At 36.8% G+C, this 72089-nt stretch overlaps 2 protein-coding genes across 2 annotated transcripts; both read right to left on the bottom strand.

Annotated features, from left to right (window-relative positions):
• Positions 1-9903: 9903 nt before the first annotated feature.
• Positions 9904-20860, bottom strand: LOC127423605 (uncharacterized). Its single transcript, XM_051668057.1, has 13 exons — positions 20837-20860; positions 20187-20282; positions 19106-19190; positions 18271-18404; positions 17888-18151; positions 17667-17762; positions 17428-17557; positions 15267-15400; positions 14850-15146; positions 14628-14732; positions 14390-14531; positions 14056-14138; positions 9904-13947 (listed from the first exon to the last, which is right to left on the bottom strand). Exons 1-13 carry the CDS (start codon positions 20849-20851, stop codon positions 13867-13869), a joined length of 1662 nt encoding a protein of 553 aa, XP_051524017.1. The 5' UTR covers positions 20852-20860; the 3' UTR covers positions 9904-13866.
• Positions 20861-25811: 4951 nt separating this feature from the next.
• LOC127423609 (sushi, nidogen and EGF-like domain-containing protein 1) lies at positions 25812-43733 on the bottom strand. Its single transcript, XM_051668062.1, has 11 exons — positions 43694-43733; positions 40908-41021; positions 39159-39206; positions 37567-37620; positions 36985-37032; positions 36420-36547; positions 36025-36300; positions 35424-35516; positions 31574-31733; positions 30827-30909; positions 25812-30713 (listed from the first exon to the last, which is right to left on the bottom strand). Exons 2-11 carry the CDS (start codon positions 40963-40965, stop codon positions 30633-30635), a joined length of 1029 nt encoding a protein of 342 aa, XP_051524022.1. The 5' UTR covers positions 40966-41021; positions 43694-43733; the 3' UTR covers positions 25812-30632.
• Positions 43734-72089: the final 28356 nt, after the last annotated feature.

Below are 72089 nucleotides of genomic sequence, written 5' to 3' on the forward strand. Positions count from 1 at the left end.
AATAAATGACAGATGATCAGATCCAATGTCCTTTCTCTTTTAGACAACATGTTTATCTTAGTATTAATATACAATCTATGGTATAGTCTATTCTTGACTCATAATTCAAGAAAAGATGCAAAAATGTGCTTATCATAAACAGCAAACAACTTGAGCGTGTAGTTCTGTTTTTCCTCTCCTATCATAGCACAAAGGCACATTTAAGCAGCGCACTCACAGACGTGCAACTCGCGCAAGTGATCAAAACGTTCGAGCAACTTATTTCAAATTTGAAAGGTCACGGAAAGTCGGTTGAGCTGAAAGCTTGAGGGTGATGTTACCCTGGTAAGTAAGAGAAATAAATTAATTTGTTGATTAATTTTGTCATTTTATTTATTTATTTTTTTACCTATCTCCTTGTTACTTATGTTTTAAACATTTATTTCAGCGAGCACAAAGAATAAATGTCGACAATAGTTTTGTCCAGGTCTGCGATATTCTCTGCCAGGAGATTAGTACGGGGGCGTAGATTCCAGGGGGGATGGGGGTAGGTAAACCCCCCAATAATAAAACAAGCAAGTACACTGTAACCCCCCCCCCCCCCCCCCAGTGTTCAAGCCAAGTCTACCCCTTTGGGTTAGTAACTTCAAGCTTGAGTCACTAAAATCTTTGTTGTCGATTGACTAGTAATCCTGATACCAGGTTATGTTATAATAGATTTTTCTTTGCATCTAGAAAACATGGGGAAAATGAAACAAGTTTCCAGGAGCACATCACAGCATTGAATTAATCCAACTGCACTGATATAAAGAGATTAATCAAGCTCTATTCAAGCGTGTGAATATGTCAAATGTCCAAAGTCAAAGAGAGGAAGTGATGGAGATGTTTCGATTTCTCAACTGGCTAGTATTTGGTGTTTGTTGTTTTATTTTTGTTTAATGTGTTGTATTCAAAAAACTTCACTCAGTTTGTCAGACGAGGTGGCAACAAAATGATTCTGTATATGCCCCAGTGCTGAAAATTGTTTAACAGCTTTTCATAGGTCATTTGTTTTTATTTATTTGTATTTGTTTAATAATCTTACTTATGGTTATAATGTTAAATTACACAGTAGTGAATGTTAAATGATTTAATGTTTATGATTTTTATATAAATAGTAATACTACTAATTAACTTTTAGCTTATTATTACAAACCTGTGGATTTATTAAGTCAATTCTCATAACTATTGCATAATAATAATTATTATTCTACTCACCCTCATGCCATCCCAGATGTGTTTCACTTTCTTTCTTTCTGCAGAACACAAACAAATATTTTTATAAGAATAACTCAGCTTTTTAAGTCAATACAATGCAAGTGAATGGGTGCCAAAAATGTGATGCTCCAAAAAGCACATAAATGCAGGATAAAAGTTATCCATAAGACTCCAGTGGAGTCAAAAGTTATATAATAGGTGTGGGTTGGAAACAGATCAATATTTTGCATTGAAAATGTGCATAATTTGCATATGCATAAATAATTTGAATCACCAAAAACACAAGAAGAACAATATTAAAGTGAAAGTTAAAGTGTAGGTTGTCTGAGCAGGGAGAAGAATTTATAGTAAACACTGACAAAAAAAATATTGATCTGTTTATCACCCACACCTATCAAATTGCTTCTGAAGACATTGTTTTTACAACTAGAGTCATATGGATTATTTTTATGGTGACCTATGTGATTTTTAGAGCTTCAAAATGTTGGCACCCATTCACTTGCATTGTATGGACCAAAAGAGCTGAGGAATTAATCTAAAAATCTTCATTTGTGTTCTGCGGAAGAAAGAAAGTAATACACATCCAGGATGACATAAGAGTGAATAAAAGATGAGAGAATTTTCATTTTTGGGTGAACTATTCCTTTTATGGAGCTATTTTATGCATATTTGTTCTGGATATTCACAGAGTGGGCAATCTGGCCTTAGTTTTTAATTGATTGTTCTGGGTTTGTTGTGTTTTGCCTGCATGACAGAGTCCAAGGTTCATTTGATTGCTTTATCCTGTGCTTGTTGGGGTAATTGACAGACAAATAACTCCTTTTCCCAGCATCTTCTTTGCAACAAAACACAAATGGTTTTTGGAGTTGCAGTGTTTAGGTGCCACATATATGACATAAAAGATGGATGAAATTAAAACTCATTTGCTAGTTTCAAATGGTTTTGTTTCTTTCCTTGCTGTTTTTGAAAAACTAAAATTATGTAAAACGTGAAATTATCCATAAAAAAAAAATAAAAAAAACCTTGGATGACTGAAATGTGAGAAGAGAGAGAGAGTGTGCTGGCATATGATAGAAGCCCCATGTATACCAGGTAGATAAATGTGCAACCATGTCATGAAGTTAATGTACTCGTGCTCGTAAACATGAAATTATGACACTGGTACCAAGTAGGGTTGCAAAATTCCGGGAATTTTCAAAGTTGGAAACTTTCCATGGGAATTAACGGGAATATATGGGAATTAATGGGAATATAGGGGAATTAATGGGAATAAACTGGAAATTTGCTAAATTGCAAGTTAGCCTATAACAGGGAACTTAAATGTAGCATAACCTTGGTTAAAACAACCAGATTTAATGCAAATTCAGTTGAAATTCTACCCTGCGCATTCCTCAATCACAAGCACACAGCACACTACTTACTGTAGGCTACTTACTACAGCAGGAATATTGAAGTCACAGTACTGCATTGAGCCCAAGGACTACATCCAGTCAAGTATGTTTTGATGATATTATTAGAGTAAATATATTTGATCTATGGTATTAAAGTTTAACTAGAAAATACTAAATCAAAATGTGTTTATACTGTAGCTAGCTAACCAGTATATCAGATATTCTAAATGTAAGCTAGCTAACACCATTTCATTGACAATTTAAGAGGCTAGCTATCATGGTGCTAGCTAGCTCAACTGTGATGCTGTTTCTTCTGCTAGCCAGTTTTCTGTTATCATACAAGAACAGAGGTTATAGTTTGATTTAGCATGCTGACTGAGGAGTGTTCATCTTTTCATCTAGCCTATTTCTATTCATTTGTCCAGCATCAATTGTAAAATATTTTTACCATTCCAGAATATTCCAATTGCTTAGCTAACTATTTATATATCTGTGCATGGCATTGCATTAGTGTTTTTTACAAGCTTTTTTCAAATCTTATTCTGCAGAACAATGCCACGTGCACCATCTGATGTGTGGATACATTTCACCTCAGCCAATGTAGAAGGAAAGGCTGTGCAAAGACCTATGTTAAGAATGCCACAAAGATGCAGCAGCATTTAGCCTGTTTACAAGTTTTTTCCAATATTTCCAAAATTCCCCAGCTTAACTTCCCATGGAAAGTTTCTGGAAAGTTTCTGGAAATTTACCAGAAATTTTCAGGCCCTTTGAAACCCTAGTACCAAGTAGAAGCATTTACCCCCCAGTATCGGTCTGATATGAGTACCAGTGCATCTCTAATTTGAATGTTTCCTGAATGGTACTATTTACTTCCATTGTAAGAGCCTCACTGTAACCCAGATTTTAGCTTTTTTTTAAAGAAAAAGAGGGGCAAGTCAAAATAATTTTTGTGGTAATCAATATTATGCCACTGTGACGAGGAGGAGGGCGTGGCCGGGCCGTGAGGACGCATGCCTGACGTTGAATCATCCTAATCAGCCAGGAGGGGGATAAGGATGAGCCAGAGATGCCAGTGAGGGAGAGAGGGAGAGAGAGAGAGAGAGATACATGTGTCTGTGTGTGTGCGTCTATGTTTCGCTGTACTGTTTATGTTATGTTTGAGTTCTGTTTGATTAAAGTTTTATGTTGACTGGTCAGCTGGTTCCTGCGTCCTCCTTGCCCATATTAAGGGCCTTGTTACACTGGTGCCGAAACCTGGGAAGGAGGAGGGATACGCTGTCATGGCGTCCTCGCCGCTGCCGTCCAACAGGGGATGGAGGAGTCGCTGCCGTCTGCCGGGAGCCGGAGGAACCGCTGCTGTCCGCCAGGAAGCAGAGGAGCCGTTGACATCCACCAGGGGACGAAGGACTCGCTGCCATCTGCCAGGTGAGGAGTGGCTGTCGTCCGCCAGGTGAGGAGTGGCTGTCGTCCGCCAGGTGAGGAGTGGCTGTCGTCCGCCAAGGGGTGGAGGATGACAAGCCACTTTTTTTCTCTCTCCCCCTCACTCTTTCCTTCTCCCTCCCCTCATCTCTCCCAGCGTCTAAAGAAGCAGGGAAATCCTCCTGGCAGAAGGACGGCTGGAAGGGCAACACCTCCCCTCCAGGACATTAGAGAATGTTAGGGTTTAATGACTCCAACATTTGTCATGAGCGTTTTTGTTCATTTTCATCATACTTTTTACTCTGTTTTGGTTGGTAAATCTTTGGTTGTCTTCAGAAAATAGCATTATGTTAGCAACTGTTAAAACAGCAAGTTACCTAAGCACACCCAGCCCCAGTGAAGAAGAGTAATGAAGTTATGTGGAAATAAATAATAAAGAATTAAATTACCAAATTACGGTATGGTAGGCTACAGTAGATGACATTTACACTTGATGTAAATAGTGGCTATTTGCACCCTAGTGTATATGAAATAGTTTATAATCTAACAACATTAGTGTCTGTAGTATTGTGTGGCAGTGGGAAGAAACCTACTTGATGTGTCACGAAATGGTACCTCATCACTGCTGTCTTTAAATGCGGAGCGTGGCTTTAGAGTGGACTCTTCAGGTCCAGGAAACAGGTAACTGAGTTGCCGTTATGACCCTCTCTTTCAGACGGCCCGTGAAATGCAGAGCCACTGGAAAAAGTGTGTTCCAGACCGGGAGAGGCATGCGTGTGCACATCCGAGCCCCTTCTATGCACTGCCCAGCATTTAGTGAGCCCCCGATTACAACGAGAACACTGCATTTAGGCTACTTACTGTTATATCACACTCTCTTTAGACATTTTCTTTATACTTTTTGTGTTCATTTTTATTTAAAATAAAAGACTTTCCGATGTCAGCATGTATAGCCACTGTCTGTCTTCACTTACATGGACTGATAAAGGGAGAATAGTGAAATTGGCAAAAGGTGGACTTAAACCCAGATCACACACACAACTGTCAGAACCGGCTGTCTTACTAATGTCACCACATCAAATCTTAGGCTGAGGAGGGTCAAATTCACATACTTATCTCTCCAAATCTGTTCTTCAAAGAGTATACAATAATTGTAATAGTTTTTATAGGTTCCATTGGATTATTGGCGTGAATATAGCTGGGCTGTGTGCCCAGTGATACTTACACTTATTGAAAATAATTATTTGGCTATACTGAACCCATGGAAGGGGGTCCCTGGTGACTGTGGGGGCCCTATGCAGCTGCAAATGGTGCTTAATTGGCAGGGCCAGCACTGATCCTAAATCGTCTGCTCTTGTCAAAAGTAGAAAAGAAAGTCGGACCCAACATTCCTACTCAAAGATGGGATAAAGTGGAATGCAACTCCCCTAAAATGATTAAATGTGGCAATAACACATCACAGCACACACAAAACACTGCACATACCCCTTTGAAAGACTTACATGTGAGGCACAAACCTATATGGCACAAGGACTGCTTCACATCTGAGTTTGTTATTGCGGTGTGCCAAATTTAAGGCACATCTAAGTTATCAGATGATGATGATATTTTACCTTATTCAGCATTATATTGTTTACAACAGCAAGTTATGCATTTAATACATAAGGAATTTATCGATTTCATTGTGTTACTGTTCAATCTATGTTGGATTGTACCAGTGGTGGAAAGAGTACTGATTTATTTACTTAAGTAAAAGTACTGCTACTGAAGAAATAATTCACTTGAGTACAAGCAGAAGTACTGAGAAATATTGTGGCTCAAGTAAGAGAAAATAAGTAGTTTGTCGAAAAAATACTCAAGTAATTACGTTACTAGTTACTTAATGAAAATAATATTATTTATAATATATACACTTCCATTTTTAGATCACAAAGACCTTTTTGTGCTTGAAAGAAAATGATGCTTCCTTTCACCAAGGATGCATTAAATTGATCAAAAATACTGCCAAAACCATGAATTGCAAATTATTATTACGGTTTGAAATAATTGTTTTAAGTGGTATTTATTGAATGTTTTCTTTATCCGTGATGGTAAACATATACTGTGTCACCTTTTCCTCACAAAAGCATTCTAAACTGCTAATTTGGTACTCAAGAAAATTTTCTTATGTTTTGAACAACTGAAAATGGTTGCGCTACCATGCGGAAATAACAGTACAGTGGGGCTTTTTCCCCATTTGGTGAGGTATTGAGTTCTTACAAGTTGCTTTACACTTGCAAGTCAAATTTTGGTTTTAAAAAATTGGCAGAAAGAAACACATTTCTCCTGAAATTCTATTTCCTTCTAAAGTCTAATGTTTTAGAGAGCTTAATGCAATTCCATGCATTACTGTTTTGAAAAAAATTATAATAATCTCTTACCAGGATAGAGGGGGAAGTGGATGGCCCAGGTGCACAAAAAAAAAAAAAAAGAGTTAATCACAGTCTCTAGTTTGAGAAACAGACTCCTCACAGGTCCTATAGCAGCTTCTAAATGCCAAAGACCTGCATTGCTGCAAGAGGATTCTTGGACAAACAGAAAATTTTAAGAATAACACATTTATTTAAATAGAAATAGCCATTTGTAACATTCTAAATGTCTCTAAATAGACTCTAAAGTACATAATGTGCATTGTGACTGAAACATATTCCTATTTCAGGTTTATTCTCATTCACGTATGTCCAAGTGTTTTGGCTATTAAGTTAACATACTGTACAAAACTAATATAATGTGATATCATATAGAAAATGTATCCTCTATGATACTGCAGCAGTTATCTAAATATGGAATGAGATTATTAAGCAAACTGTTATCAACTCCTACATGCCAACTGAATAAAATATGGCAAAAATTTCACAGAGTTTAGTGAGAGATGTGATTGATTCAAACACTAAAAGTGGTTGTTCTACATATGTATGATTGCATTACAGTTGTAATAATAAAGTCTTAATTAACATTATGGTTATTTAACATATTGAGAAATTATTATTAAGTAAATTGTAGCATTTGGTTACATTATGTTTTGTGATTTCTCATACCTTCTGTATATAACATCCATCCCTTGCGCACTTTTGGCCTCAAGCAGGTGAGGCTTTTCAGACAGATAAACAGCAGCACAGGGCAGGGAAGTACAGTACAGTACCGTGAGCGAGAGTGTTACCTGCTAGGACAGTTTACGGTTACGGAATTTAATGCAGGAGTACAATACCGAAGTGATGCAGATTGATATAAGCGGAGAGCCCATCTGTGCGCACGATGGTGCGAGGAACCGTACGGTGGGGAAAAAAATTATGTTCAGTGAAAAGTCAAAAGAAGATCGCAATGTATGTAATTGTAACTATATCAGATATTATTAATAAAACAAGGGAACTCGTTGCATGGGCAATTTTTGCCCTCATATTTTGAATTTCGGGGATATTTTTTTAAATGTCACCATTATTTTCTGACACTATTGGAACTGTATCTTTTTAAGGTATTTAAAAAGTTTGTTTTAGACATATAGTAACAAGTAAACAAGATACCCCCACATACACTATATTGCCAAAAGTATTCGCTCATCTGCCTTTAGACGCATATGAACTTAAGTGACATCCCATTCTTAATCCATAGGGTTTAATATGACGTCGGCCCACCCTTTGCAGCTATAACAGCTTCAACTCTTCTGGGAATGCTTTCCACAAGGTTTAGGAGTGTGTTTATGGGAATTTTTGACCATTCTTCTAGAAGCGCATTTGTGAGGTCAGACACTGATGTTGGACGAGAAGGCTTGGCTCGCAGTCTTCGCTCTAATTCATCCCAAAGGTGCTCTATCGGGTTGAGGTCAGGACTCTGTGCAGGCCAGTCAAGTTCTTCCACACCAAACTCACTCATCCATGTCTTTATGGACCTTGCTTTGTGCACTGGTGTGCAGTCATGTTGGAACAGGAAGGGGCCATCCCCAAATTGTTCCCACAAAGTTGGGAGCATGGAATTGTCCAAAATCTCTTGGTATGCTGAAGCATTCAGAGTTCCTTTCACTGGAACTAAGGGGCCAAGCCCAGCTCCTGAAAAACAACCCCACACCATAATCCCCCTCCACCAAACTTCACAGTTGGCACAATGCAGTCAGACAAGTACCGTTCTCCTGGCAACCGCCAAACCCAGACTCATCCATCAGATTGCCAGATGGAGAAGCGTGATTCGTCACTCCAGAGAACGCGTCTCCACTGCTCTAGAGTCCAGTGGCAGCGTGCTTTACACCACTGCATCCGACGCTTTGCATTGCACTTGGTGATGTATGGCTTGGATGCAGCTGCTCGGCCATGGAAACCCATTCCATGAAGCCCTCTACGCACTGTTCTTGAGCTAATCTGAAGGCCACATGAACTTTGGAGGTCTGTAGTGATTGACCCTGCAGAAAGTTGGCGACCTCTGCGCACTATGCGCCTCAGCATCCGCTGACCCCGCTCTGTCATTTTACGTGGCCTACCACTTCGTGGCTGAGTTGCTGTCATTCCCAATCGCTTCCACTTTGTTATAATACCACTGACAGTTGACTGTGGAATATTTAGTAGCGAGGAAATTTCACGACTGGACTTGTTGCACAGGTGGCATCCTATCACAGTACCACGTTGGAATTCACTGAGCTCCTGAGAGCGGCCCATTCTTTCACAAATGTTTGTAGAAGCAGTCTGCATGCCTAGGTGCTTCATTTTATACACCTGTGTCCATGGAAGTGATTGGAACACCTGAATTCAATTATTTGGATGGGTGAGCGAATACTTTTGGCAATATAGTGTATATGTCAAACTACATTGTGTGAATGTTTGACAGTTAAAACAGTGCTCACCTTAAAAACAAGTGAAGTTTGATTAGTGGTTAAATGAGTTCAGATGGTTCCCTCGTACCTGAATGAACGGCTCCTTTCCAGAATAAAATGAAATATGCAGAAAATCACAGTATTACAGTTCTTGTATAGTGACAGGGCAGAAAGTCTTGGAAAAGCTAGAGAAGTTAGGACACCGGCGGCAGTTTATGCAAGCTGCTGTGCTCATAATGCTGTGCCCTGCGGGCTTCGTCATGCCACGCACAGCACGTTTTAGTTTATAGACAGATTTAGCGCTTATAACTTGCCAATTTCTTCTTCCCAAAAAAGGTCCCCAAAATTCTGAAAAATTATGTCTTTTTTCTACTTTGTAATTGTGGTGAAAAATAACTGTAGCGTGGTTTGAATACTTCATTTTAATCAACTCAAGTAAAAGTTTTATTTATACTTAAAAAAGTCAAATAAAATGTACTCAAGTACTGTAACGAGAGTAGTTGTAATTCATTACTTTCCACCTCTGGATTATACTGAATACTTTGGCAATTACCTGTGTAATTATAATGGTTATTTAAAGTTGTCACTACTTCAACACCTGTTATAAAACCCCATGTTTATGTATTGCTAACTTAAGATATTAGAGAAAAGTATTTCTTCACAGAGCGGGTTTATGTTGTTGCCTGTTATTCAGCTAATTTTCTCTGCCACTAGGGGTGGCTATATGCATATTCTTCATGTATTAACACGTGTAAGAGAAACAGAAGTAAAGATGATGGATTAGTGTTGACGTGAAGTTGTGGTTCTCAATAAATCATCCTGTTGGAACTACAGTGTCATCTTTCAAAAGTCAATAGGATTTAACAGTCGGTTTAAGAGAGTAGATGATGAAGCGGAAGAAGAGAGAGACAGTGGTCTATGATTTAGTAGGTAAACACAGATAGAGGATAAATGTAAAACTATCACTTAATATTTCTCAAGAGTGACAGATACAAATCAATAATAGGCCTGTCTGCGATAAATAAGAATCTTGTATTTAATAACACGGATAATTAAACACAACTAACAAATAGGTTGCAATGTAAAGTTTTGAGCTTTCACAGAATTCACTGTTTTGAATTATTCATGAAAAACCCACATCAAGCCTGTGTCTCCCCCTCGTGGTGATCAAAGGAACATATAAAGGTAAGCTGGAACCAGAGGCACAATTAAACTAAAATAAGCTTTACTCTATCAAATGTAGCCTACCTACAATCTCCTTGTTTTTGTTTGTTTTTTGTTTTTAATAAAGGGAATTTTTTGGGAGACTAATTTTATTCTGTGCTAAATGAAGAAAGACTTTATCACTTTTAGGTGTGCAGGTGCCATAAACTGACAAAAGCAATTACGTAAATAAAACATTTCAGATACATTATGCATTGTATTTTCCAGGAACACACAGGCACACTGGGAAAATGCCATATGCAGTTACGTTTTTTGTTGGCTTACTTACAGTTACTCAATGTTTCACACTTGGTCTTCTCTCATTTTCTGTTCAGTGATCTATTCTCTTGTGCTGTTTTGTCACTGTACATTTTCATAGTTGTGTGTGTAAAGACATACAAATTATAGCGCATGCATATCACAATATATACACAAGTCTACCAAAATATATGCAAAACATTTGACCACTGATTAATTTTTTCTCCTCAGCCTTTGTTAAGCCTGTCTGTCTCATGAATCACAAAATAAATATCTTGGAGGGCTTTGTCTATAGAATTTACCAAATACACATGAAGTAGCCTATTTATTTAAACATATGGCATGGTTTACTCAGAAATGTCCTAAAGTAGATTATGTGAAGTTTGTTTAACATAGAAAGGGTTAACAGCAAAACAACAATACAAAAAGTATAGCCTATGTTTACAATGTAAATGTATCAGAACAGTTGCTATTCTATGGCGTGTTAATGTTAATATATTTCTCTGCAGTATAATTATGTTAAAATACTGTACATCTGTTATTTGTTTATTAATAATGTCATTAATAATATCAGTTTTACACACTAATCCACTTATGCTACTTATGAAGTTGCCTGCATTTAAAAGTTGCAGTTGCAGTGATTTTTCTGACCTGCATATAAAGCGTTTATTTCAGTTTTATCATCAAAATGGTGTTTAAAAAAATAAATCAATTAAAACTTTAATCAAATGCAAGTATAACAATTAATTTTCAAAATGATATTGTATTATTTTTTATCAAATGAAGTGCTTTTATTCAGAACCTCACAGCACAATCTAAAATACATTGAAGTTATTTTTGTCAAATCAAGTGCTGCACTACAGAGCATCACATATGTGAGATATTGCTTAAATATAATACAATTACTATTGATTTATTAGTAGTAGTAGTAGTAGTAAAAGTGGTGGTGGTGGTAGTAGTAGTAGTACAACAGTGAATATTACATTTCTGTCATACTTTTTTTTATTTAAATTGAGCTTTCATTTTGGCGGAGCTTTTATTTTACATTTATTCATTTGGCAGACACTTTTATCCAAAGCGACTTAAAAAAGAGGAATAATACATCATAAGCGATTCATCTTAAGGAGAAAGAGGTACGAAAAGTGCTGCATTACAAAGTTTCACTAGCATCAGAATAATAGTATTCAAGACAGATTAGAGTGCAACAAGAATATATATAATTATTATTATTTTTATTTTATTTTTTTTGTGAGTGAATGATTAAGTTCTCACGGAAAAGATGTGTTTTTAGCCGTTTTTTGAAGACAGAGAGTGAGTCAGCTTCACAGATGGAGTTGGGAAGGTCATTCCACCAATGTGGTACAGTGAAACCGAAAGTCCGGGAAAGTGTTTTGGTGCCTCTTTGTGTTGGCCGCTCATTAGCTGACCGCAGGCTTCTGGTGGGAACGTAGCTCTGCAGAAATGATTTTAGGTATGCTGGAGCAGACCCAGTGATTGTTCTATATGCCAGCATCAGAGCCTGGAATCTGATACATGCAGCAACCGGCAGCCAGTGAAGAGAGACAAGGAGTGGTGTAACATGCACTCTCTTTGGTTCATTAAAGACCAGACGTGCTGCTGCATTCTGGATCATTTGCAAGGGTCTAATTGAACATGCAGGGAGGCCTGCAATGAGAGCGTTACAGTAGTCCAGTCTAGTTATGACTGAACAAGAAGTCGTGTGGCATGTTCATATTTTGAAGTGTTTCTGTGTTATGACCAAGGAGCTCTGATGTTATGGCGAGCTTCCCACTCCGGAAAAGACGGTCCCTACATGATTCAAATGCTGCGTTCGAATATCCATACTTCCCTACTATATAGGATGCCAAAAACAGTATTCCAATGGAGTAGTATGTCTGAATCCACAGTATTCATGAAGCAGTAAGCAAGAAGTACCAAGATGACAAACTATTTCCAATGAGATTCTGAAGTGCGGATCGACTGGACACTTCCCGTGAACAATCCCGTAATCCCTCGGGAGCTGAGGCGATGTCACGTTCAAAACGCTGAATTTAGAGCAGACGGCTCTTCTCAACTGTAAGTGCTCCATATGCCAAAATAATTGTTACATGTGCTTAAATGGTGCTTGTTTAACAAAACCAGAGCAGATCGTTTTTGCGGTTGTTGTTCTTACATCATATATGTGGGTCACGAGACAATGCTCAAGTCCCCGGATGAAGTATGTCCAAAATCTATTCATACTACTCGCATGCAAAAGAACATACTGTTTTGCAGACAGATAAGTATGTGCTTCATTAAATGCAGTACATACTGTGATGGTACGTGATTTCGGATGCAGGGAAAGTGATTATTAAACCACAAAAGGCTGCTATTTAAATAAATATGTAGGCTACTCCTCGCGCTACAAAGTGTATTTGCGCTCTGTCATCTGCTACAAATAGAGCGCTCAAAGCACAAGACAGTGTTTTCCCTGTATGAGCCAAGGTGGAGCTTTAAAAGGTACGTGCAGCTGGCGTCAGCACCACACTCATGCAAAATATATATTTATATAATTAAATCACAGCTTTTGCGGTACAATAATCTCACTAGGACATAACATGATTTTAGTTTGTGCACTGAATGTTTACATAATGACATTTGTACGTCAGATGATATCGGTTTTTGGTATTGGAGCATTTTACGAGTATCCGATTCCTATATCGGAACATCCCTTGTAGGTACTTATCTGTCAGGAACAATTTGGCTCTTTAATTCATAGACTTTGTTTTTCTTTGCCAATAAAATTAGTTCCAGAAAAAAGCCATAGTATCGAGTTTTTGCGTGTGGGCAAGTAATTCACAAACTGGAACACAGTATGTGAGTGGAATGGAGCAACAGCAATTTCCTTCTTCGCTCAAAGTGTTCTGTTATCAGTTCAACTCCACTCCGAGTTTGCCATTTCCCACTTCCCGTTTGCTCTTCACTCACTGGTGAGAGAGACCCCCCTCCGAGTGACGTGAAAGCAAGAGAAAACACTTAGCCTACACTCCAACGTTGAAAAACAAAAAAGTGCTGTGAGCTCCAGTCAAAATTACACAACTCTGCTTCCTGCTCTGTTTCCATTTCGCACCATTCACATACTGTGGTCTAGAATGACTTCAACACAGAAAGGGGATTGATACATATTGTGAATCATCACAGTGCTGTGATACTAAATATCTACACTTGTGGGATGTTTCTCTTAGAGCGTTAACAGGACCAGAGCTAACTGATGTATAATAAATGTTGTGCAACTTATTATGTAATTTATATTCAAATTTCAAATGTAAATTGAAGTTTGTTTTTTTGTGCATCACAGCTGATTTGCGTGCGAATGTGTATGTGGGTTGTCTACAGCATGTGTTTGATAGACAGAAAGTGAGTTAAAGGGTTAGCACTTTCTGATGAGCTACATTCATTTCTCTTTATCAGTTTTTACATCTTCAGTGGCAAACATATTTGTTGTCCGAGACATCTCTCTTTTATTTCCTTGTGAGACTAATATTAGGGCTTTGTCTTTTGAAGACTTCTTAAATTCACCTCTGTGCTGTTCGGCAGACCATGTTTGATCAGCTCCTGTTTTAGCTGGAACATCAAAGGACAAACAGATGAAATATTTAGAGTGTTACATATTTTCATTGTTGTATATTAGAAGTGAATTTAGCATAGATAGTTGTAGTAAGTGTGACTTACTTTATCTAAAACAATCTGAATGCTTTCATTCTCTGTTAGGCTTATCAATGAGGTAAGTCCCACTTGAAGTCCAATGATATTGTCTAAAGGGATACACCACAAGCACTTAAAATGTTGAATTACTTGGTTAAAGTATATACGTTTGCATGTTACAGTTGAACATATTTAAGTGATTACATAAAGGTATGATTTTTGATTTACCCAATGTGGGAATATGTCATTGCTTTTAAAAACAAAACCTGTGCAATTTTTGTTTTGGTGTATGATTTAACACATAATACAATAATATGAACAAACTGATAATAATGATACACAACCTTAATGAAACACATACATTTTTGAATACCATCCAATCTGAAGGCCCAACGACCTGGAACATTAACATTACTCGTGTTCTTGAGTTGTGGGATGTAGCTCGCATTGTTTGACCCAGGAATTACAAAGTAGTGTGTGGAGTTTACTGTGTCATAGCCAGCCTGTTTAAACCAAGAAAATTAGATTTTATGTATACATATAGAGGCTGTAAAGAACAATAATTTCCTTCGGTGATACAGAAGATTTGTTACATTTACCTGCACTGGTTGACTTGGCACAGCACAGTCACCATAATTCATCAGAATAAATGAAAAATCACTGCCTGACATTAAAACCACTTGAAACAAGTATCCCTGAAAAGACTGAAAACAGTAATTGTCAAAGCAGTTCTGAGAATTCCAACTTTTACTCTACATAGTCTGTAACCTTGTGCAAAAATTATGCTTGAAAAACGTTTAAAAAAAAAATAAATAACACACCGGGTTTAAGTGATAATTATATATTGTCCTATTCCAAGTTTCAACAAAGTCCCAAGTTGCAACAAAGACCCAACTCGCAGTGAAGCTCAGATCAGGGAAATACTGGTTTACATCCTGAGTGGCACGAGTGAGCACACTTCCATTTGTGTACTGATTATATGAGAACACACCTAGCCCATAGTCATCAAGATCAGTCCAGAGAGGAGCAATGAAAGCTTCGCTCCTACTGGCCGGGAAAGTGTAAGGGTTAGCCTCTGGTAAAGAATTCATGAATGTAAGGAGTCCATTATTATTAACCTGTAATGAGAGAAATCCGACAAACAGTAAAGTATAACTGGTTTCCATTTCACAGTGGCATATCACAGTGTTTATAAAGCATTTGTCATTCACATATAAAAAAAGAAATGTAATTCTCACAAAAATCTGGCTGAATGTTTGCCCAAAGAACATAAATGGACTGGATAGCACAACACTTTGAGAAGCTTCATCACCATTAACATAAACTTCTGTGTCTCCTGCCGTTGAGCCAAATGGATAGAATATATCTAGTCCTGGTGAGAGAATGAACACAAAAATATTATTATTGTTTCCAGTGTTGCACTGCTGTATTAGACCTGCTTCATGTGGAGATGACATTACTTTAGAAAACGAAACTTTCTGTATCATTCATTGTTGTCTTCAAACAATTTAAGACAGTATTTCTTTTTTTCTTCTTCTTTTTTTTTCAGTTATGAGAAAACAGGTCTGGTTTAAATTCGAGGATCTCCATCCTCTGTTAGGTTTAACAATGAGGTACATCCAATTATCAATGTGGTATGTCTAGTGACACTGTCTAAAGAATGCACACATACCACATGTAAAACATGAGGAATGCTGAATTACATGAAGTGTATACGTTAGAACGTTATATATACGCATGTAAACTCAGCAAAAAACAAAACGCCCCTTTTTCAGGACACTGTATTTTAAAGATAATTTTGTAAAAATCCAAATAACTTTACAGATCTTTATTGTAAAGGGTTTAAACAATGTTTTCCACGCTTGTTCAATGAACCATAAACAATGAATGGACATGCACCTGTGGAACGGACGTTAAGACACTAACAGCTCACAGACGGTAGGCAATTAAGGTCACAGTTATAAAAACTTAGGACACTAAAGAGACCTTTCTACTGACTCTGAAAAACACCAAAAGAAAGATGCCCAGGGTCCCTACTCATCCGAGTGAACGTGCCTTAGGCATGCTGCATGGAGGCATGAGGACTGCAGATGTGGCCAGGGCAATAAATTGCAATGTCCGTACTGTGAGACACCTAAGACAGTGCTACAGGGAGACAGGAAGGACAGCTGATCGTCCTCGCAGTGGCAGACCACGTGTAACAACACCTGCACAGGATCGGTACATCTGAATATCACACCTGTGGGACAGGTACAGGATGGCAACAACAACTGCCTGAGTTACACCAGGAACACACAATCCCTCCATCAGTGCTCAGACTGTCCGCAATAGGCTGAGAGAGGCTGGACTTAGGGCTTGTAGACCTGTTGTAAGGCAGGTCCTTACCAGACATCACCGGCAACAACGTCGCCTATGGGCACAAACCCACCTTCGCTGGACCAGACAGGACTGGCAAAAAGTGCTCTTCACTGACGAGTCACGGTTTTGTCTCACCAGGGCTGATGGTCGGACTCGCGTTTATCGTTGAATGAAATGAGCGTTACATCAAGGCCTGTACTCTGGATCGATTTGGAGGCGGAGTGTTCGTCATGGTCTGGGGTGGTGTGTCACAGAATCATTGGACTGAGCTTGTTGTCATTGCAGGCAATCTCAACACTGTGCGTTACAGGAAAGACATCCTCCTCCCTCATGTGGTACCCTTCCTGCAGGCTCATCCTGACATGACCCTCCAGCATGACAATGCCACCAGCCATACTGCTTGTTCTGTGTGTGATTTCCTGCAAGACAGGAATGTCAGTGTTCTGCCATGGCCAGCGAAGAGCCCGGATCTCAATCCCATTGAGCACGTCTGGGACCTGTTGGATTAGAGGGTGAGGGCTAGGGCCATTCCCCCAGAAATGTCCGGGAACTTGCAAGTGCCTTGGTGGAAGAGTGGGGTAACATCTCACAGCAAGAACTGGCAAATCTGATGCAGTCCATGAGGAGGAGATGCACTGCAGTACTTAATGCAGCTGGTGGCCACACCAGATACTGACTGTTACTTTTGATTTTGAAAAAATCTTTGTTCAGGGACACATTATTCAATTTCTGTTAGTCACATGTTTGTGAAACCCATTCAGTTTATGTCTTAGTTGTTGAATATTTACACATGTTAAGTTCACTGAAAATAAAAGCAGTTGAAAGTGAGAGGACGTTTCTTTTTTGCTGAGTTTATATACTGAGCATTTAAAATAGATTAAGTAGGGATATGATATTTGATTTGATGGGTATGTGTCAATGCTTTTAATGCAAATCCTTCTGTACCATTTTCTTTTTTGTTTTGGTGTATGATTTTACACAAAATACTATAATGTAAAGAAACTGGAAATAATACTAAATCTTTATGAAACACCTTCATACCATCCACTCTGAAGGCCCAACGACCTGGAACATTAACGTTACTCGTGTTCTTGAGTTGTGGGATGTAGCTTGTATTGTTTGACCCAGGAATTACAAAGAAGTGTGTGGACTTTACTGTGTCATAGCCAGCCTGTTTGAACCATGAAAATCAAATTTGATCAATTCACAGAGAAACAGCATAGAGTATAGTATATAAATGTACTACATTTACAGTGACACAGAAGACTCGTTACATTTACCTGCACTGGTTGACTTGGCACAGCACAGTCACCATAATTCATCAGAATAAAAGAAAACTTACTGCCTGAAATTAAAACCACTTGAAACAAGTATCCCTGAAAAGATGAAAAACACTGATTGTCACAGCAGTTCTGAGAATATAGCCACATTTTACTCTACATGAGCTTGTGCCAAAGTGCAAACTTTTACAGTTTCAGAGAGATATAACAAACTATCTAACCGGGCCTGTTGCAAAGTCCCACGTAGCAACAAATACCAAAGTTGCACTGAGGCTCAGATCAGGGAAATGCTGGTGTATATCCTGAGAGGCGCGAGTGAGTACATTTCCATTTGTGTACTGCTGATATGAGAACACACCAATCCCGTAGTCATCAAGGTCAGTCCAGAGAGGAGCAATGAAATCCTCATTGCTATTGGCTGGGAAGGAGGAAGGGTTACCTTCTACTAATGCACTCTGGAAGGTGAGGAGTCCATTATTATTAACCTGTAATGAGAGAAATCAGACAGGACAGGAAAGCATGAACTGGCTTCCAAATCACATGGCATTTTCACAGTTTTTACAGCATTTCTCGTTCACATTAAATAAAGAAATTGAAAGCTCACATATATTTGGTTGAGTGAACGCCCAAAGAACATAAATGGACTGGATAAGCTCACAAGAGAAGAGCCTACATCACCATTAACATTAACTTGTGCGTCTCCTGCCGTTGAGCCAAATGGATAGAATATCTCTGGTGCTGTTGAGAAAATATCCATACAAATATATGCATTTTTGCAGTGTTGCACAGCTGTATTAGACCTGCTTCATGTGGAGATGGCATTGATTATTTTGGAAACAAAACTTTCTGTTTCATTTATTGTTGTCTTCAAACAATTAATGTAAGCAGATTTTTTTTTTTTAGGTTGTGAGAAAACTCAACACTGCATAATTAATTTCCTTGCTGAGTATTGTTGTCTTATTTTCCAGTAAAAAACCGTAACATCCTAAAAACAAGATTTTTGTTTTGTTTTTGTTTGTTTGTTTGTTTGGAAGCAGAATGACAAAATCTTGTTTTAAGGAAATGTAACACCATTTAGTGGGGTTTATGCTTAAAAAAAAAAAATAAATAAAAATAAAAAATGCAGAGAGGGCAGGTAAAATACAATAAATAATTGAAAAATAAATAAATAAATTTAATTGAAATAAATGCACTTTTCTTGTTATAAGCATAAACGTTTTTTAATTTAGTAATTCTCTGAAAATAAGACAAAATATCTTATTTAATTTTTCTTCTCAAGTAAATTTATCTTGTTTAAAGAATGTTTAGATATTTGTAATAGAAAACCAGACAAAATTACTCAGTAAGAAAATAATTCTTTGCGGTGAAAGATTATTAAAATATGCATCCCCTTAAGTGATTTATTCAATTGTCTTTGACACATTAAGACAAATACTTACTCAGTGACAAGACTGGTATTATTGTGAACATCAGCAGATGGTGTGTAACTTGAAGCATTTTTGTGATAACTAGGTCAAACAAAGCCTGGGGGTGGGGGAGGGGACAGAATGTATTTTATTATTCCTGTAATTAGAGCGCGCTTTAATAAGTTTACTTCAAAATTGCTGTTAAACTGGTTTTGATGCAAAATAAACATCCAGGATATTATAAACAGATTTGACTCTGAAATCTGGTTGTATAGTTGCTTGGCAACCAAACAGTCTACAGTTAATAGTTTTTTTTTTTTTTTTTTTTCACTATATTATTTTCCCTGAGGTTCACTTATAATGTTAGTAAATGTTTTTTGCACAGACATAATATAGAATTAAACTACCTTTTTACACCCTGTCTCTGGACCTCTGTCTGAAATGCTCAGTTTTCTGTGTTGGCCCATTTAAAACTTCAATGTACACGTCCACTGTGTTATGATTGGCTAACATCTTGGGAGTGCAAACAAGTCACGACAACACTTGTTGAACAATTTTTTCCAAGAATAAAATAATAAAAGTTTTTCAGCAATTTATACAATCCCCTGAAAGCACTCAATCCAGGCAATTATTAATAGCTAAACAGTATGTCCCAATTTATGTGAAGCAAGCAATCAAACTACTGCAGTTGTTCTGGTTGAAATAACAATCGAAAACTGATCAAAGTCGGCATATTGTTGCTCCCGAATACTTATATTACAAGGCATAAATAAGATATGGTGATACAATAATGCTAAATAAAGCTGAGAAAATTGAAAACATTCAAGACTAACACAAGCTGCGAATGCGAAGGTTTAATAAATATGTATACAGCTGTAATGGACGGTCGACGCTAAGCTTTCTTCTTACATAATAAATTCATTGAATCTCACATCAATATTTTGTGAGCAATTAAGTGTTTCTTTGGTAAGTAACTGTGTAATAAGCACGATCCACTCCGTGGATGGGGTCTTGATCATTTGCAATAAAAACAGCTGACTATAAAATTATTTACATATCAAACAAGCACAAACAGAAACAGTAGTACATTTTATTTATTAAATTTGTTACTCACCAACATTACTGTCGTGTCCAATATTGTTGGCACTGCTCCATCTTTCAATATAAATTTCTTTCCAAAGTCTGAATCAAAATAGTTCTCAAAAGAATCCTTAGAGAAATGTGCCAAACAAAAAATTATAATATCCCAGTCGTGCATTAATGAAGGACCTCAAGTGATGTGTAAGGAAGGCGCAGAAGAACTAACGAAAGGTTTTGTTCTTTTTGGACTACGTTTTTTTAAACGTACTGTATGTTTTTTTAGGTATTAAACCCTTATATGTCAAAAGAAGGAAAATTTTACGTACGTGTAAAAATAAAAAAGGTATCATTACTTGATATGTTAACTGATTTATTTACATAATATCCACACGTTTAAACAAGCAAACAAAAACAAACAAACAATAAATATTCTGGCTGCCCAGACAAGGAGGGTTAAATGTTTATTCTCACTATTTGGTAATTATTTATTACATTTTGGCATATCATTATGTCTTTATTAAACTGCTGTAGCTGTCCTTTAGTAAAAGCAATAAGCAATTCTGTTGTCTCTTCAACTTATACCTTTTGTAAGAAATGTACACATTAATATGTAATGTTGCTACATGATCAGTCCATTACATAAGGATAAATACAATAAAACAAAGATAGAAGTGTTTGATTTACCTCAGACAGCTTCATCCAACATGCTCTCCAATGTACTCTGTATTAAAATGGTAAGCAGGAAGATTGTGATTATAAATGTGTCAAAGGAAGAACATTTCCATTGAATAGCAGAAAAAAAAAAAAAAAAAAAAAACATCGGCTGGAATGTGCATTAAATGCTTTCATTCATCACATGCCATGCTTTTAGCGATTAAACTCCATGTCCTAGTTGCAAAACAACCCAAACTCTGTCCTTTAATTCAAATGCCACTTCAAAAACAGTGCAAATAATTGTTTTAATTATTTTTCCTTCATTTTCACTAACTAAAAAGTTCAAAAATCTAATAAAAAAAAAAAAAAAATAAACATTTGTGTGTGCACAAATGTTTGTCAAAGTTATGGTTTTTGTAGTCAGCAGTTCAGGGTAGAGATGCAAATATTTGGGATGTTTATCATTTTATCAATAATACAACCCAATACTGTTTAAATCATTGGGAGTGATTATTAAAAACATGTTTAAAGAATGTGTCATTTGTAGGGCTTTACTGGTTGTTTAGATCAGTGTTACTATCAGAAATAATGAATAATTATTTCTGCAGTTATTAATTAATATTTAAATTAATCAATTGGATCTAACTCATTAAAACCTCATATGGGACTCCAGTAAATGTAGTGTGCTACGTTTAGGAGCAAGTTTGGTTATTAGCAATAATTAATAATTATCAAAGATAATTATTAATTATTAAAATCAATAGAACATTGATGAGAATCAATGTTAGATTTTTTAATCCTTTAAAATCAACAATTATCAAAGATAATCGTTAATTGTTAACATCGATGAAACATTAATTAAAATTAACACTAGCTTATTGATCATTCAAATTCAATCATCAAAGATAATTATCAATTATCAAAAATCAATAGAATATTAATAAGGATTAACATTGACGGGGCACCACCCTTAAATCAGGGACTAATAACCAGATAGTAAAACAGTCTCAATATTAGATTGTTTTCTTAGGAATATCGACATCCGAAGAATATAGATTTTCGGGGAAAAAAAACAATGAATGAAGGTTTGAATCCGAGCACTGACATCCCATCAGCATGACACAGGCGTATGCAAAACAAACCAAAACACTTCTCTTTGTAATATAAACAAAAGTTTATTTATGCAGTAATATCAATTAATAATTAATACAGTGCAATCAATAAACGTCCGACTTACAACTACAAACTAAACAGTGATATGATTAGATATGGAAATAAAATAATCCTATAACACATAAGGTGTGTGTGTGTGACGGTGTGTGTGTGTGTGTGTGTGTAAGGAGGGATGTGCACAAAATGGCGGACGTGACTCTCGTGGAGAGTATGTCACGCGAGACTTCCGGCCAGGGGATATGACCGCGAATGGGGGTGGAGATGGCGTCTACCAGTTACCGCGTATATCCGCTTGTACGATTGCTTAGGGACAAAGCTGGGCTTTAGCATTTAAGCTATCTACGAGCCAAAAATGTGTGCCAGAATGTTTGTGAGGGGTCGCATGCGTGTATGTGTGCGTGCGTGTGTGGTTAGTACGAGAGAGAGAGAGAAGTGACAGCCCTAAAGCTGATTTCGCGATCGTGGGAGGGAAAGCAGCTGTTTAGTTCATCGCTCAGAGACGCGGTGGACGGCTCGTAAACAGTCCCGCGTTATTTGACTCTTTAATGGATGAACTCAGTTGCGGTCTCACCCGCGATGCCGAAATTGCACAACAATCCAATTTGGTTGGACCACAATACAGCAAAACAAATTTGTGATAATTAATACCCCGAGTATTAATAATGAGCGGACATGGCGGTCTGTAAACTGTACAAAAAAAAACCTTGAAACACAAGAATAACACACTATAATATTCTATCTCTGCCCAGACGTAAACCTCTTACTTGAATCGCATGAGGACACAGGTAGAATGTGTTTTCCTCCGTCCTTTAACTCTGACCCGGTTCCTTGAGGCTCGTGTGATGACGGGAGGCCGTTTCCTCGCTCTGTCGGCGGGCGGTACGGCTGTTGATTCTCAGCGGTCTGGCGGAGAACTCAGAAATGTCGACTTGATTGAAGATGGAAGAGAAATCTTTAATCTCTTCACTTCTGTAGGCAAACGGATGAAGATGCGAATTGCTCGGCGGTCTCCTTCGGATCCGTTAGAGTGTTCGGTTGAACACAGAGTAATCTCAACTCGTCCAGCGAGATGGAGATTGTGTGGCAACAGTTTCAAGTCGGACATTACTTCCTTGTGCCACGAGGTTGCACCTGAGGGCAGCAAAGAGCTACGTTTATATTCGGTGAACAAAGTCGCTGGAAGTAAATTCTGGAAGCATTTCAGAGGTATTTCAACTCCTGATGATGTCATGTTTGAGGGACGTTCTGTTGTGTGCCTCATCCAATAGGAGTTGAGAGTTCGATCCTTTAGTGAGCAAGGCTTCATGGATTTGTAGTCTGTTTTGGACTCTCTTTGTTTGATTTTGGTGCGATTTTTATCAGTAAAATTTACGACTTGGAAGGTGGGGCTTGAGTTATGTTTTTACGACTGTTAGGCCTGCCTTTGTCTTCTATCTGAATACATGAGGCCCAACACATTATTACATTGAAAATTGTTTGCCAATATAGTCTCATGATAACACTTTGAAATTGTAAGATAACATATGACTAGGTTGGATGAAAAAGTACAACCAGCCAATCAACAAACAAATTTCAAATCGATACAATACAGGCAACACATTTTAGCAAGCCTCCTATTCAGGAATTTATTTTAACAAAGGAAACGTCTGTGAACAAATTTGGTTATTCATTCCATATTTATACATGCAATAGCCTACAACTGACTGATGTATGTCAATAACCTGTAATATGCTTCCCTCGTCTCTTTCCAAACACCAGTGTTTTCTTTCTTCAGTGGTAAACAAAAGTTATTCTCCCAGGCCCAGCTCCAGCTTTAAGATGTTAGGTGGGCCACACAACCTTCTAAGTGGGCCGAACAGTTGGTGGAATGGGTGTGGTTGTCAAGGTGAGCCTAGCTCATGATTAGTTGGGCCAGGTCCACCCAGTTGTGCTCAAAAGTTTGCATACCCTGGCAGAAATTGTAAAAATTTGCCATTGATTTAGAAATATGACTGATCATGTCTTTTGTTTAAGGATAGTGATCATATGAAGCCATTTATCATCACATAGTTGTTTGGCTCCTTTTTAAATCATAATGATAACAGAAATCACCCGAATGGCCCTGATCAAAATTTTACATACCCTTGAATGTTCGGCCTTGTTACAGACACACAAGGAGACACACACAGGTTTAAATGGCAATTAAAGGTTCATTTCCCACACCTGTGTTTTTTAAAATTGCAATTAGTGCCTGTGTATAAACAGTCAATGAATTTGTTAGCTCTCATGTGGATGCACTGAGCAGGCTAGATACTGAGCCATGGGGAGCAGAAAAGAACTGTCAAAGGACCTGCGTAACAAGGTAATGAAACTTTATAAAGATGGAAAAGGATATAAAAAGATATCCAAAGGCTTGAAAATGCCAGTAAGTACTGTTCAATCACTTAAGAAGTGGAAAATTCAGGGATCTCTTGATTCCAAGCCAAGGTCAGGTAGACCAAGAAAGATTTCAGCCACAACTGCCAGAAGAATTGTTTAAGATACAAAGAAAAACCCACAGGTAACCTCAGGAGAAATACAGGCTGCTCTGGAAAAAGACGGTATGGTTGTTTCAAGGAGCACAATACGACGATACTTGAACAAAAATGAGCTGCATGGTCGAGTTGCCAGAAAGAAGCCTTTACTGCACCAATGCCACAAAAAAGCCCGGTTACAATATGCCCGACAACACCTTGACACGCCTCACAGCTGCTGGCACACTGTAATTTGGAGTGACCAGACCAAAATATAGCATTATGGTCACAAGAGGGGTCAACAAGGTCTATAGTGAAAAGAATACCATCCCCACTGTGCATGGTGGTGGCTCACTGATGTTTTGGGGGTGTGTGAGCTCTAAAGGCATGGGGAATCTTGTGAAAATTGATGGCAATATGAATGCAGCATGTTATCAGAAAATACTGGCAGACAATTTGCATTCTTCTGCATGAAAGCTGTGCATGGGACGCATTTGGACTTTCCAGCATGACCCTAAGCACAACACCAAGTTGACCCTCCAGTGTTTACAGCAGAAAAAGGTGAAGGTTCTGGAGTGGCCATCACAGTCTCCTGACCTTAATATCTTCGAGTCACTCTGGGGAGATCTCAAACGTGCGGTTCATGCAAGATGACCAAAGACTTTGCATGACCTGGAGGCATTTTGCCAAGACGAATGGGCAGCTATACCACCTGCAAGAATTTGGGGCCTCATAGACCACTATTACAAAAGATTGCACGCTGTCATTGATGCTAAAGGGGGCAATACACAGTATTAAGAACTAAGGGTATGCAGACTTTTGAACAGGGGTCATTTCATTTTTTTCATTGTTGCCATGTTTTGTTTAATGATTGTGCCATTCTGTTATAACCTACAGTTGAATATGAATCCCATAAGAATTAAAATAAATGTGTTTTGCCTGCTCACTCATGTTTTCTTTAAAAATGAAGTCTGCGAGTCTTTCTGATAGAATATGCTTTACGAGTTTTCTTTTTCTTCTTTTTTTACTGTGTTGTAACTTTAATCCTAGCCATAGTATTTTAAAGCAATTTTTAAGCAATATAAACATGTATTCATATAGCAGACTCTAACAAAAATTGACTTACAAATGAAGAATACAACAACATAAGCGATCCCTCCTAAGGAGGGAGTAATAGAAAATGTAGTCAACAAAAAGGCATGATTTTCAGCAGAGATAAGGGGTTGTCAGAGTACATTCCTAGCTAAACAGTTTAAAGGAAAAAATGAGGAACTGAAACGTATTTATGTCAGTAGACAACTGTAACTACGAAGAATGCAAAGAATGAAGATAACCCTGGAAAAGAAAATGTCAGATGCTGTAGAGATGCTAGCCAATGTACTTCCCCGGAAATGTTATGTAATGTTTCAGAGGAAAAATAAGATAATGAAGGGAAAACTTGTCTAGTTTTAGTTTCAAACACATATGTCAAGCTCTTAGAAATGTGATATTTGTATTCATTCTGGTTTGACAGTTAAGACAAAAATGGGGGTTTGCGATGTCACATAAAAGCCTGCCTTTACTCAAGTTTTCCCAGGATGGTTTTTTTTTTTTTTTTTTGCTCTTCTGTAATGAGATTAGGGAGGTCAGCGCATGCGTTTTTGCACTTGAATAATTAATTTCAAGCCCATTGCATCACTGATGTGTGGCTAAAAATCATCCCAGTTCCAACACAAATACATTACTCAGCACTAAACTCAAGAGCTGATGAAAGAGCGGTACTACAAGAACATCAAACAGAGACACATTTATTGCCTGTGTTATTATGAGGTCATTAAACAGTGATCTAGAACATCATTATAACTATTACCAGCATTTATGGGGTTATTGGTATTGTTTACAAAAACTTTTTTCAATAACAATTAATAAGTGTGAGCTCTCAAAAGATTTTAGTGTAGAAATTATAATTCTAATAATCTGTACACACAGACAATGTACCAGTCAAATATGTTTAAATCAATTACAGTGTCTCTTGTAGAGGCAAATTAATGTATACTGCAGTTTTCATGACCTCTTGAGATTTTCTCCTTATACAGCAAGGTTTACATTGGACAGTTTCAAATCTAAATTCTGGTTTTAAGTCAGACTGGCTTTGCACATCAGCTGCATTTATACAGTCTGTGATAAAAACTAGTCTAGTGTTTATTTGGGCTGTTGATAGACGGATCCACCTACAGTACAGTACAGCAGGCTACATATTTCCTCCTCTACTAACCAGCTACAACAGAGCAGCCAAATATTCAAAACAGACTGAACCAGAACAGTGAAGTTACTTACATAGAAGCTAATGCCATCTGGATCCACAATTAGTTGAAGCGTTCTGGTGTCGGTCTAAATGGTGGCCGAGTTCGGAATGGCATACTACAACTACTAAACAGATATGGCAAAAGTAGTATGAGTAGTATGGTTAGTATTCCATTCTTTAAAGGGGTCATGTCATGAGGAAACACATTTTCCTTGCTATTTTGAATAAAATACTGTACATTTCAGAAATTTTTAGGACTCAATCCCCAATGCAATAAAAGCAATTATTGAAACATAGCTGCAAAAATGCCTCATTCTCTACTTCCATAGGTTATTTGGGGGCCCAATAATTGATGACTGGCTCTACAACAACAACATCAATGCCTAATTCATGTCATCGCATTCTTGGCCCCGTCCAAAGCTCTGGAATTTTAACTGGACTGAGCTACTTTCCTACACATATCATTCCTTTAAGATCTATTATTAGCAGATGATAAACGATGATGTGCTCAACTCTGTTCTGACAGACTTTACTGAGTTTCTGTTGAGAGAGTAAATATTCTTATTAGTCAGTTTAATAGAGAAGATGACAAAAAGGAAGAAGAGAGAGACAGAAGTCTATGATTTACAGTATATGGGATAAAATAAAAAATAACACTTACTGTAATTAAGTAGTTTTTCCCAGGAATTGTACTTAAGTAGTTAAATTTTTTTATACTTTTACTTAAGTACATTTTAAGTGCTGTAACTGTACTTTTAATGCACTATTTTCCCACCGTCTGTGTTCGCTACTTTCCTGTCCTGATTTTATCTATCAACATGATTGGCTAGGGAGAGTCTCGTGAGAGTCTCGTGACGTGTTCAAAACTTGAACGGCAGCTGTAGGTCGGGCGCCAACTGTTATGAATGTGGAGGATGCCTGAAGCACAGTTCAACACCTGAAAGGGCTTTTCGCAGAGAAAAGGCCAATCGCATGATTGTGTCATGTGAGTTTAGCTTGCTCAAGCCAGGTATCAGCATTAATCCTACCTTTAATTTGAAGAAACATATCAAGGTATATTTCATATTTCTGCTTACTAGAGTTTCCTTTGTGTCTATAATGTAGCTATAGATAGATAATTTATCTATCTATCACTGTGATTATTGGGTTGATGTGAGAGATTAAGGTGATGTTATCAATAGGGCTAGGTGAAAAAAACTCTCTCGATGTTTATCTGAAAAAAAAAAAAAGAGAGAGATGTCCTCGATGTCGGTGATGAACTTTTCTATACTTAGCCTACGTCCTACATCTAGACCATGGGTGTTCATTACATCGACTGCAATAGCAAGACAACCACTGGTTGGTTGATCTAGATAAATTATTAAAGATTGACTTTTTATTTCCTGGTGTCTGTAGCTGCGTACTGTTTGATTGACAGGTGGCTAATGTTTGTGCGCTTTACATGCACGTGTGTTCCGAGAGCGCTAATGCAGGTACACACCTAAATGGTTAAATACACTTTATAATTCCGCCAATGCCCATCTTGGTGAGGCATTAATGTAAACGCAGTCGGTTTGCGGAATGTAAACAGTGGGACAAAAAGCCTATTTGAATCAAAATATTGCACGTTAAGTGTACATGTAACCGAATTGAGCACTGTCTAGTAGGCTATGTCATAAAAAGGCTATTAATCAAACAACAATAACAGGAAAACGAGGTAACCACTCACTACTTTTGGCTGAATAACTTGAGTAGCTTTAAAAGTATTAATAGAATAAAACAGTGACATTTTTAATAATAATATTTTTTAATAATATTGTTAGTGTAACAGTATAAAGAACGGGCAAGGAGGAGGCGGGAACCGGCAGAACAGTCAACGTAAACTTTAATGAGAAACTCAACTTCAAACGAACGTTTGTGCATCTCTCTCTCTCCCGAACCGGCGTCTCTGGCTGCTCTTTATCTCACTCTCCCGCTGATCAGCTGATTTAAGTTGACTTAAATATTGATCTGTTTCTTACCCAACCTATCAAATCTCTTCTGAAGACATGGATTATGCTACTTTTATGCTGACTTATGTGATTTTTAGAGCTTCAAAATGTTGGCACCCATTCACTTGCATTGTATGGAACAAAAGAGCTGAAATATTCTTCTAAAAATCTTAATTTGTGTTCTGCTGAAGAAACAAAGTCATACACATCCTGAATGGCATAAGGGTGAGTATATGATGAGAGAATTTTCACAGTGGCCCCTGTACCAAACAACTTTCCCACCCCTGCTCTACCCCCTCTATTGTGCGAGACATGACGCACCAAGTGACCCTGCTTTTAGTGGTTTTTTTTTTGTTGTTTTTTTTACTCTCTCTGTTGGCATTAAGGGAAATGTAGACCCTACACATAAACTGATTTTAATGTAATTGTTTCATACATTACGAAATAAAATGGGGAACAGTGTACTGAAAATAACTTTTTCATCTTTTCATTTCTGTAATCATGTTGCCCTTTTATTTATTTATTTTATTTGGAATCAGATTCATGTAGTGTTTGCAGTATCATAGATAAGTGATGTATTATAAAAGTTGCCAATCACAAACACCTATAAAATACCTACATTTTTTATTCTTTCTGGCAAACAGCCATAAAAGGGAATGTAAATTATGGTATGTGTGCTACATTTTTAAATTGCAGCATACAGTTTTTATTATAAAGGGGCATAACTTTCACAACTCAGTACTCAATACTCACTACTCATGAGTACTTTTAAATTAGCTACTCTTTTATGGTTACTTGAGTAGTTTTTAGGACAGGTACTTTTGAGTATTATTTTTCAGTACACTTTCCACCCCTGTGTATATAGCATATATTGCAAGACATACAGACTACCAAGGTATGTGCAAAACATTTGACCACTGACCCTTGTTTTTTTTTTTTTTTTTTTTTTCAGCTTTATGGCCAGAATTGACCAAATAATAAATCTAAAGTAGCATTTACAAATACCATATAGTTTACTCACAGATGTCCTTATTGACATGATAAGATGTTAAAATGTTAAGGGTAAAACAACAATACAAACATAATGTTAACAAAGGAAAATATATCAAAACAGCTGTTCCATGGCTTGTTGAAGTTAATCTGTTTTTCTGTAGGGCAATTATGTCACAATACTATTAACCATAAACATTCTAAAGTTTTGTTTTGCCATCTAGAAGTTGACAATCTCTCACCATTAAGATTATTCAGTGTGTTTAAGGCGTAGCAAGTACTTTATAGTTGGAGGAATTAGTAAAATGGGCTGTAGAGGAAGAGCAGGTTTAATTTCATTATTCACATACTAGATTTTTTTAAATATATTTTGTTAGTGTTTGGCAATTTAGTTAATAGACTTCTTTTTTCTCTGCCACTGAAATTAGTTCCAAAAGAATCTGGAGCATTGAGCTTTGAATGTTGGCAAGTAATGCACAAACTGGAACACAGTATGTGAGTGGAACGGATCAACAGCAATTTCCCTCCTCTGTCAAATCGGGAGTGATCAGGAAGCGAGAGAAAACACTAACGCACCAACTTATGAGCTCAAGTCAAAAATCACCCAACTCTACTTCCTGCTCCGTTTCCACTCCACAACAAATCACATACTCTGGTCTAGAATGACATAAACACAGATTGATACAAATTGTGAAACGTCACAGTGTTGTTATACTAATTATCAGCACTCGTGGGACATTTCTCATCAAATCAGATTAAAGGACCAGAATTAACTAATGCATAATATATATTATGTAATGTATTGTTGTTTAAATAAAAAATAAAATAAAAAAAAAGACACTGAGGCATCAGATCTTCAATAGCAATCATATTTGGTGTCCAAGACGTCTCTGTTTTATTTCCCTGTGAGACTGAGATTACGGCTTTGTCTTTTGAAGTTTTCTTAAGTTCAATTCTATGCTGTTCGGCAGACCATATTTGATCAGCTCCTGTTTTAGCTGGAACAAAAATGGACAAACAGATATAATTTTTTGAGCTACACATACTTTCATTGTTATATCTTATTAGTGAATTTAGCATACAGTAAATATTTGTACCAAGTGTGACTTACTTCATCTAAAACTATCTTAATGTTTCCATTCTGTGTTAGGTCTAAAAATGAGGTGAGTTTCACTTGAAGTCCAATTACATTTTCTAAAGGGATACACATAAAACACAAAGAGTGTTCAATTCCATGAAGAAAGCATGCACATTTAAATGCTATCTACGTATATACTGAGAATATGGAAGAGATTAATAGGCAGCTGCAGATTTGAGTGAATCTTTTAAACTAGCAATGACAGCGACTGATTCCACTTGGGCAAGACGATGAATCTGTTAACATGATAAAGGAGTTCTCATATATGGTATGTGTTTTAAGGATGAAAATACTTTTAAGATCACAATGAAATGAAGGCAAGTATGTGAACACACATCAATATTTAAAAAAAATATACCAAATACAGTGGTCTGGTCCCAAATATATTTTGGACACTTTAGACACATTTAAAAATGTAACTCAGAACTGATTACATCTACTGAAAATCAACTTTACAACAGCTGTTAAGTGTGACTTAACTAGCTGAATACTTTTAGGGGATATTGTATATTATATATGCAAGTGATGAATATATCATCCATAAACAAAACAAAAATTATAGAATGATAGAAATGATAGAAAACAAAAAAGAGAGAGAGAAAGAGACATGAAACTAGCACTGCTATATAAAGGGTATGCCAGTATTCCAGACAGCAGAGTATAACACATTATGACATATGACTACACTATAATATTGATGACAATGTTAGAAATTTCTACCTTTTGAGATGATGTTTACACTTGGTTCACTGTCCACTCTGAAGGCCCAACGACCTGTAACGTTTACATTACTGGAGAATTTGAGATTTGGAATGAAGCTCCCGTTGTTTGACCCAGGAATTACAAAGTAGTGTGTGGACATTACAGTGTCATAACCAGCCTGTATAAACAATAAAAAATGAATTATTTATATACAAATATATACAGTACTGTGCAAAAGTCTTAGGCACATAAGATGTTTCAGAAAAAATGTGTCTTAAGATGGTTATTTATATCTCCAGCTTTAGTGTGTCAATAGGAAATATACATTTTAGACTCCCAAACATTCAGTTGCAAATGGAATAGAATAGAAGAACAGGGAGCCCTGCAACAGATGGCATGACACCCACAGAGCCCCCCACTGAACATCGAGTCAATCTAGGATTACATGAAGAGACAGACATAATTGAGACAGACTAAATAGATAGAAGAACTGTGACGAATTCTCCAAGAAGCTTGGAACATCCTATCTCCCAACAACCAAGAAAAACTGTGTCCAGGTGTACCTAGGAGAATTGGTGCTGTTGTGAAGGCAAAGGTGTTCACACTAAATATTGATTTAACTTTTTTTTTATGTTTACTGGACCTTGTATGATGTTTATTGATCAATGAAAACTATTAATGGCATTATTTTTGAAAAAATCCTCAATATGCAACATTTTTTACAAGTGCCTAAAACTTTTGCACAGTACTATATATATATATATATCTATTTATTACAAGACTGTCTGGAATACTCAATTCTGATTGGTCATTGGCACTAACTGGCAGTCCGATATTATTCCGTAACCACCAAACATCGATGTATAAGACCGCTCATCTAGGTCCTTGCGAACCTTCTCTCATGCTTTTCGTATCACTGTGCGATCTCTACCAGTAAGGTAATAAAATAATTTAAACTCAAATCAATGTTTCATGTGCGTTTATTTATTTATTTGGCAAACAGTCTTGTAACAGCCTAGATAATGAAGATACAGTTGGTCATTTTCACAAAATGACCACAAACCAGAGGTTGATTTCAGCGATTCAGTGATTTATTTCTTTACATATAATTACACAATTTCAGCGCAAATCAATGTTTCATGTCCATTTACGTATTTGTTTATGTGCAAGTAGTCTTTTAATAGGCTGAATAATGAGGAGTCAGACGGTCACTTTCACAAAATAAACACCTACAGAACTACGACGCAAATCAGAGGTTGATTTCAGCTGTTCAGTGATTTCTTTCTTCTCAATTTACATAATCTCAGTGCAAATCAATATTTTATGTCCATATATTTATTTATTTGGTTAGTGGCCATGTAATAAGCACAGTTGTTATCACAAAATAAACCTCCACTCTGCGTCGGGGTCCTGATCACCCTTTCGGGTTTATTGTGTGATAACAACTGGCTAATGGTACATTATCCCTTAAAAACAGAGGTAGCTAGTAATGCACGCTACATTTACTCCGTTACATTTACTTGAGTAACTTTTTGGGGGGAAAATTACTTTTAGAGTAGGTTTAAAAGTAGGTACTTTTTACTCTCACTCAAGTACATTTCTAATGACATTTTTTTACTATTACTTTGTTACAATGGGTGGCGTATCTGTCGTTACATTACTGGATTTAATATTAATTAATGCATAATTTGTTGAGAGATTATTGAATGGGACTTTTACGACAGTGGAAGTTCACACAGCTGCACACGCTGTCACAGACTGTCACTCAAGCCGAGTCCATCACTGCTCATGCTCCATCATGCTCTTCAAACAAAGTGAAACACTTTCTTCGTTCTGCACAGTGAAAAAAAGAATAGTTTCGTAATACAATGCCTTCATTTAACACCAAGACAAGTGGATATTTCATGATTAAAATTTAAGCTCCATCTTAAGGCAGCACGTTGAGGTAAGCTGTGGCTCTAATGATAATGCAGGCTTTTCTGTGTCACGGTGATGGTCATTTTCAGGGTGATTCTGTAAATATGGGTTCTTATGACATCAGTTTTAAATTTTCATGAATCAGTGAAGCAATATATCAGTGCGCTTTGTCCTGAGTCCCACACTTTATTTATTTACGTATTTACCCCGCACCCTCGCGGGGGTACTGGAAACTATCACAGCTACTTTGGGCTGATTAACTGTATAAATCCATGTAAACATCCACCTTAAAGTAAGTGTAAATGCTTTTTGCTCTGCCGATCGCATAATTGACAACTGGAGTGTGAACAGACAGTATTTCTGTGTGTGCACAGAGAGGCACACGCGTGAGAGATTGCGGGCGCTAGGCACATGCATGAGAGATGTGTGGGCACAAAGCGATCATATGGCAAAGAGAGTGTTCCGCGACCGGGGTTGGTGCCCTACACAGGCTGCGTACTCTGTGTTTAGGGAGTGGCAGTACTGTGTACAGAACTAATGATCTAAATTCTTTCGACACTGAAAACTGTAACTGCACTGAACTAAGATCTAAAAGCTATGAAGTAGGCATTAATAAAGCATGATCTTGCTTTGGTTTTTATTTCAGCATTATATATAATGTCCCTGTGGGACATTGTTCATGTTTTCACCATAATAATTACTAGATATTTTTCCAAACCTCTCTTCTTATTGACAAATTCATCCAGATCCGACAAGATCCCTTAAAGGGATAGTTCACCCAAAAATTTCTCACCCTTATGCCATCCCAGATGTGTATGACTTTCTTAGAATTGCTCAGCTCTTTTGGTCCATACAATAAAAGTGAATGGGTGCCAACATTTTAAAGCTAGAAAAATCACATAAATCAGCATAAAAGTAATCCATAAGTCTCTAGTGGTTTAATCAAAATCTTTACAAGCGATGTGATATGAGATCGTGTGAATGAGAAACAGATAAACAGATCACTTTCACATTCTTCTTCTTGTGTTTTTGGTGATTCACATTCTTCTCTGCAAATCGCCCCCTGCTGGGCTGGGATAAGAATTTCTAGCAAAAAATGACAAATATTTATCGGTTTCTCACGCACACCTATCATATCACTTCTGAAGATATAGATTTAAATACTGGAGTCATATGGATTACTTTTATGTTTCCTTTATGTGCTTTTTGGAGCATCAAAATTTTGGCACCCATTCACTTGCATTGTACTGACCTACAGAGCTAAAATATTCTTCTAAAAATCATCATTTGTGTTCTGCAGAAGAAAGGAAGTCACATCTGTGATGAGGGTGAGTCAATTATTTTTGGGAGAACTATCCCTTTAAAGTGATAGCGCAGCCAGAATTTTAAATTCTGTCATTATTTCCCTACCCTCATGTTGCTCCAAACCCATGTGGCCTTCTGTATTCTGTGGAACCCAGAAGATGTTAGGGCCTGACAGTCTCAGTCACCATTCACTTTCAAAATATGGGGGAAAAAAATACATTCAATGAAAGTAAATTGTGACAGGCAAACATTCTGTCTAAAATCTCATTATTGTGTTGCATGGAAGAAAGAAAGTCATATGGGTTTGGAACAAAATGATGATGAATGATGACAGAATTTCCATTATTATTAATACATGTATGTAATACATGTTCAATGTGTATTATGTAATGGAATATAGGGGAGTTAACGTCCATTATGTCATTTGTGAAAGTAATGAGTTAAGTACTCTTTTAATTGGATACTTTCTTACTCTTACTCAAGTAATTATTTATGTAAGTACTTTTACTTCTACTTGAGTAATTTTAAATAAATAATTGTACTTTTACTTGTGTACAGTTTTTGGCTACTCTACCCACCTCTGCTTACATAGTATATATATATATATGTGTGTGTGTGGTAAGAGAGAGAAATAGAAATACTGTACAATAGTTCGTTCTCTCCCAGCGATGTCTCCATAATTCATCAGAATAAATGAAGAATTACCAGTTGAAATTAAAACCACTTGAAATGAAGTTTCCTGAAAAGAACGAAAGCAAGGTTTGTCACTCCAATTCTGAAAATATAATGTTTTACTCTACATAATCTGTGATAGTTACAGTACATTGAAACTTCATGTTCTTTTTGCTCTGTTAATAACTTAAAATAATAACAACAACATCACTAATAATAATAATTAACATAAAAGTGTCAGGATGACTTCTGAGAACTGATTATAAGCAACATTTCTTAAAAAAAACAAATAGTCACACATCACTGATCATTTATCACACACCCAAGAAACTTTTACCTATCTATAAAACATGTATAAATGCAACTAGGATACATTTTCATAGGTTTTCTTTTTTCTTTCTACACAATGCACAATTTGTGCAGAAATTGCCACCCCACATCACCTTTCTGAAAAATGCATGCTTACTTTGTGATACACAAATGATATGTTTATGTTATGTTTATATCCTTGGGGTCTCTGGGAATATGAGGGTTTTAACAGTTACAGTTCAGGAAAAAGTAACAAACTAACTTACTGTGTTTGTGGTGCAGCAGTAAGCGACTTTATCCCAAGTTGCAACAAATACCCAAGTAGCATTTAAGCTCAGATCAGGGAAGTACTGTTTTATATCCTGAGTGGCATGTGTGAGCACACTTCCATTTGTGTACTGCTGATATGAAACAACACCTCTCCTGTTGTCAAGATCAGTCCAGAAAGCAGCAATGATATCTTGGCTTCCCTTAGCAGGAAAGGAGAATGGGATATATTGCCCTGAAGGTTGGTTGAATGTAAGGTGTCCATTATTATTAACCTGTAACATGAGAAATCTGTCAAAAACTACCAGACAAAATGTATGAAAGCGTTTTACTTATCACAAATGTGTTTCTATAAAACAATGAAAATTCTAAATATGAATAACTGAATTCTTACATAAATCTGGAGGTATGTACGCTCAAAGAATATAAATGGACTCAACAGGCCAATCAAAGTCGAGCTTCCATCATCAACAGCACTATTGCTTGTGTCTCCTGCTGCAGAGCCGAAAGGGTAAAATATTCCTGGTGGTGCAGAAAGAACAGTAGTGTATTGTAAAACAGATGTACAGTTTGTTCAGTGGGTTATGCTGTTGTGAACCTTGATCCATTCAGCTTATAAAACATTTTTTTTTAAATCTTTCAAAAGAATTTACATTGGAAGAATAACTCAGGAAAACATGGCTTTTGGAAATCAGAAGGCCTATAACCAAAGACCTATTGCTGCAACCTATTGATCAAACTGTACCTCTATTCCTAAGAACATCATTTTCACGCAAAAAACCCCCCAAACAAAACAAGTTAAGCTTTGTCGACAACATTTGTGGCATGATGTTGATTACTACAAAAAGCAATTCCAACTGGTCTCTCCTTTTCCTTAAAAAAAGCAATCTGGATACAATGTGGCACCAAAACACAATATTTATATTAGTTTTGTTTTTAAATTATGTAAATTAACATACCTGAGAAATTGCTTGATCCGGTGGTTGTCGTGTCTGTTGTGGTGTTAACTTCATTAATAGAAAATGAACAGAGAATACAATACACTTATTACACGTCATCTTTTGATATTTTTTAAACCAGCATGATTTATCCATTACTCATGATAATTATAATTGTATGTATTATAATTATAATTTTAACTAAAATGAAATATGGGCAAGTATACAACAACAACTATAATTTTTTCAAATATATACCAAATACAATGGTCCCAAATGTATTTTGGACACTTTAGACACATTTAAACATGTATGAATGACTTTGCATTATATAACAATATATATATATATATATATATATATATATATATATATATATATATATATTTCTTTTTTTTTTTTTTTTTTTTTGTTTTTTTTTTAAGGCATCTATTTTAACAGTATATACCACAGCTGGACATTGATAGACATGGCGTTCTGTAAAGGATCTAGTTCTGCATCTGCACATTTCACACTCTTTTTTTCTGTGCATACAGTCACAAACACAACACACAATACTCTTCCACACTGTAACCCAACAAAGTACATAGCAAGTTACATTACCAATCGTTGTGGTTGTGTTTTGTGTGACAGTAGACTGGGTAATGTTCTGAACCTCTGAAAAAAATTATGAATATTAATCAACAAAGTTACAAAGAGCATATGCAAATTTATGTTTACCTGCACAGTACATTTGCTTTTAATTAATCATGTGCATTCTTGTTTAATTTAAAATGGCTACACTTTATCATTTGTAATGCATACTACGTTTGTAAGCTATATTCTTTCTAACTTGATTTTAGCCCAAACATTTTAAGTGAAAATAGCCCAAATTTTTCCCTGAAAAATACACTGTAAATACTAATAGTTATCTGAAAAAATAAAATAAAAATAAATAGTTGACTCAACTTAGGCTTTATTTGACTATTCTTACTATTTTTTATTAAGGTACCATTACTCTCTAAACCCTAAAGTTGTCATTAATAAAAAAAAAAAAATCAAGTGGTCCTAATTAAACAGCACTTGAAATGTCACATTTTGGAATCATAACTCAAAAATAAATGTTCTTTAAACTTTGGCCTCAAGTCATACTAACTCAAAATGATCAAGTACAAAATTGCAGCTGTGTGAAATACCCATAAGCCCTTGCGCTTGAATAAATGATGTATATTTGATGAAGACAAGAGAACTCATGAAGAAATATAATAATTGTTATTGGAAAATGAAAACAGTATTAATTCTTATGACTATTGTTGTTGTAGCTGGTTGATAGTTGTGATTTGTCGTCACTGTTAGAATGATTCGTGTTACCTCAGTGTTACCACATTGAATTAAGACTTCAAAAACAGGATTTACCATTAAAAAAAATAATAATAATAAAAAAAAGAAATAATAATAATAATAATAATAATAATAATATATATATATATATATTTGATTGTATATGAATCAGTTTTGAGCAGCTGTAAGCACTGATCAAAAAATTAATTTGCTCGAACTTCAGCACACTAAGAAGCCTTTCCAGAAGTTTATTATTATTATTATTATTATTATTTATTTATTTATATGAATATAATAAATGAACTGGTCAGCATTGTTACCTATGACTGAGTTGGACATGGGTCAATTACTCAGATAAGAAGTCAAATTTAATGACATGTAAATGAAAATGAGGCTGTGAGAGACGGACGTACCCAATTTACATTGGACAAATAACAAAAAAAAAAAAAAACAGAGACAGAGACAGACCTTGATCCATTCAGCTGATAAAACATACACAAAAATAAAAAAAAAATTAAAAAAAAACTTTCAAAAGAAATTACAGTGGACAAATAACTCAGGAAAAACATGGCTTGTGGAAATCAGAAGGTCTAGCACCAAAACACCTATTGCTGCAAACTGATCAAACTGTACATCTATTCCTAAGAACATCAGTTTCACATAAAAACAAACAAACAAACAAAACAAGTTAAGCTTTGTCGACAGCATTTGTGGCATGATGTTGATTACTACAAAAAGCAATTCCGACCGTCTCTCCTTTTCCTTAAAAAAATTAATCTGGGTACAATGCGGCACTTACAATGGTCCCATATAATGTGGCACCAAAACACAATATTTGTATTCTTTGTGTTTTCAAATTATGTAAATTAACATACCTGAGAATTTGCTTGATCCGGTGGTTGCCATGCTTGTTGTGGTGTTAACTTCATTAATAGAAAATGAACAGAGAACACAATACACATATTACTCATAATTTTTCAATATTTCTTTGGACCAGCATGAATCATCCATTACTCATGAGAACTATAACTTGGTGAACATGGAGCTTTTTAAATTTAAGTCATTCTTCTCTACTCAGCTGTATTTTACAAAAGTGCAGATTTACACTGGCCAAAAGTTTGGAATAATGTACAGATTTTGCTCTTATGGAAAGAAATTGGTATTTTTATTCACCAAAATTGCATTCAACTGATCACAATGTATAGTCAGGTCATTAATAATGTGAAAAATTACTATTACAATAAAAAAAAAAAAAAAAAAAAAGATTTTAAAGGTACTATATGTAAGATTGACAACAAGCGTTGAAATGGGTACTGCAGTCCAAATTCAAAATATTGGAGGGTTGTCTGCCCCGCCCCAGACTCGAAGCTCATGCGGGTTGCCAGAATGAGGACACGCAACAGGATCCGTTTTAAAGGATTTCTGGGCTTTAATCTGTCTCCATCTTCCAAAGGCATCTCCAGTATTTATCCTTGTTTTACCACACCTCTGATCATGGCGGTTTTTAGACGGATGGCGAGGCTTTTTAGGTCGGGTGCAATCTGTTATCTCTGATCCAGTTCATTTGCTGGCTTCCATGGCTGCAGCACGCAGTGTTGTTTGCCTGCAAACTTGTTCAAATTTGACAACCCGGCGATGTCGAAATACTATTGGTGAGTGGGCAGTGGGCGGGATCACACAGGCCAAAACATAAACAGAAATTCCGGCCCAGAATGGAAACTTCAAAGTAGAATATACTGGCTGTAGCATTGTTATCAGAGAAGCCAGTATTTCAACTTAGCATGTTTCCTAATTCTCTAATGACATCTGGCTTCATCTGAATTCTGAATCTGAATTAATGGGTATAAAAAACAAAAATGGGTATAAAAAATAAATGAATAAATTATTACTTGTTAGTTCTTAATTGGATGCCACTTGCAGAATTAAACATGCAACATATTTAGCTAATGTGACTACAGTAGAGTATATAAATGATTTTAACTGGGCTTGCCTGCTTGCATATATATTTATTTATATTTATAAATCCTTCTTTGTTTTATTTTCAACATTATCATTTCTGTGATTCGCTTTGCAAAGTTCATCACAGACGCCGCACCTGCAGCCCAGTGCCGTTTTCTCTGGGCTGCAGGTGAGAAAAATAAACGACTGTCTATGAAAAAAACAAATAAAATGTCATGATATGTGAGCTCAAATAATGTATAAAGCAATCATATTTCTAAGGTAACTCTATCAAACAGCGACACCAGTCGTTCCCACATTTACACAGAATTTCCTTTCTCTCGCGGAATTTAAATTGGATAAAATGGATAAAATATATCTGGTGCTGGCAAGAAAATGAACACAAAGATATGCAAGCTGTCATCAAGATGCATTCCACACTGATTTATGAGGTTCAGGTAGACTATGTTCATAGGTTGTGAGAAAAGCAAAACTGGTTCTAATTTTAAGTCTATAATCACCTGTCCATGGATTTGTAGTTGTTTGTGCAATGGTTGTTAAAAGAAAAGAGAGAGTTAAAAGAAGTTCGAAATAAAATAAGTACATAAAAAAACGTACCTTAAGAATGCATTTTTATTGTCTTTGACACTTTAAGACTGATATTCAGGTAGTAAACAAAATCTTACCCAGTGGAAGGACGAAAATGATTGTGAACACCAGCAGATGTTGTGTAACTCGAGGCATTCTCAAACTGGATCAGATGAAGCCAGAGATAAAACTGGAATGTAGAAGTTCTTGTTCTGTAATCAGAGAAAACATGACTGATATGTTGTTCCAGACATGTATGACTTTCTTTCCTCCGTTGAACACAAAAGGAGATGTTAGGCAGAATGTCAGTCTCGCCAATCATTTTCCATACAATGAAAGTGAACGCTGACTGAGTCAAACATTCTGTCTAACATCTACTTCTCTGTTCCATGAAGGAAATAAAGTCATACGATGTGGTTTGGTAAATGATGACAATTTTGTCATTTTGGATTGAAACATCACTTTCAGCTTACTTAACAAATGCAGTTAAAACTTTTAATAATACCCTTATAAAATAATTAATCAGATTTAACCGTGATCTGACACTGAAATCTGATTGATTTTAAATATGTTGTATAATAACCAAGATGTCTACCATTAAGGCTCATTCATATTACTCCTACTAACGCCTACAAACGGCAATACACACTGAGCTAATAAACTACTATATATAAAGGGAAGCTGGGGAGAGTTGTAACACCATCAGTTTAACCTAATTAGAAATTAGCCAACCTTTTGACATCAGAGTAGAAGTTGAGTTTGTGTAAGTATCTGTGTAAAACTACAAAGGATTTATAAGAGAAAACAAAAATAAAATTAATTAACCATTTACGACCCCACATCCACATGCGTAGACATTGTATTTTGGCTACACTATAAGCAACATATAATTAAAAATGTATTTAAACCGACTGAATACTGATACATTTCTGACTCTTAAAATGGCCCTGCTAGTGGCATTGGCATCGTTTAAAAGGGTTGGTGATTTACATGCCCTGTCGATCAATCCCTTGTGTATGGAGTTGCGCCAGTGTGTTCAAGAGTGGTGTAAAGGCCTCGCATGGGCTATTTACCTAAGGTCATTTAGACAATATAATTTGCTCACAGACTATTAATTTTTAGGCTTTCTATCCTCCCCCATTTGAGTCGGAGGAGCATGAAAGATTACCTATGCTTTTCCCAGTTTGGGCGTTGTGAAATTACTTTGACCGTTTCAGCCAGGGACGCAAGTCAGAGCAGTTGTTTGTGTGCTTTGGCGGCCGCAACAGGGATGTTTCGGTATCCAAGCAAAGACTGTCTCATTGGCTTATTGATGCACTTTTTAAGTGTGAATTTTGGGTATTCTAACCCATTCTGCGAGGAGCATGGCCACTATATGCTTGCCACATGAGCATAGACAGTTGGCAGCTACTGGTCGCATGGCTTCAATGTATATCATTCCCAATGCGATTATGCAGCTCAAGTTCCTCGAAAGGGAACGTCTCGGTTACGCCAACAAGACGCTGTATAAGCTAGCCATACTCTCTAGCAGCTGCATAGGCATAGACTCGATGGCATGAAGCAAGCGCCTTTATGGAGCTCGTAACGTAGCTCCCTAGGGTGTTGCTTAAGCACCATCAGCCAATAATTTGGCGTGATTGTATAAGGGCTTCAGAACATGTGACACTCAGGGAGTGTCCCAATGCGATTACACAGTGGCTCGTTCCCACTCAGAGAACCAGGGTTACGCTTAACAGAGACGCTTTTCCTCAGCTCACTTAGTTTTTAACAAAAAATGTCAGGTTTTATAGCTGCTTTTCTTAGGGTAGCAAATTATCTATTGCAAAGAATGGGTTCTTGTAGTTGTGTTGCCTTAATTTTATTAGAGATTTGTACAGAATTGTACAGATACGATCCTCATTTACCATCTCAGGCAGTATGTTGGCATTCAGAGCATGACCCTAAGGTGGTTAAATGGTTGAATGTTTTCAATTAAGATTGAAAATTTCACATAATCTTCAGCTTCTATCACCTGTGGGGTGCCTAAAGGTTCTATTTTAGGACCAGTATTATTTTCCTGTATATGCTCCCCCTTGGTTTAATCTTTAAAAAATATGCCATTTTTGTACTTTAGTCATCTTGACTACCAGGAAGAGATCATCAGTCCTGGCCTCTCTTCACTGGTAACCGGTTCAGTTCAGAATACAATACAAGATGTTATTGTATCTTTTTTAATCTTTACATAGAATATCACCAGAGTATATTTCTGAATTCATTACATTCCAAGGCCAAATTAAGCCTGCTCTGACCCACCTCAGCCACGAGTATCAAAGGCAGATCTAATGCTGCTTTGGTTCTGTGTAAATTAAATGCAGCATCAGAGCAGCTTTATACTTTGTTGTTGTCATGACAGAACATTTCATATTTAAAACTATAATTTAATATTTTCATTCATATTTCTATATTCATATTTAAAACAGTAATCTTATAAAATGATTTATGCAATTGTAATTGCTGTGTAAATGCATTTATGCCTGCTCTGAGCAGTACTAAACATTCTTATGTATTTACATATGGTCTACGCTGTAGTTTTTAAAGTGCATTATAAATAAATTTGAATTGAATTAAAAGAAATAGTATTATTAATAATTATTTATTACACACTGGCATATGATATTGCTATATCATATAAAAAAATGCCCTTATCTTAGCTGCCCTTAGCTGCCGTTTTAAAAAGCATTATGCCATTATATTGTCTCCTATTTATAACCATTGCAAAAATAAAAAAATTATCATTATGTAATGTTTTTGCATGATCAGTCCATTCCATGAGACTAAACTATCAAAAAAGTATATAGCTTATGAAACATAAGATTAAAGAAAAAGCTAGAAATATTTGACTTGCCTCAGATAGTTTCATCCAACATGCTCTGCAACATACTGTGAATTAAACTGGCTAGCAGGAAGCTTTCAGTGATCATAAGTGTGTCACCACCCTGTGTGTAATACCTCCATGGAATGTCATAAAAAAAAACATGGCATGTTCTGTTGCAGAACACGGCTTCTGTTAAACATGTTCAGTTGCAAAATATCCCAAACGAAAAGATTACGCTAAAAAAAAAAAAAAAGCAATTTGGATGCTGGTTAAAACCATGAATTTATAAGTCTTGTCATGAAAAACAAATCCAAACCAAAAAGGAGTAGATCGTAGCTTCATCTTACTATTCATTTAGTATTGTAGCCCATTTCCTAAAGGCCAAAGCCATCATAACTTTATTTAGTATTTGAAAATTGTCATAGATTTATGAGTGCTCTGGAGTAATCGCAGAGTACTAAGAGCATTGTAGGGAGACTTAATTTACAGTATAAAATGATGAGACTTTAATACCAGGATAATTTATGTTTATTTTTTTCATCTGTACACCTACTTATTCATGCAATTATCAAATTAGCCAATCATGTGGCAGCAGTGCAATGTATAAAATCAATCAGATACGGGTCAGGAGCTTCAGTTAATGTTCACATCAACCATCAGAATGGGGAAAAAACGTGATCTCAGTGATTTCGACCGTGGCATGATTGTTGGTGCCAGACGGGCTGGTTTGAGTATTTCTGTAACTGCTGATCTCCTGGGATTTTTACGCACAAAAGTCTCTAGAATTTACACTAGAATGGTGCCAAAAACAAAAAACATCCAGTGAGCGGCAGTTCTGTGGACGAAAATGCCTTGTTCATAAGAGAGGTCAACGGAGAATGGCCAGGCTGATACGAGCAGACAGAAAGGCCACAGTAACTCAGATCACCACTCTGTACAATTGTAGTGAGCAGAATAACATCTCAGAATGCACAACACAGCAGCAGAAGACCATGGGCTACAACAGCAGAAAACCATGTTGGGCACTTGATTAGGACCATAGTGTTCCTAATAAAGTGCTCATTGAGTGTATATTGAAGTTACAATGCAAACAACACTACACATTGGACAGTGACTCTCAGTAGCACTTGAAGCACATCCTCACAAGTTCATGTTAAGTGAAGATTTGGGAAACGCAGGTAAAAAATAAGGAATGGAATGGACTCGGGGGGGGGGAATCATACAATAACACAGCACATAGATAGAACATTCTAATAAATTCTGGGTAAATCTTTAATCCCCACAGAAGTGCTTATAAGTGTGAGATATAGCAGGGATTAACTTAAAAAAAAAAAAGCAATGCATTTAAATAAAAATAAAAAGATAAACGAGGTGTTGCTAGTTCAACAGCTCAAGTTAGATCAGCTAAAATCACTTACAGAACCTTTAATTAGTATCGATTTGCTAGCCTGTGACCCCTGAAATAGGTGTAAAATAAGCTATTGTAACAGACACATTCTGTCTAACCACAATATCAGAGTTCTGGAATTTAGCTGCACATATCAGTCCTTTAATATCTATTATTAGCAGATGTCATAAACTGATACATAACGATGATATCACTTCTGTTCTGACAGACTTTATTGCCAACTCCTGTTCAACTGAACATTTCAGCTGGAGTTTCTGTTGAGAGAGTAAATATTCATATTAGTCAGTTTAATAGTTTAATAGAGAAGACGACTAAAAGGAATAAGAGAGCGACAGATGTCTATGATTTATATGAAATAAATCTAAAAGTAACACTTTTCTTAAGAGTGACAGATACAAATCAATAATAGGCCTGTCTGAGATAAATAAGAATCTTGTATTTAATAACATGGAGAATTAAACACATCTAAAAAATACAATGCAAAGTTATGAGCTTTCCCATAATTCACACATTTTTGAATTATTCATGAAAAACCCACATCAAGCGTGTGTCTCCCCCTCGTGGTGATCAAAGGAACATATAAAGGTAAGCTGGAACCAGAGGCACAACTAAACTAAAATAAGCTTTTCTCTATCAAATGTAGCCTACCTACAATCTCTGTTTGTTTTAAATGATTATTTTTTTATAATTCTTATGCTGAATGAAGAAAGAATGTTTTATCACTTTACAGTGTGCCATAAACTGAAAAAAGCAATTAAGTTAAACATTTCAGAAACATGATATTTTCCAGGAACACACAGGCACACTAGGAAAATGTATGCAGTTGAATTTCCTGCTGGTTTACTTAAAGTTACTCAATGTATCACACTTGGTCTAATTTCCTGTTCTGTGATCTTCCCTCTTGTGCTGTTTTGTCACAATCCATTTTCAATGTGTGAATGTCTGTGTAAAGACTATTTTGCAAGACATACAGACATGGCTATCAAGCAGTGCTCATGCATCCACCTGCTGTGTAGCAATTCTTGTTTTGCATCTGGAACATGGTGTTACAAAGAGAACACATAGAATAAGCATTTTATTACCAATCATTTATTTGAAATATCAAAATGTAATAACTCAAAGTAAATAAAGAATATTTCAAAGAAAATGAACAGCAATGAACAGAAACAAACAGCAATGGACTGTGAAAATAAAATTGTTATAAACCAAAAAACATTTTGCAAACATTTTCAACATCAAAATTCAGTTAAGTCAATGAATAGCAATAACATTTTTGCATGTGTTTGTTCAGCATTGTGGCTGACATATATATATATATATATATATATATATATAGTATTCGACACATTTTAAAAAAAATAAAAATAAAAAAAAAATCAGTTTTTGGGTCTTTCCCATTCATTTCCTAAGGTCACCAAATTTTTATTTTATTTTTATTTTATTTATTTTTTTTTATGACCACTTAGACCCATCAAATGAACTTCAGATTCAGATACAGATTGCAAGTTTAATTGAAGTCACCAAGTCTTGAACCACTCAGATTGAGGAAATATTTTTTATAAAATAATAATAATAATAATAACAGCTTAGGTGGGTTAAGAAGGCATAGAGAGTATTTTAAAGTTGTTCATATACTAGCAAAAGGGGCTGTAGATGAAGAACCGGTTTAATTTCATTAGTCACATACTACAGATCAATTAAAATATATATTGGTAATGTTTGTTTGTTAAAGCAAGATGTTAATGGAGTTACTTATGTGTCAGACACAGTTTGGCTATTTAGGTCATAGACATTTTTTCTCTGCCAATAACAATAGTTCCAAAAGAATCGAGCTTTGCTTGCCAGCAAGTAATGCACAAACTGGAACACAGTATATTGCGTGGGGGGGGGGGGGGGGTTCATATGTGTGAGGAATGGCAGCCGGTGGAGTTTCTGGTGCCCCCGTAGGGAGTAGGTGCACTACGCAGATATATGTTTATAGGGAGCAGCAGTACCAGTCAGTAATATCTGAAATTATTTAGCAGAGATGGGCCACTTCTAATTAAATGAATGGAAGAAATTAGAACACCCAACCAAGAAGTTCTAGCTCCCAACGGTCAACAGATGTAGAAAGGAAGTCCCGCCTTACAGGTAAAAGAGACAATCACCTTTTAGATACAAACATCACCTGTCAATCAACTTGACAACACGCATGCGCATTAGCTATACAAGCCTGGAAATTGCATGTTTTAGCATAATATGAGGTAAAGAAGCACAATTTATGTTTCCAATACTATCAAATGTAATTGCTGATTTGAAATATGTTCTTTGATCGTAATCTTGACCAACCGTTTTTGAGATTTCGGTGTTCCCCCATTCAAGCAGATAGGAGCTGCACTGGCATGACTGGAAATAGCCGCCCCCCCCCCCATTCCAAAGATGGCCGACAGTGGACAGACTTGCTATAATGTATTCAGATTGTCCCTTACCACATCCTTGACCGTTTTAGCAATAAATGCTTTTTGTGTTTTTAATAATAAAAAGTATATATCCTTTCTTATATGCTGAGAACTTTTCTGACCCATGTTTCTTCAATTATTTATCTTCTTTATCTTATGTATACATCTGTGTTGGTTTATATGTATTTTTATGTTTTTATATTATTATTTTTCCCTTCACCTGTACTACTTGTCTTTATGACAAGTCGTTGTAGTCATTGTATTTATACATTGTTAGATCTGTGTAATTTTGTACATCTTATTGAATATTTAACCTTTTTTCAATAAAAATATCCACCGTTTTAGCACAACGTGTGGACTTTTCAGATGGCCCCTTACTACACCTTCACATTAAAAGCACGTTTCAGCACAATGTGTGGACTTTTCAGACAATCCCTTACCGTATGAAACGTTTTCATCTTATATCAATGTTAAATTAATGATCTGGAACATTTTCGCCATGACACCATCTGACCAGCTTACGGGACAAATCTCGTCCCATATTGACTTGACACGGGACGAATCATTTCATATTTAAATACGGGTCGATCCCACATTTTACGGGACAGGTGGCAACCAATTCTACCAGGAGGTCTAATACATTCTCATGAGCAAAGTGTGGAAGCAGAAAATCATGGAGTTTATTGGGAGAAATTGTAAATCGGGAGTACAGCGGGAGGAGGGGTGGAAAAACGGGAGAAACCCGGTAAAATCGGGAGTGTTAGCAGGTATGGCTCAAAGTGTTCTGTTATCAGTTTAGTTCCACTGCATGTTTGCCATTTTACACTTCCTGCTCACTCCTCATGCACTGGTGAGAGAGACCCCCCTCTGAGTGAGAGAAAACATTAACGCACCAAGAAAAGTGTTCTGAGCTCCAGTCAAAATTACACAACTCTGCTTCCTGCTCTGTTTCCACTTCACACCACTCACATACTCTGACAATACTTTACCAGTTGTTGTGATAGGCACAGAAATGGATTTTGTGGGTTGGTTTGTGTCTGTTGTTGTTGTCGACGTTGTGTTAAGAATTGTGACATCTGGTATAAATCACTTTTATTAAGGTCAGTCATTTTCATATGTAACTCAGATGTAAATTACTAAAGTGCATATGAGTAAATGCTCTTCCTGCATTATAAACTCAACAGACGTTTGGCCTGACAAACTCATAAACATAATAGTTTCCTGGACAGGCTTTGACTCGTATGGGGTGGGATCTGAAACCACAGCAGTCATTCTTTGTGGTACCACAGACATGCCGTGTGACCACTCCATCTTCCAGCTGTGGACGTGGGTCATTGAGCCACAGTGGGTATTCAGTGCCACACATGCTGTACTTAACACATGACTCTGGCATTTGTACACGCTGACCATTGTAGAAAAGTCTGTACCAGCTATTCCAGTTGAGATTACCATCACACATTATACTGTTGTTATAAGGAAAGTCATTGGCTCTCCATGTCCCATTCAGACTGGTATAATTGTAGCAGGGTTCGACACTTGGGGAGGTGAAAGAAACTATTATGAAAAAGAAAAAATAAATCAGAAAGAGAGCATACCATATTCGGCAGGTTAAATGCATCAAAGGTATTAATAAATTATTTTTAACAGATCTGCAAAGGTAGTTGTCATATGAAAGCTTACAATAAAATAAATACATATGAAGCAGAATGACTGAACCTGCACAATATAAAGAGAATGGGATAAATAGATTTGGCCTGGTTAATTCATAGACATAATAATCTCCAGGACAAGTATTCACTTGGATTGGGTTGGATCTGTATTTATTGTACTGGTAGTAGTAAACAGACCCATAGACTTCACGAGTAACAACTCCATCTTCTATCTGAGGATGAGAGCCACCAAGCCACAGAGAACTATAACCTCCACATGACATGTAAATAAAAGATCACTCAGGCATCTGAGCACTCGATCCATCAATAAAGAGTCGATACCAGCCATGCCATTCAACACGAGTGTCATCATATACAGGTGTTTGGAAGAGATACTGTGTGCTTCTCCAGTGGTTGTCAAGAATGTTGTAGTTATAGCATGGGTCAGCTGTTTTAGTGGGAGGTGATGAGAACAAAACAAGTTATATTTCAATAAGGAAAACAATTTTACGTTGAATAATACAACTAGACTTTTGTCAACTGAAATAACTGGTTGAATAAAATGGCTAAAAATAAAAAAAACAACAAAAATAAAACCATACCTGGACTTGTAATGGAAACCATCTGCGATATAGTGTTGATATCTTAAAAATAATACATAATAATAATTTAATTTAGTGGTGGGATTTTGAGATATGACTGAAATAATTATAAAAAGCTGGTAATCTTTAATTAGGAAAACAGTGGGGGAAAGGCACTGTACCTGTACAGTATGCTGTACACCAGTATTTTAGATTCACAAATTCATGGCATAGTAATTGTCTGGGCAGGCTTTCACTCTGATAGGTTTTGACTTGATATAACAGCAGGTATATTGGTATACTCCAATAAGTCGACCCACTGACCTCTCTGGTCACCACTCCATCCTCTATCTGAGGGTGAGGACCGTTGAGCCACAGACTGATTTCTGCGTTACAGCTGTATGAACTAATACAGCTCTCTGGCATCGGGATGTTCAATCCATTGTAGAAAAGCTGATTCCAGCCGTTCCAGGAGAAATAGTCATCACAAATCTTCAATCCACTTTCATTTGTGGCTCTCCAGGGATGGTCCAGAGACTCATAGTTGTAACATGGATCATTGCTGATGTTTTTGAAAGCAACTGTTGGAGAAGAGAGTTTAGCAAAAGTGCCGTTAAAATACTGTATTTATATGGAATGCAATCTTGAGTACTATATCCAAAAAACATAATGACAACAGAGTTTCACGATTCATTTATGTGGCATGGGGGGCGTGGTCTTGTAGTAGCAGTAAGGATCATCACCTGGGTTATGATTACTCTAACACCTGTCTCTGATTATAGTGATGGCGGAGGGAGACCTGAAAAGGCACGCCAAGCGGGAAGAGTGCACCAGGGACGAGCAAGAGAAACAAAGCAACAACCATCCCTTTTTGTGTTGGCTATAAGCTGTGGTATTGTGTAAAATAAAGAGACTGACCTGAACTGTTCGCTGTCTCCTGACTCCTGCATTACCCACAAACATAGAGCTTTTCACAGTGGTGCTCTCTTCCCGTTCTGACGCTCTGGCGTGCCTTTTCAGGTCTCCCTCTGCCATCACTATAATTAGAGACAGGTGTTAGAGTAATCATAACCCAGGTGACTATCCTTAGCGCTCTCCCTCTCCCGCAGACCGACACAAGACCACGCCCCCCATGCCAAAATTTAATTGCTTAAATTATGTTTAATTTCACTATGCAATATCATATATCAGTCCAGTATAACCACCAGATCCAGCTGAAATGACACACTACGCTGATATTTCAGCACTTCATTCAAATACAGCCGATACCAGCCAGCCATTCAACACTGGTGTCATCATATCCATAGATTTTGCTGTATAGCTCTACAATAGCTATAAATTATGGAAGCCCTGAACCGCACTGTGAAAAGTAATATAATAAAAAGCTAGGTGAATTTTGTTTTAGGTGTCTTAGTGCCTTACTGAGCCTTAGTCCTACAAATATTTTTTCTCTCTGTCTCTCAAAAAATATATATCTCAATGTTTTTTTCTCTCAATTTTTTTTTCTAAAAACATTATTTCATTTTTTTTATTTCTCTCTCAAGTTTTTTTTTCTCTTTGAGAGATAATTTTTTTTTATAAAGCTATATAAAGCTCCTAGAACAAATTTCATTATCACAACTTCTATTTTCTTGAGATTTTTGTCTACTGAAATGTGTTGCTGATGAAACATTGTTTTTTTTCAATGTTTCATCAACTGAACGATCAACGGCGATTTAAACACAAGTGCAACATATTACAGAGATTGTAAGTTATTTCCTTCACAAATCAAACATGGTGCTACTATGAATCTATCAAAGATCTTTTGAAAAATGAATGCACAATCCACTTTGCATTGTGGATGTTGTCAATTATTCCTTGCATGGTGAAGGGTAAAAAACATTTTAAAAAAATTGCTTTTCGTTTCCTTTGAAATTTAGGGTTAGTAATCTTTTCTTATGCATTAGGGCATTTATACAGAGTTTACTTGCCAGGTCCAATTCTCCTTGTATGATATTAATTTCTAACTGGAAGGAAACTTTTGCTTATGTTGGCTGGCTGAGTTCTAGCTGCTATTGCGTTGAACAGCTCCAAATGTTGCCCTAATCGTTTTGATGAATTTGATTTTTTTCTCTTTTGAAATAATTCAATTTGATGTACTATGTAAACGTGTTCTTATTTTTTGAAGTCAAAACTACCTCACTTGCTCCAGAAGGACCCTTTGTTTAAAGTAAGCTGCAAAAACGAGATTATGTTTCATAGGGTCTCAATAAATTGTTCAAAGAGATTTTTGGTTGTTGGGGTGCTGTGTCTTGCCTTTAACCCATTTTATTTATAATTCTTTTTGTCATGGCTTCTTACATTTGAATGTGTTATTTGCTTGAGTTTTATTTGCTAATTAGTTTGATTTAAATGGTTTTCATGGTTAATTAAACAATCATATTCCTTGGATCTTGTCATAGTTTCACTGATATTTTGGAATTTGTGGCACATAGTTTTTACAATGAACAAAGCTGCACTTAATTTCAGTTCACTGCGAATCTCATATTTCTCTTCTAAAAATTTTATTTTAGTTTTTACAACAAATATGTTCTAATTAATCAATTCTAATTAATCATGTGCATAATTGTTTATTTTAAAATGACTGCCCTCTCATTCTCATTTGTAATGCATAATTGTAAGCTCTTATTACTGAAACTTTTACAGACATTTTTGGGTGTACAGTGGCATGCAAAAGTTTGGGCACCCCGATCAGTTTATGTTGCTGTGAATAGTTAAGCGAGCAAAAGATGGCCTGATTTCCAAAAGGCTTAAAGATGACACATTTCTTTAATATTTTAAGCAATTTTACTTTTTTATATTCATCTTTAACAGTTTCAAAATAACAAAAAAGGAAAAGGGCCTGAAGCAAAAGTTTGGGCACCCTGCATGGTCAGTACTTAGTAACACCCCCTGGCAAGTATCACAGCTTGTAAATGCTTTTTGTAGCCAGCTGTGTCTTTCAATTTTTGTTTGGGAGATTTTCGCACATTCTTCCTTGCAAAAGGCTTCTAGTTCTGTGAGATTCTTGGGCCGTCTTGCATGCACTGCTCTTTTGAGGTCTATAAACAGATTTTCAATGATGTTTAGGTCGGGGGACTGTGAGGGCCATGGCAAAACCTTCAGCTTGTCCATTGTGGATTTTGAGGTGTGTTTAGGATCATTATCCTGTTGTAGAAGCAATCCTCTTTTCATCTTCAGCTTTTTTACAGATGGTGTGATGTTTGCTTCCAGAATTTGCTGGTATTTCATTTAATCCATTCTTTCCTCTACCAGTGAAATATTCCCCTATGCCACTGGTATCAACACAAGCCCAAAGCATGATCGATCCACCCCCGTGCTTAACAGTTGGAGAGGTGTTCTTTTCATGAAATTCTGCACCCTTTATTCTTCAGACATACCTTTGATCATTGTGGCCAAAAAGTTATATTTTAACTTCATCAGTCCACAGGACTTGTTTCCAAAATGCATCAGGCTTGTTTAGATGTTCATTTGCAAACTTCTGACGCTGAAATTTGTGGTGAAGATGCAGGAAAGGTTTTCTTCTCATGACTCTTCCATGAAGGTCATATTTGTGCAGGTGTCGCTGCACAGTAGAACAGTGCACCACTACTCCAGAGTCTGCTAAATCTTCCTTAAGGTCTTTTGTAGTCAAACAGGGGTTTTGATTTGCCTTTCTAGCAATCCTATGAGGAGTTCTCTCTGAAAGTTTTCTTGGTCTTCCAGACCTCAACTTGAACTCCACCATTCCTGTTAACTGCCATTTCTTAATTACATTACGAACTGAGGAAACAGCTACCTGAAAATGCTTTGATATCTTCGTATAGCCTTCTCCTGCTTTGTGGGCATCAATTATTTAAATTTTCAGGCTGCTAGGCAGCTGCTTAGAGGAGCCCATGGCTGCTGATTGTTGGGACAAGATTTGAGGAGTCAGAGTATGTATAAAGCTTTGAAATTTGCATCACCTGGCCTTTCCAAACGATGATTGTGAACAAGCCATAGCCCTAACAAGCTAATTAAGGTCTGAGGACTTGGTAAAAGTTATCTGGGAGCTCAAATCTCTTAGGGTGCCCAAACTTTTGCATGGTGCTCCTTTCCTTTTTTTCACTCTAAAATTGTACAAAATAAAAATAATACACTAACATTGCTTAAAATGTTGAAAAGAATGTTTCATCTTTAACTTTATGCCTTTTGGAGATCAGTTTATCTTCTACTCACTTAACTATTCACAGCAACAGAAATTTTGAACAGGGGTGCACAAATTTTTGCATGCCACTGTATTTAATTTACTCTTTCTTTGTTTGGTTGTCAGCATTATCATTTTTGTGAATAAGTCTGCTAAATCCGTCCCAGAATTCCACAGACTTTCCTTTCCATCATTGAAATGAAATTTAATCACATATATCTGGCTGAATTCTTGCCAAAAAAACAAAAAAAAAAAAAAAACATAAATGGACTGGATAGGACAACAAGAGCAAAGAATTCATTACAAGGACTATTGACAGATATTTTTGTGTGTCTCCTGTCACTGAGCCAAATGGATAAAATATATCTGGTGCTGGCAAGAAAATGAACAAAAAGATGTGCAAGCTGTCATCAAGATGTATTTCACACTGATTTATGAGGTTCAGGTAGACTATGTTTATAGGTTGTGAGAAAAGCAAAACTGGTTCTAATTTTAAGTCTATAATCACCTGTCCATGGATTTGTAATTCTGTAATCAGAGAGAACTTTATTGTCATGTTGTTTCAGACTCGTATGACTTTCTTTCCTCCGCTGAACACAAAAGGAGATGTTAGGCAGAATGTCAGTCTCGCCAGTCATTTTCCATACAATGAAAGTGAACGGTGACTGAGTCAAACATTCTGTCTAACATCTACTTCTCTGTTCCATGAAGGAAATAGTCATATGATGAGGGTTGGTAAATAGTGACACATTTTTTATTTTAGGGTGAACCATCTTTTTCAGCTTACTTCAAAAATGCAGTTAAATCTTTTAATAGAGTTTTCAGACATCTTTTTCAGACTGAACTGAGATCTGACATTGAAATCTGATTGCATTAAAGCTGTTGTATAATAACCAAGATGTCTACTGTTAAGGCTGGTTCATATTACTCCTACTAACACCTACAAACGTCAACACACACTGAGCTAATAAACAACTATACATATAAAGGGAAGCCGGGGAGAGTTGTAACACCATCAGTTTAACCTAATTAGAAATTAGCCAACCGTTTGTGTAAGTATCTGTGTAAAACTACAAAGGATAAAAATAAAAAATTAAATAAAAATATTTGAGTTAATTAACCTTGTGCAACCCCACGTCCACATGAATGGACATTGTATTTTAGGTTTGCTATATGCAACACATCATTTAAATTAATTTAAACCAACAATCCACTATCGGGCTAGTGCGAGCCATGGCTATCAAATGGCCAGCCAATAGCCTCAGACCTCGATATGCAAAACCAAAATCGATCTGCGTTCCCACTATCTGGGCCAATAGCCCATACACCCCGCCCATTTTACAAGCAAGAGGAAAGCTCAAGCTGAGGTATCATTTTATCTAGTTATCTAGAATATTGAGTTTATATTATTTGTAAACATAAGCTAGCTTGCAAGATAAGTTAGCATTGACAACTCACCGACTATATCTGCCATGGTGTCCTGAGTGGCCTCTCCACTAACAGCGGGACGATGTACCAGCATACCGTCCATGATTTCGAACCATGGAAAGTTCTTTCTTGGAAATGTCCATTATGCATTTTAACAGATTTTTGTACTGTGCCCGCAATGTTTTGATATTTTCACAACACGACGTTGATTTCCGTGAAGCACTTCTGCGGGCGCAAAGCCAACAAAAGTGTCTCTGGTAAGAAAACTCTACGTTTTCTCATTTAAATCCTGTTTGGGTGTAAAAAGTAGCGTCTCTATTTTTGTTTGATATCCCGCTTTAAAAAATTCATTCATTTTTTGCACGTTAGCGCGCTGATAAACATGATGTCCACATGTGTATATTTTGGGACATTATTCCCTCAGAAGTTTAAACAACATACAGTATCAGTTATTTAAAATTATTTAGTTAATTATTAGTTATTTTGTTATCACTGTACAATACGGTTCTATTCATTAACATTAGTAAATGCATACCAATACTCCAACATTTTCACATTGAGAATCAATGGGTTCATCCAAAAGCTGACAATGTTGCTTTCACAGGCTTTATATGGAGTTATGATGAAAAAAATGGTGCATTTTCAATTGTTCTGTGACCAGTGCAGACAGACAGCACACTGAAGGTTAAATCATTCACTTAATAGGGAGCAAGGGAGCATTCTTTAGCTCCCTATGCAGCTAAGTGCATTCACTCCTAAAATCCGACCAAAAGTTAAGTTTCAGGCTGCAGATGATGTTTGGACCGCTCAACATGTTTGGCAGACATGGGAAAATGATAATCAGTACATAGATTCAGAATTCATAATGTCTACTGTTATTTTAACATGGTTGGCAGTGACTGGATGATGCTGGCCATTACTTTGAATCAGAATTATGCTAATTTCTGATGTAATGTCTCAAAAACATGAATAACGAACACTCCTGGAAACATAATAAACAGTTTGATAAGAATCTGACTTTCTATAGCTTGTTTTTATTTAAAATTTCACAACTTAGCCCTGCTGTGCACACACACTAATCAGCCACTACATTAAAACCCCCTGCCTAATATTGTGTAGGTCCCCCTCGTGCCGCCAAAACAGCGCCAACCTGCATCTCAGAATAGCATTCTGAGATGATATTCTTCTTACCACAATTGTACAGAGTGGTTATTTGAGTTACCGTAGACTTTGTCAGTTCAAACCAGTCTGACCATTCTCTGTTGACCTCTCTCATCAACAAGGCATTTCCATCTGCAGAACTGCTGCTCACTGGATGTTTTTTGTTTTTGGCACTATTCAGAGTAAATTCTAGAGACTGTTGTATGTGAGATCAGCAGTTACAGAAATACTCAAACCAGCCCATCTGGCACCAACAATCATCCATGCATTTATCTAATCAGCCAATCATGTGGCAGCAGTGCAGTGCATTAAATCATTCAGATACGAGTCAGGAGCTTCAGTTAATGTTCACATCAACCATCAGAATGTGGAAAAAATGTGATCTCAGTGATTTGGACAGTGGCATGATTGTTGCTCTTCTCACGATGAACAAAAAACATAATTTTTTTCACAAGTGGACATGGGGGACAATTGTAGCCCATGAAGAGGTCTTTTCATCTGACACTCCAGGTCAGTAATAGTCCATGAGGAAATTTTCCGGGGAGGCAAATATGTAAATATGTAAATCACATTAATGTGTTATCGAGCTTGCACACGCATACAACTCTACAGCAAGCCCTGGTTGTGTTTCTAACTATTTGGAGCACATGCTTTTTGCATTGCACTCCTCCCTGAGTGCAACTTCATCTAACTCTTTAGAGACAGATCTAATTGAACTTGTGTTGCAGGCTATGGGTGTCATTGCCACCCCCCATGGCATGACCCTGTATGAAAGAGGTCTGTTGGAACAACATGAGATGGCTGCTGCTACTATCTGATCAAATTTTCGGACCGGCTGCACAGGAAGTCCTGGACTGGCATTTTTATGTTTTGGAGTTTCAGTCCAGTTACATGGGGACAGCTTCAGGCCCCAGGGCACCTCCAGCATCCCATGTTGCTCACTATCAAAATGTTGGTGCAAAATCTACATATAAGCCTCCTCAACAGTTTCCCACCTTACCATGTGGGCATTGGTCTCACATTCAACATCTACCTGTCATTGCTAGCAGGACCACCTTGACTTCTAGCCAGCAGATCAGATCAGATCAGTTGGAGGGGAGGGTTTGGCAACATCACCCAGACCAGATGAAGTTGTGTTTGTGGCCACTGGGTCCACCAGGCCTCTGGAGTGTTCACAGGGGGCCAGGGACACAGTTTTGAATGCCCTGCAGCATCTACATGAAAAATGTATGCTGGTAAGTGGAAGGTTTTCTTTTACTGGTGTACCGATCATGCCGCTGATCCATTACATTGTTCTGTGGGACAGATTTTAGATTTTTTGCAACATCTTAAGGAGCTTGGACATTCTACATTCAATGTGTATGTGGCAGCTTTAGCAGCCCACCATTCTGAGGTGAGCGGTGTCTTACTTGGGTCTGACCAGCTGGTTGTTGCCTTCTTGAAAGGTGCTAACCATCTGTGCCCTCAACAGCGTGTGGAGACCAATGTGGGACTTGAGTGTGGTGCTCAGTTCTTTATGTCAAGCCCCATTTGAGACTATATTGGAGTCAGATGTTAAATGACTGTCTTTGAACACTGCATTCCTCTTGCCCATTACAACAGCAAAACATGTGAGTGTGCTCCACACATTATCAATATTATTATGAATGCCCCTGTTTGCCCCCAATTCTGCATTTTCACCCAAGACCTTGTCTCCACTATACATGAATCAGCCCATTGTGTGGTGGATGCTCTGTCAGCAGATCAGGCTGAGATGCAGGTGGAATTATGTCCAGTTAGGCCTTTGAGGGTTTACATTTATAGGAGAGCAGCCTGGCACTAGAGGGACCAATTGTTTGTTTGCTTTAGTGATGCACGAATGGGAACTTCTCTCTCCAAGCAGAGAATAGCACACTGGGTGACGCAGGTACTGTAAATGTGCAAATGTTTTAGGCACTTGTGAAAAATGTTGCATAGTGAGGATGTCTTCAAAAACAATGCCATAATTCATTCATCAATTAACGTCATACAAAGTAAACATAAAAAAGCTAAATCAATATTTGGTGTAACCACCTTTGCCTTTAAAACAGGCACCGATTCTCCTAGGTACACCTGGACACAGCTTTTCTTGATTGTTGGCAGACAGGATGTTCCAAGCTTCTGGGAGATTTCACCACAATTGTTCTATCTATTTAGGCTGTCTCAGTTGCTTCTGTCTCTTTATATAATTTCAGACTGACTCAATGTTCAGTGGGGGGTTCTGTGGGTGCCATGCCATCGGTTGCAGGGCTCTCTGTTCTCTCTGTTTGGGAGTCTAATATTTATATTTCCTATTGACACACTAAAGCTGACGATATAAATAACAATATTAAGACAATGTTTTTGTAAAACATCTTGTGTGCTTAAGACTTTTGCACAGTACTGTAATTTTTCATACATATGAGTCTGCAGGGTGTCCTGTCCCTCTATTCACTGTCACATATGTGTGCTCTCGCAACATCTTGGGCAGGGCTCAGAAGTATATCGCTTTCTGAAATTTGTGCAGCAGCAACACGGGCTTCAGTCTGCATATTTTTTTCTACAGATTGAATGTGACTCCCTTGCCAACAGCATGTGCTATGATGCTCTCAACCTGAACTGGTGCATTGCAAGGGGATTCCTTGGGACTGCATAGGTATTCGTCTTCCACTAGTGCTTTCAGTATTGCCTCTGATGAAAGGAACGAGAACGCTGGTTAAAGGGTCACAGCACCCCCCTGTTTCAACACACTGGAGCTCTCACCACATTTTTAAATGATGCACTCAAAGTGGGCGTGATCAGCAGTGGAGTGAGGGGAGAAGGGGGAATGAACCCGACAACTGTCTGATCCAGTCACTCAGCTTTATTTTAATAATGCATTTAACAGCATCAAAGATTCTCACAATTGCTCGAAACAGAATGCACAAATAAATTAAACACTGTTTTATAATCTCACAAAACATTACTCTCTCTGGTAATTTATATCTGTAATTTAATATGCAAATAAATGCCAAGACATGTACTCTGTATCAAAAATATGTTCATGTTTTTTTACACTTTAATAACTTTTGAGACTTATTCCAAGACTGTAGTTCGGTGAATGAGTCTTCGTAAGTAAGGAGCAAGTCAGCATTTACTGCATCTGTTTGTTTATTCAGCATTGGTTACTGTTTATCAGTAATTTTTTAAAAGTCCGCCTTTACCCAAGGTTTTTCAAGATTGTTTTTTACTCTTCTGTAACAAGACTAGGGAGGTCAGAGCAGTGTACTCGAGATTTGCACTTGAATAATTAATTTCAAGCCCATTGCATCGCTGATGTGTGGCCAAAAACCATCCCAGTTCCAACACAAATACATTACTCAGCACTAAACTCAAGAGCTGATGAAAGAGCGGTACTACAAGAACATCAAACAGAGACACATTTATTGCCTGTGTTATTATGAGGTCATTAAACAGTGATTAAACTTAACATCTAGAACATCATTACAAACTATTACCAGCATTTATGGGGTTATTGGTAGATGTTCCTTTTTAAAAAGCTTGTTTTTCCCATATCAGTTAATATGTGTGAGCTCTCAACAGAAAAACTCGATCTTGGTGTAGAACTGTCATTTTAATAAACTGTGCACACAGACAATGTTCCAGTCAAATGAAATAAAATCATTCACAGTGTTTCCTGTAAAGGTAAATGAATGTATACTCCAATTGTCATGACCTCTTGAGAACTCCTTTTTCAGCAAGGTATTCATCGGACAGTTTCAAATTTACATTTTGGTTTTAAAACAGGCCAGCTTTGCACAGAAGCTGCATTTATACAAGCTGTGATAAAAACTAATATAGTGTTGATTTTGGGCTGTTGATAGACAGAACAGCCTACATATTTTCTCCCCTACTAACCAGCTACAACAGCATTGGCAATGACCATGTTTACATGCATTTAAGAAGACAGTTTATTCCAGATTTTTTGCAGTAATCGGCATTCTGAAACGCCAAGTACAGTAAACAATAACGCCGATTTCCTTATGCCATTTAAGGGATTAATAGAAAGTGGTTTAACACATCCAGGTTTCTCGCAAAGAATGCGGTTTATGTGGCCATATAAACTCATAAGCAGTGTTCTGATGGGTGTTTGAAGAGTGCACATAAGAAAATTTTCAGTTTTGGGTGAACTATCTCTTCAAGGACTTATGTGTTTTTGTTATGCCTGTTCTTCATTGTAAATGCAGCACTGGTAAACCAGTGATAATTACATTTATTCCCAGGTATTGCAAGCTTTATGGTTAAAATTATTTTAAATATAAAATATAGCTACATCAAAACCTCAAATGAAAAATGTATATATACTGTACTCCGCAAAGGTAAAGCCCAGACAAGAAGCACGAAGAGGAAACTTCTTTGCAAGAGCTTTTGAAAAGCTTTTGCAATATGATGGTTGTCCATGCTTTACTGAGATTGCTTATGTAAACCCATGTTGTTATCAAAATTAAAATGAATATTCATAAATAGTCACCAAATCATTTTTGGTTTCAGGTTTTGTCCACTCTGTTAAACATTTTTTTTTTTTTTACAATAATTTCATAAGGTCAGCAAAAAAACAAAAAAAAAAAAACAAAACAACAACAACTAATAATTCAGTGTCAATGAAAAAGTATTGGATTATCAATAATGTATTACTTTCAAAAGTAAACAAAAACATCTTTCATGCATTTGTATCTGAAAACAAAAATGTAAAATAATGCATCAGAAAGTAAGTACAATTCATACATATATTTTCATATATATATATATATATATATATATTTTCATATATATATATATATATATATATATATATATATATATAATTTATTAACTGATAAGCTTTTAAGAGGACAAAGGGACACTGGATTTTCTAAGATAATGTACACAATGCCCATACATTTAAACCATAAGTCTTTCAAACTGTTGTTTGTCTCTAACAGGGTGGATATTTTTGGTCCTCCATTTCATTTATTTTGTTTCATAAATGCTTAAATGTATTTACCTGAGCTTGACCTGAATTTTTTTACAGTAATGTTCTAAATTTACGTATTATATAATTACAACAACTATAGTAATTACTAGGTACTAACCTTAATCCTAACTCTAACCTTAACCCATATTATGTACATGTACCTTTCATTACTCTGTACTTTCTTGGGTAAGTGCACCTTAAGTATACTGAAAGTACACAAACTGTAAAATAAAGTGCAACCAAAATAATTTTTCAAATGTTTTACATCTCCCTATCATGATTACATAAGAAGTGACTTTAAAAACTGTGTTTGATTTTCTAAATGTTATGATGTCCAAAAGGCACCGAATACCAGGAATGACCTATACAGTACCTTTCCATGTAATTGCTGTTAAAATGGCAATTTTTATAACACCGTAATGGAACCGTAATATAAAACACTTAGTTACCAAAGCCTCTTTTACAGTACTACAAACATACAGTAAGTGTAAAATATACCTGAAATGGGTCACCAGATGGGGACAGTGTTACTCCAAATTCAGCATGCTTCTGTTTTGTAAGATGCTTCTCCACGCAAAGGCAGTTTTCTCTTGCTTTTTCCTCTAAAGGAGAAACACATCGAACAATAATTCATGATTTCCCTCAACATTTATCCAGGGCTCTTACCCCCTCCTTGCTTTAAGCACAGATGAGTACAAGTCTGAATATTAGGAAATGCCTCATGATCATAGTGTAAAATGACAGATATTAATTATTATTGATACTTATCCTTCAGAAGGGTGGTTTAGGGTAAAGATGGTGCACTTCAGAAACTATGCAGACATTTATCATTTCATGATACAACCCATAAAGTTGAAATAATTGGGAACAAGTCAGATTTTTAAAGTAATGTTTCATTATTATGCAAATCCATGTCTGGTTTGGTTCAGCTACAAAATCGGACATCAGAAGACTACAAAAGGACAGTTCGGACTGCTGAGTGGATTATTGGTTGTCACCTGCCCTGCCATCAAGAACTATACACTTCCAGAGTGAGGAAAAGGGCTGGAAAATCACTCTGGACCCCACTCACCCAGCCCACTACCTTTTTGAACTGTTGCCTTCTGGACGGCGCTAGGCACAGGAACAGTTTTTTTTTCCCCTCAGGCTATCCATCTCATGAACTGTTAAAACTGCCCCATTGAGCAATAATTATGTGCAATACACAGATTAATCTATTTATGTTTATCCAGCATACCATACCTCTTCTGCCATACATTCCCTTGCATCTGTATATAACAGATTTGTATTTGTACATAAGTATATACAGTGCATCCGGAAAGTATTCACAGCGCTTCACTTTTTCCACATTTTGTTATGTTACAGCCTTATTCCAAAATGGATTAAATTCATTATTTTCCTCAAAATTCTACAAACAATACACCATAATGACAACGTGAAAGAAGTTTGATTGAAATCTTTGCAAATTTATTAAAAATAAAAATCGAAAAAAAATCACATGTACATAAGTATTCACAGCCTTTGCTCAATACTTTGTTGAAGCACCTTTGGCACCAATTACAGCCTCAAGTCTTTTTGAGTATGATGCTACAAGCTTAGCACACCAATTTTTGGGCAGTTTCTACCATTCTTCTTTGCAGGACCTCTCAAGCTCCATCAGGTTGAATGGGGAGCGTCGGTGCACAGCCATTTTCAGATCTGTCCAGAGATGTTCAATCGGGTTCAAGTCTGGGCTCTGGCTGGGCCACTCAAGGACATTCACAGAGTTGTCCCGGAGCCACTCCTTTGTTATCTTGGCTGTGTGCTTAGGGTCGTTGTCCTGTTGGAAGATGAACCTTCGCCCCAGTCTGAGGTCCAGAGCGCTCTGGAGCAGGTTTTCATCAAGAATGTCTCTGTACATTGCTGCATTCATCTTTCCCTCAATCTTGACTAGTCTCCCAGTTCCTGCCGCTGAAAAACATCCCCACAGCATGATGCTGCCACCACCATGCTTCACTGTAGGGATGGTATTGGCCAGGTGATGAGCGGTGCCTGGTTTCCTCCAGACATGACGCTTGCCATTCAGGCCAAAGTGTTCAATCTTTGTTTCTCATGGACTGAGAGTCCTTCAGGTGCCTTTTGGCAAACTCCAGGCGGGCTGTCATGTGCCTTTTACTGAGGAGTGGCTTCCGTCTGGCCACTCTACCATACAGGCCTAATTGGTGGAGTGCTGCAGAGAGGCTTGTTCTTCTGGAAGGTTCTCTTCTCTCCACAGAGAAATGCTGGAGCTCTGTCAGAGTGACCATTGGGTTCTTGGTCGCCTCCCTGACTAAGGCCCTTCTCCCCCGATCGCTCAGTTTGGCCAGGCGGCCAGCTCTAGGAAGAGTCCTGGTTGTTTCAAACTTCTTCCATTTACAGATGATGGCGGCCACTGTGCTCATTGGGACCTTCAATACAGCAGAAATTTTTCTGTACCCTTCCCCAGATCTGTGCCTCGATACAATCCTGTCTCAGAGGTCTACAGACAATTCCTTGGACTTCATGGCTTGGTTTGTGCTCTGACATGCACTGTTAACTGTGGGACCTTATATAGACAGGTGTGTGCCTTTCCAAATCATGTCCAATCAACTGAATTTACCACAGGTGGACTCCAATCAAGTTGTAGAAACATCTCAAGGATGATCAGTGGAAACAGGATGCACCTGAGCTCAATTTTGAGTGTCATGGCAAAGGTGGTGAATACTTATGTACATGTGATTTTTTTTGGTTTTTATTTTTAATAAATTTGCAAAGATTTCAAACAAACTTCTTTCACGTTGTCATTATGGGGTATTGTTTGTAGAATTTTTAGGAAAATAATGAATTTAATCCATTTTGGAATAAGGCTGTAACATAACAAAATGTGGAAAAAGTGAAGTGCTGTGAATACTTTCTTGATGCACTGTATGTATATATATATATATATATATATATATATATATATATATATATATATATATATATATATATATATATATATATATATATATGTTTTTTTCTTTAGTTTTTTTTCCTGTCTTATTGTATTGTTTGTGTACTGGAAGCTCCTGTCACCAAGACAAATTCCTTGTATGTGTAAGCATACTTGGCAATAAAGCTTATTCTGATTCTGATTATCTGCCAATGGCTCTAATAGCTAAACCACTGTGATTAGTCTCTCGTCCTTTTTGCTCTTATTAGAATACTCTTACTTTGGCTAGTAATTAATGTTAGATTAACAAATGCATTACTCTGCAGGCTGCATGCAAGGACACATATTCCACTCTTTAAAGGTCAATTAGATGCTGGTGAGTTCAGATTTGTATAATATCAAATGTCCAAATGGTTGTGTCAGGAAATGCATTATGTCTTCTCATAAGACCAGCAAATAGTCTCTCATGTGCTTTGTAGAGATAAGATGATTTGCTTAGTGCAACATGCACATTAGATGGTCATACCTTGGCATACTCAGAACGTTAATAAGTCTCTTTTTGCTTTCTATCTGTTACACACAAAAAAACAACAACAACAGCATATAGGTTTGGAATGACATGAGGGCAAGAAAATAAAGATATATTTTTCATTCTGAGTGAACTATACCTTAAACTATTCTGGAGTACAGGGAATTTCAGAGTTATCAAAATTCCCTTTCTGTTTCTCAGATTCTCATCTCTTCGCTTTGTGTCCATGGTCTGTCACATAGCAACGCTCGTCAGTGTGCTAATTGCTCAGGAAGCACCTGTGTTATAAGGATGCTGGTACTGATGCAAATGCGGAATTCCTTTAATCAGAATGTAGAGTAATTTGCATTTCTGTCTCTGTATGTATCACCACTCAAAGAGAGGATTTATGTTAATGGACGAGACCACACAGCACTGCATGAACGGATTTCAAAAGATGACAGTAGTTCTTGAGAAAGGTGAATCCTTGAAAGTCAATATGAAATCAAATTTGAAAATGACACTATTTACTTTTTTAAATGATTGCTTCTTGTCTTATTGTGCACTATTCATTGGAAATAAATGTCCCATTTCTCACAAAATAAATCCCCAAACACACACACACACACACACACACATACATTACTTTTGAAATGTATTCCACTACAGATTACAGAATACATGATGTAAAATGTAATTTGTAACGTATTCCGTTAGATTACTCAAGGTCAGTAACATATTCTAAATACTTTGGATTACTTCTTCAGCACTGGTAGATTTTTTCTATTTGTTTTGACTATAAAAACTCTACCAGTACAGTAAGACAAAATACACATGTTAAAAATACATTCTCTGAAAAACCTAAATATCTTATGCAGTGTTGTTTCTAAACAAGATAAATTAAATTGATCTCGTTTTAAGGATTTTTAGATATTTTTTTTTTTTTTTTTTTTTTTTTACAGGAAAACAATAAAAAAAAATGATCATCAAGAATAAGATTTTTGCCCTAATATCAAAGGTCTTACTAGAAAAAAGAAATTATGATCCAACACGAATTTTCTTGATAAAAAATATATGACCGTGCCTGGTAACGTGCATGTAAAATTACATTTATGCATTTGGCAGATGCTTTTATCCAAAGCGACTTACAGTGCACTTATTACAGGGACAGTCCCCCTGGAGTAACCTGGAGTTAAGTGCCTTGGTCAAGGACACAATGGTGGTGGCTGTGGGGATTGAACCAGCAACCTTCTGATTAATAGTTATGTGCTTTAGCCCACTACGCCACCACCACTCCAGCAAGAAATAGTATTTTAGCTTAGCGTATGGCTGACAATTTACACAAGGTTTATTTCTATTTCTTCTGCTCCAAACTTACTTCAAACTTACTTCTCTGTCTGCTCGTATGAATGTAGCACATCATAAGAAAGTGTTTCACCACTGTTCAAATGCACTTTGGATCACATAATTTATATATATAAATGAAGGAGTGGTGGTGGCATAGTGGATTAAAGCACTGATCTGGTAAGCAGAAGGTTGTTGGTTCTACCCCCACAGCCACCACCATTGTGTACTTGAGCAAGGGACTTAACTCCAGATTGCTCCAGGGGGACTGTCACTGTAATAAGATCCCTGTAATTCGCTTTGGATAAAAGCGTCTGCCAAATGCATAAAAGGTAAATGTTTTCCATCTGAAAGGACTAAATATTAAATGAAACAAATGACAATAAAATGCAAAGTAATCTCTTCAGTAATCAAAATACTTTTTTGAATGTAACTGTATTCTAATTACCAATGATTTAAACTGTAACTGTTTTGGAATACAGTTACTTATATTTTGTATTTTAAAAACGTAATCCCGTTACATGTATTCCGTTACTCCCCAACCCTGTGTGTACAGTTTTGCTCAAAGGTTTGCATATCCTGGCAGAAATTGTGAAATTTTGGCAATGATTTTGAAAATATGACTGATCATGCAAAAAAAAAACTGTCTTTTATTTAATGATAGTGATCATATGAAGCCATTTATTATCACATAGTTGTTTGGCTCCTTTTTAAATCATAATGATAACAGAAATCACCCGAATGGCCCTGATCAAAAGTTTACATACCCTTGAATGTTTGGCCTTGTTACAGACACACAAGGTGACATGCACGGGTTTAAATTGCAATTAAAGGTTAATTTCCCACACCTGTGGCTTTTTAAATTGCAATTAGTGTCTGTGTATAAATAGTCAGTGAGTTTGTTAGCTCTCACGTGGATGCACTGAGCAGGCTAGATACTGAGCCATGGGGAGCAGAAAAGAACTGTCAAAAGACCTGCGTAACAAGGTAATGGAACTTTATAAAGATGGAAAAGGATATAAAAAGATATCCAAAGCCTTGAAAATGCTAGTGAGTTCTGTTCAATCACTTATTAAGAAGTGGAAAATTCAGGGATCTCTTGATACCAAGCCAAGGTCAGATAGACCAAGATAGATTTCAGCCATAACTGCCACAAGAATTGTTCGAGATACAAAGAAAAACCCACAGGTAACCTCAGAAGAAAAACAGGCTGCTCTGGAAAAAGACGGTGTGTGCAAGGAACACAATACGACGATACTTCAACAAAAATGAGCTGCATGGTTGAGTTGCCAGAAAGAAGTCTTTACTGCGCCAATGCCACAAAAAGCCCAGTTACAATATGCCCGACAACACCTTGACACGCCTCACAGCTTCTGGCACACTGTAATTTGGAGCAACGAGACCAAAATAGAGCTTTATGGTCACAACCATAAGCACTATGTTTGGAGAGGGGTCAACAAGGCCAATAGTGAAAAGAATACCATCCCCACTGTGAAGCATGGTGGTGGCTCACTGATGTTTTGGGGGTGTGTGAGCTCTAAAGGCACGGGGAATCTTGTGAAGATTGATGGCCAGATGAATGCAGCATGTTATCAGAAAATACTGGCAGACAGTTTGCATTCTTCTGCACGAAAGCTGCGCATGGGACGATCTTGGACTTTCCAGCATGACAATGACCCTAAGCACAAGGCCAAGTTGACCCTCCAGTGGTTACAGCAGTAAATGGTGAAGGTTCTGGAGTGGCCATCACAGTCTCCTGACCTTAATATCATCAAGCCACTCTGGGGAGATCTCAAACGTGCGGTTCATGCAAGACGACCAAAGACTTTGCATGACCTGGAGGCATTTTGCCAAGACGAATGGGCAGCTATACCACCTGCAAGAATTTGGGGCCTCATAGACAACTATTACAAAAGACTGCACGCTGTTATTGATGCTAAAAGGGGCAATACACAGTATTAAGAACTAAGGGTATGCAGACTTTTGAACAGGGGTCATTTCATTTTTTTCTTTGTTGCCATGTTTTGTTTTATGATTGTGCCATTCTGTTATAACCTACAGTTGAATATGAAACCCATTAGAAATAAAAGAAATGTGTTTTCTTTAAAAATGGTACACACACTACGGTCAAAAGTTTTGAAACACTCCTTTATTATATTTTTTTTCACATTTAAGAATAATAGTGAAGTCATCAAAACTATGGAATAACATAAATGGAACTATGGTAATTATGTTGTGACTAAACAAAATCCAAAATAAATCAAAACTGTGTTATATTTTATCATCTTCAAAGTAGTCACCCTTTGCCTAGAATTTGCAGACATGTACTCTTGAAATTTTTTCAACCAACTTCTTGAGGTATCAGCCTGGGATGCTTTTTAAACAGTATTGAAGGAGTTCCCATCTATGTTGGGCACTTATTGGCTGCTTTTTTTTTTCTTTTATTATTATTAAATTTTAGTTTTATAATGAAATAAATTACTATGGTGGCACAATTATATTTTTTGTCTATAAAACTAATTTCAAACATTTAAGCATACGCCTTCAGATCAAAAGATTTTTAAGATCATGAGAAACATTTCAGGCAAGTGTTTCAACACTTTTGACCGGTAGTGTATATTAACAATTCTCCAAGGGTATGCAAACTTTTGAGCACTTTTATATATATACAGTTGTGCTCAAAAGTACATTTAAGTTTCACATGTTAAAGTCAACATGAAACACATTTGCATTATTAATTTGCTGTGTGTATATATATATATATATATATATATATATATATATATACACACAGCAAATTAATAATGCAAATATGTTTCATGTTGCAGGAAGTTGTAATATCAGAAATATATTAGTCACGGAACGCTCTCGGGAGACTATTTCCAGTCATGCCAGTTCAGCTCCTATCTACCTGAATGGGAAAAGACCGAAATCTCAAAAACGGTTAGGTTATGACCAAATTACATATTTACAATCAGCAGTAAAATCTGACAACACTGGTATCATAAATTGTGCTAAAAAAATTTAATTTTCTCAGCTTGTATAGCTAATGCACAAGCACATTGTCGAGCTGATTGACAGGCGATGCCTGTACATAAAAGGTGATTGGCTCTTTTACCTGTAGGGCGGGACTTCTTTTCTACATCCGTTGACTGTTGGCTGCCATTGGGCGTTCCGATTTCTCCCATTAATTTTAATAGAAGTGGCCCATCTCTGCTAAATAATCTCTGTTTAACATCAGGACAATAATTAAATGTTTCAGTCCTACCTTCCGGGCTCCTTATCTAAAAGCTAAAAACCAGTTAGAGTTATTTTCCAGTTAGAGAGGACCTCACTGGGGTTATGATTTTTCTAGCCGCACTGAATACACGTTCAGTCAATGAAGTTTCTGACAAACGTCTATTTTTATTATTATTATTATTATTATTATTCTGTTAACAAAGAAAGAGATGATAAAAATAAGCATCATGAGGATAATTAAACAATTCTACTAGCTACTGCTGATGAAAATATGATGAGAAATAAATAACACTGCAAGATAATGCACTAACAATGTTTTAGAAGAAGAAAACCCTTTGTAAATAAAACCATGTCAATTGATCCAGACTTTTGAGGATCGCCCAGTCTGAGCTCCAGGAGCTTTTTATGAGCTGAACACAATAAATTAAAGCATTTAGCGAGTTAATCACCTTTTTTAAAATGCATCCTAAATATTTGACAGTAATCAGCTATATCAACAACATTAATATAACATTACCATATTACTATATACATTACATCTGCACAGACAATGAAGCAATTGCACAGCTGAATTTGAACAAGCTGTGAGTTAGATGTGTAACTCGCATTGTGCAATGGGGGTTGTCAAGGTGATCCTAGCAGCCCTATGCCCGTTCCCCATGTCCACGGGAGGCTTACACTTTTTGGCTTTTCAATCAGCCAAAAAGGGCTCATGTCACCCCACTCTTGATTTCACTCGACTGGCAACCTGTTGCTGCCCGCATCAAATTCAAGGCTTTCACTCTGGCCTTCAGGACAGCCAATGGAACCACACCCTCTTACTTAAATTCACTTCTCCAGGTCTATGCTCCAACTCGCTCTCTGCGCTTTATGAACGAGCAGCACCTCTTGGTCCCATCACAAAGAGGATCAAAGTCTATTTTACGATCTTTCACTTTCTCTGTTCCACTGTGGTGGAATGAGCTTCCAACATCCATGTGATCTGCTGATACCATCTCAACATTCAAGAACCAGCTGAAAACACATCTTAACACACTTAACCAACCCACACTAATTGCACTTACAACTGCACTTAACGTACAATGCACTAGCATCTTTACTACTCCAGCCACTGTGAGAAGTTGGCAATACTATACTGCAGATGTTGTTAAACTTTGTATGGCAAATTGCTTGCTATGTGTCTCATTTGTTAGTTGCTTTTCGATAAAAGCATCTGCTAAATGACAAAATGTACAGGTAAATGTACACATGCTCTGCCAATGGTGGGGACACATCAGTTTGCATGTGCTTTGCAATTTAACTGGAAAGGAGCATGAGCTGCTCAACAGTGGACCGAGCGCTTGTCGGGATGCACGAGAGAACATCGCCGCCCATTGTCACTCGACGTCACTGATAACAGCCGCAACGATCACTCATTATAGCAAACTTCAGTGTTGGATCGCCACTCATTATAATACACACAAATGAAATGGAAACTCCTGCTCAAGAAATGGAGAAGTTTCTTCTGCATTAGTCACTTACCTGACGAAAGCTATTTCAAAAAGTTGTGTGGGACAAAACTGAAAAAGACAAAAAGTGGTATGGACATGTCCCACCCGCAAGGGTGTAGATTTGGCTTGAAATTTGGGGGGGTTACAGTATGAATAATTTACATGTTTCCATTGATCATGGTATAAATATTGGGGAGGTTTGTATACAACAAATATTGTTGTATCTCACCCTTAGGCGTCATTTACGGGTGGGACTATGCTCCTGCCCACCCGTAAATGACGCCTAAGGGTGAGATACAACAACTTGCACTGAAAAACAGTTATCTTTACCAATCAAACTTGTTGCTGCTACAAATTAGCTGTGAAAATGTAAAAAAAAAAAAAAAAGTAAGATTTTAGTTAAAGGAATAGTTCACCCACAAATGAAAATGTTCTCATTATTCACTTACCCTGATGCCATCCCAGATGTGTATGACTGTCTTCAGCAGAACACAAATGAAGATTTTTGTATGAAGATAGAGCTCTGTCAGGTCCTTATAATAGAAGTACACGGGTGCCAGCACTTTGACGGTCTAAAAGGCACATTTAGGCAACATAAAAGTAATCCATGTAACTCCGGTCAATAATGAATGTCTTCTGAAGCAAATTGATAGGTTTATGTGAGAAACAAGTCGATAATTAAAACGTTTTTGACATTGACTCAATGCAGACTCGTAGGTTCAAATGGCACTCATTCTGTGAAATCTCATTACTAAAGTCATGTCTCTATGCTATGCAAACCTTTAGTCACTGTTGTGTTTGCATGTGTAATTAGATCTTATGTACAATTATTATGTTTTATTTGTTTGGAGAGGCTTTTCACGTTATGGAGACGTTTTCGGACATTATGATAAATTATTTTTGTAATGCTATAACTTTTGATTTCATTGTCATATCAACACAACATTTTTCTCAGATAGAGTTGGCATGATTGGGGGAACAAAACAAAAGCAGTTTTTCAGAGCCACCTTATATACATCCAGAGATATATAATGTCAAATCAGTAAAATAAGAAGA

The sequence above is a fragment of the Myxocyprinus asiaticus genome, chromosome 32 (assembly GCF_019703515.2).
Source record: "Myxocyprinus asiaticus isolate MX2 ecotype Aquarium Trade chromosome 32, UBuf_Myxa_2, whole genome shotgun sequence".
NCBI lineage: Eukaryota > Metazoa > Chordata > Actinopteri > Cypriniformes > Catostomidae > Myxocyprinus > Myxocyprinus asiaticus.

Coding starts and splice junctions, on each gene's coding strand:
- LOC127423605 (XM_051668057.1), bottom strand. Junction 14,733..14,849: donor ATAATTATCACTTAAACCCG/GTGTGTTATTTA, acceptor TACTGTTTTCAG/TCTTTTCAGGGATACTTGTT. Junction 14,139..14,389: donor ATTGGATGGTATTCAAAAAT/GTATGTGTTTCA, acceptor GTATCCCTTTAG/ACAATATCATTGGACTTCAA.
- LOC127423609 (XM_051668062.1), bottom strand. CDS start 40,965: ATGCCTCGAGTTACACAACATCTGCTGGTGTTCACAATCATTTTCGTC. Junction 37,621..39,158: donor CGGATCAAGCAAATTCTCAG/GTATGTTAATTT, acceptor AATTTTTTTCAG/AGGTTCAGAACATTACCCAG. Junction 36,301..36,419: donor GTACATACCTCCAGATTTAT/GTAAGAATTCAG, acceptor CTCATGTTACAG/GTTAATAATAATGGACACCT.